The sequence below is a fragment of the Vigna unguiculata genome, chromosome 6 (genome assembly GCF_037176805.1).
Source record: "Vigna unguiculata cultivar grain cowpea cultivar isolate G323 ecotype 2 chromosome 6, ASM3717680v1, whole genome shotgun sequence".
Classification (NCBI taxonomy): domain Eukaryota; kingdom Viridiplantae; phylum Streptophyta; class Magnoliopsida; order Fabales; family Fabaceae; genus Vigna; species Vigna unguiculata.
The window spans coordinates 6,931,839-6,992,786 of record NC_140797.1 but is presented as its reverse complement, the minus strand read 5'-3'; the positions used below and the strand labels follow the sequence as shown (position 1 = coordinate 6,992,786).

Sequence of the window (60,948 nt, the reverse complement as noted above, 5' to 3'; positions counted from 1 at the left end):
TTATGTAATAGACACGATCACACACTCAGACACAAATACAAACAAACTGAAGGGTAATATGGTATTCATATTAGTGCAATAAGGACTTTTTGCCCCGGTTATTTTTCTCATTTTACCTCGGGTCTGGAACCGAGGCATAATGGGGCGAGGCCAAAAGGTACCCCTTTTGGCCTCGGTTGTTACTCGAAGCCATAAAGTCCCTTTTCTGCCCCGAGTCCATGAGAATCGAAGCCATAAGATAAAAATATTTTTTTTAATTAAATTTTTTGCGGCATAGTGCCACCCGAGGCCAAAGACATAACCTTTTGGCTTCAGGTATGTTCAACAGAAGCATATAAGCACCTTTTGGCACTGTTTTTTTTTAACCGAAGCCTATAACCCTTTTTGGCACCGGTTTTTTTTTGAACCGAAGCCTATAACCCCTTTTGGCCTCGGGTTTTTCTTGAACCGAGGCATAAAAGTTGCCTGAAATTGCAAAATTGTCACCGCGCCGTTATATGCTTCGGTTCCTTGCCAACCGAGACCTATAAGGCGAGATAAAATTGCAATTCTGCACTAGTGTCACATTACAATGCATTTGGATTAATAAAGATAACAATAAATATATTGAATCATGGATCAAAAAATTTTATGCATGCTCATACAAAGCCACTAGTTATCCTGTTTACATAGATTTATCACTAATGTCACTCACATAGAGCCATCAATCCGCTTACTAACACCACTCAGCAACATTCTTGCTCAACAAAACTACCAAGTCTCTCACTCCCTCAAAGCTACAATATTACCATCTGACTGTACAATCTTGTTTTATATCTAACATGGCACAAATGTGCTTGAGCAAGAAACACATAAAAGTAAGTTAACCTTGTACAACATGAAAACCCACAAATACTTATTTTATGTTGCAGGAAATGTCCATTACTTCTATTTCCCAAAAAAGACCTGTTAGTAAAGGACAAGTCACATAAGAAGATCTCTCGCATAAAGAGCCAAAACTAGTTTTCTTCAACAATTTCCCGAATCATGCATTATCAACTTTGGAAGAACTATATAATTTATACGACATTGCACTTTAGAAAAATTCGAGGAAAGACACACTACTCAGGAATAGATAAATAAAATGCAGTTATTGGGATGTCACGTAAAGGAAAAAAGACATTTATTGATGCATCGAGTGCATTTATCCTTCAATATCAAGCTCATCACATGAAAGACATTCAAAAGAGCTGAAATTGCTCAATGACCAAAAACGGTTTCACAAAGGTTACTTTCTAGAGAGCCAGAAAGACCTAGAAAATTTATAATAATTAGAAAATATATCTCTAAGGTGGTTTACTATTTAATTTAAAGGATTTATTTAAAACTTTGAAAAGAAATAAAATGGTTTATTATTTAATTTAATAATTTTTTTTTAATTTTCTAATAGATAATATTTGGTGAATAATTATTCAATTAAGGAGATATTAAATAGATTTCCTAAGAGATGGAGTGGTTATTAATGATTAAGATCCTATGAAAATATAACAATTAGGAAATATAAGCAAAGGAAATTATAGCTTAGTTGGTTACAACATTCATTTGTTATGTGGGAGATCTTGAGTTTGACTCTCAACGAGAGCAAACACCATTTAATTTTGCAAGTGAAGATAATTCTATTCGAGCAATTTTGTGGTTTACTCACTGAGTGAGTGAAACTTTCACCGAGCCAAAAGGATGTTGACTTCACCCTTATTATTTAAAGGTCATATCTAGTATTTAGAGTTTGTGGCCTTAATGTATTTCGCGGAGAATCAACTAGCTCTGGGTTCTAGTGGCGTTTCATCCCTTACATGAGAAATGTTTTGAGATTTTTTTCATCAATATTTGAGATTTAGTGAATATCTAACTAATTAAGAAGATTATAAATGAACCCCTGAGGATTTAGAGGATGAAAATGACGAGGTTAGTCTAATTTGGTCCATAAATCTCGGGGTCTATCTATAGGTAATTTTCTTCGCTTTGGCCTTTGAATATTGTGGAAAATCCCATGTTTATATAAAAGAGGCTCATCAAAATGAAAAGGCAAGGGACATGTTTGGCTTCTATTCTAAGCCATAAAAACAAGGCCTTACAAGAAGATGAAGCTAGACCTTTTTGTTTGGTTGTCCTAAGTTTCCAATCAAGACCCTTGTATGTTATCGATGAAACTATTTATCTTTTATTTATACTCTAAAGGCATATAGTATTTGATCTATATGTTCATTTATAAGGACATTACAAAAACTATTTATATTTCTAATGTCTTATTAAGCTTCTTATACATTCTTTTTGTCCTACATAATTTCAAAAGATTTTTGTAAGCTCTTGTTCCTTGATTATATTCTCCAGATTTCTTGTTGTAACTTTTCTTTGTGATGACTTAATTTCTTAGGGAAAACAAGTTATTTGTAATAGTCATTCTCTCCTAAGAAATACTTTGCCCGGGAGGAAGTAAAGCATACTTAGATTGTAAACATATTACATATTAAGTAAATGACAAATATTTTTTTTTTTTACTCAATGAGAAGCATGACTCTATAGGCCTCCCAAGAACAACATTCAAATTTATTTATTTGTGTTGACCTTTTTTAATTATGAGACATTATGATAATATGCAAAACTTATTCTTTTGTGCTTTTGTCTCTCATGTATTTCACCAAAATTTATTCCACGTTTAATGTAAGTATCTTTGTTAACATTTTAACACATGCAAATACATGGCTTGAATTTGTTGGAACAGGAAAGATAGAGTAAATCTGAAGGGAGTATAATGCTCTATGAAATGAGAGTAGAAGAATCAATGTTTTGAAATGAAGGTGAACCACATGTTACATACACAACACACATGTTATATACACAACACACGTGTTATATAAATAATAACAAAGCTATTTTAGAAGAATGAATTATTTTGAAGCACTACTTAACACCCTCCTAATGATTCAAAATCTTCTACAAGTTAAAACTAAAACCAATGAAGGATTTTCATAACTCAATGAATCTCTTAGATTTTAGAGCCTTAGTCATCATGTCAGCCAATTGAAACTTTGTCTCGCAATGTTGTAATTCTATAGCCCTCTTGCTCAATTGGTCACATAATAAGTGAAACTTGGTGTCGATGTGCTTACTTCTACCGTGTGACACCAAATTCTTTGCTAAATCTATAGCAGATTTGCTGTCAACCAATAATTTTATAGCATGATCTGTACCTATTGTCAACTCCTTAAGAAGTGTGCTTAGCCAAAGGGCTTGGCAAGCTGTAAAGCAAGTAGAGATGTACTCTGCTTCATAACTGGATAACGCCACCACAATTTGCTACTAGTTTCAATTCATCACCTACACTACTTCATGGTACACATGTTTCAAATTGCCACAACATGTTTGAATAAAAGTCCACAATCTAAGGTCCCTTTAAGGTACCTCAAAATTTGCTTGGCTGCAATAACGTGTGACTGCCTTAGATCACACATAAACCTACACACCAATCCCACACTAAAAGTGATCTCTGACCTACTGTGTCAGATAAACCAAAGGCAACCAACTATCTATCTGTGTAAGGTTGCATCAACTTGTTCCTCATTCAATTCCGTACAAGCTTTGAATTTAACTATGCTGGTGTGGCTGCATAATTACAATTCATCATATTAAATCTTCCTAACAATCAACAATATACTTTCTTTGATGCAAGACAATTCCTCTTCTGGTTTGAACAAACTCCATGCCTAAAAAGTATGATAAAATTCCAAGATCTATCATTTCAAATTCTTTGTTTAGATCATCTTTCAATGACTTTATATTGCTTGCATTGTGATAACATTGTCGTTGATGCGGTCAAATTAATACTACTTATCTATAACAACTTCAGTATTATTAAGAAAGTAGCCAACAAAATAGAAAGGATAAAGTAACCCAAAGTCGTCTCCCAACAAACACGAAATTGATTTCTAACAAATTAGTTCTTATAAAAACTACACAAAAGAGTTAATCAAATGAAACAAGGAATAAAGAAATAAATTTGAAAAAGATAAAAAAATAAAAAAAATAAAAAGGTAAAAAACAATGATAAAGAAAAATAGATTGATTCCACTGCTTTTTCAAAATATATCCATCATCGGTTATCTAAAGATTATTGCTCTTTATCTCTCAAATGAAGCTTTCTCTCTCCTCCCTCAGGGTTTCTGTCGCAGCAAGAATTGTGGTCGCTAATATTCACGTTTTCCACGTGAGTGGTGGAGTTGTGGTTGCTCCGACCTGCATCATAGTGGTGCTCGAATCTGACTCGCTGCTCCGATCTAGTCTGTATTTTTTGTGGTCGTGCCGCTATAATGGAGTTCTCGTGGTGGTTTAGGCATGATGCAGAGGGAATCCATTGTTTTGTTGGAGCGTGAACCGAGCTCCATCCATGGTGGTTCTGCGTAGTGGCTACCGGCCACGACGTTTGCTTGAATGGTTCAAACAGGCGTAGGTTTCACGGTGATAATGGCCTGCTGGTGCGTGACTCATGGTGCGCACGAATCTGGTTCACATTTTGCTCTTTCTACTCGTGCATTCCAGTGATGCAGTCTGGTCCGTGGCCTACGTTAACGATGTTGCTCGTGGTAAAGTGCAGGGACGGTGGTTTGCAGCGGTTTCCGTTTCTAGAAAGGTGCGAGGCTGACGACGGCTCCTTGGTGCAAGAGGAGAAATTAGGGTTTTCTCATAGGAGAGATGAAAATGATGACGTGGCACCATTTGTTGGCTGAACTTTGAGTTGTTGGATCATGACACGTGTCAACATATGGTTGGACAAATTTGAAAGTTAGGGATTGCCACATGGCATGGTTTGAGTGCCTCTTAGTTTATAAGTGGAAAGAGGGGTGAAAATAGACAAAGTCATGGGTGTAGAAGTAGGTTTTCTGTAGCCCATTTGGAAAGAGGGGAGTGTATAAGTAATGTATGGGGTGCAAAAGTGATTTTTCTAGAACTTGTTGATTTTAGCCTTATTTAAAGGTGGTTTGTAAATTCAAAAATATCCAAAAATGAGCTTATTTTTCTACCTTAAATGAGCTTAATCTTAACTCTAGCTGCATCAACAAACGTTAAAATATCCAAAAATAATTTATTCAACTAAAAATCACTTGTTAAGACATTTTTATCACACAAGCTCAAATAGCCTAATTATCAGAACTGTCAAATTAAATAACTCTTTAAGCATACAAATTCAATTAAATACCCAGAATTAAACATTAATTGATGGCAAAAATATACACTCAACATACCCATACACTTATCCTTTTGCACTCCTTGGTAAAATTTAGCGATTTCAAAACTTTATTTTGAGGTATTTTACTTCATATTTACACTGGATCAAAGGAATGAACATCACTACAGACAAATCAATAATCTAGAAATCAAGTTAAACGAAAAAGTTCTATTTTTCACACAAGAGTTAATCTTTTGAATTGACAAGAAAATCAAATATGAAAGATATCACTCAAGATAAAGTGTATATTTTCTCTCCAAAATTCACTCAAGTATTTTGGCTTGTGTTTTCACTCAAAATACTCATGCAAGTAAATTTTCATAATACTTAACAAGACTCTAATATTCACACACTTGCAAAAAAATATGCATTCAAAGATCATGAAGACTTTTCACAGGTTATAATGGCGCCAAGGTAAAGGTATGAAAAATTTTAGGATATTTGGGTTTTTGAAATAGTAATGTAGGAAGAATAATGGAGCATAATTTCATAAATAACTCTTTTTCGTTTATTGGTTGTTGCTCTCTCTTATTTTTAGAAAGCAATTATTTTTTTTTCATTTCAACACTTTTTCATCAACAATTTTTCCTTTTGCCATTTTTATTAATTTGTGGGTGAGGTACTCACCCATACACTTTATTCCTCAACCAATCCTAACATAATCCACTAGCTTCTTCTTTCATCCTAAGGTAAGTAAAAACATAATCTTTTTCTTTATAAGGATTTACAATGAGTTTAAAAACAAGAAAAAGAGGTTTAAAGCTCAAAGGGGCCACTAATGGATTAATATCAAGGTGGGCTTATTTGGCCAAGTAGCTAGAAATAAGAAATGCCTCAGTCATATCAAATCATGCATATTCACCTAAGATGCACAACAAAATAATCAAGCTAAAAATTTGAATATAAACAAAACATGAGCAAGTCACTCAAGAAAAATAGGAATGACACATAATGGTCCATCCTTTGCATTAAGGCTCAAGACTCACAAGGTTAAACTCTTTCACAAAAGATTTAATCAAGTAATTCTCAAATCAACACAATTAAAAATTCATAGAAACAATCCACTTATATCAACATGACTTTTATTTTTTCAGAATTATGATCATCCCAATTATTGAATCAAATCCTAAAAATCCAATGTCAATATGTTTTATTGAAAGTAGGGAAATATTTTTGGTGGATTTCTTAAGAGACATTATTTAAAAGTTTCACTTAGTAAAAAGTTAATACTTTCACAATTTTCTCAAAAAAAAAAATCACAATTGTTTTTATGAAAACAAAAACAAAAATTGAAAAATAGAAAAAAGAAAAATCCTATACCTACAGTTTGTCTCCCCCACACTTATTTCAAAACATATGTCCTTGATGGACTTATTTTGGGGAGGAAACGAAAAAATTTTATGACTTCTGGCTCAATCTGGTCATATGTCAAAATTTATTTTCTTTAATTTTACAAAGTACAAATCGACTTGTACAATTTTATTAAAGAAAACAAAAACACATATTTTTGAATTTTTTTAATATTTTTAAAATTATAGACATAAATAAAAAACAAATATGCATGCATTTTTTATTTTCTATCAACAATGTTTTCAAATTAATTTGAATCTAACATATTTACCTATTGCAGCAACCTTTCCTCTTTTTCTACAGCCATGTCAACAAAGATAACCACTAAAAACGTATTTGCATCATTCACATCAACAAACTTGATGTGTGGAGTGTGTGGCTTCAACTCAATTTGAGCATCATCAGGTGCATTCAGATGGTTAACCAGATCATCAGTAATCCTTGTAATCTCATCTTGTGAGCACAAATCTGCACTTGAAGTAGTTGAATATGCTGCTTCATCATTAACCAAGTCAGTTGAAATAGTAGATGCTTTAGTTGCATCTTTGAATATCGTTGGTTCTTCAACTTCACTTGGTTCCTCCATTGTATTATTCTCACAACTCTGCTCATGAAAAAAGATCATTTGTACTCATATCATCATTAACAAATAAAACTTTATATTCACATTGAGCATCATCATCATCATATCCATCAGTAGATATGTTAGCGTGAGAATCGTCAATTTCTTCATCAACAACATCTTTAGTAAAATTCTTATGTCCATCAGTAGACATACTACTATGAGTATCATTATATCTATCAGTAGATATATCAATGTGATGTGATTCTGGTGTTGGTTGATCTAACATTTGAATCATGTACTCGTTCACATCAGTGCTCAATTGTTCCATCCTTTGATTCATGCTCCTTAACATTATTATTTCATCCCTTTGCTTAATTATCGTCTTCATAAGTTTTGCTAAGGTGGCCTACATAGCTTTGTCTTTCATTAGCTGACTTAAATATTCCGACATTTGTTCCGTTTTAATGGCCAACTTTAGAAACATATCTTCTATTTCATGACGAAGTGCTCTAAATTCCATGGTTTCAGGAATTCTTGGATGGCATTAGAGGGTAGTATTAATAGTACCAAGTAATTCTAAAAAATTGTTGGTACTTGCATCCTCCATCATGTCATATAATACTTTATCATTTCCATACCATTCTTGCTCAATATCTTTGCATCGTTGATCAACTCCCAACCTTTCATCTATGATGTCTAATTTCTCTCTCAGTCCATCCATTAATAACACAACTTCCTTATAGGATGGTCCATTGATAGCTGCAACTTGTTGTGATGGTGCAAGTTGCTGTTGTTGAGAACCAAATGGAACATATGATGGCTAGGGTGGACACTCAGAATATGGTTGTTGTTCAGGGTATGATGGTTGCTCATATTCCACAAAAGATTATCTAGGATATAGATCATTCAGTTGACGTATAGCTAACCTACTCAAATTAGGTAGAGAAGTCGGTGTCACAATTTGTTGTTGATAATCATATGAATCACGTGGTTGTTGTGGATAATAATCATAGTTCACTTGAAAATCACACTGTTGATTATTTTCATATGAAAAACTATTTTCATTTTTGAAAGAGGTTTTCTGAAAAGAAATAAGTTGAAAGCTTATTGAGTAGACTTCAAGGAAAGAGAGATGCGTCTCAATGGACAACTTAAGTACCTTATCTTTCCTTAGCCAAAGTGTTCCCCAACTAGTTTCACGAATTTTCCTGCAAAATTCCTCAAACAAAAATTATGCTTAAAAAAAAGATAAAGAAAGAGGATAAATGTTAGAAACAAAAATAAAGGAAAAAAAATGTTAGTGATAAACAAAAATAAAAACAATAAAATAATAACTAAAATGATAAAAATTCTAATCGTGTTCCCCGACAACGACGCCAAATTTGATAACGTTGCCGTTGACACGATCAAATTAATACTACTTATCTATAACAACTTCAGTATTGTTAAGAAAGTAGCCAACAAAATAGAAAGGATAAAGTAACCCAAAGTCGTCTCCCAAGAAACACGAAATTGATTTCTAACAAATTAGTTCTTATAAAAACTATACAAAAGAGTTAATCAAATGAAACAAGGAATAAAGAAATAAAATTTGAAAAAGATAAAAAAAAATAAAAAGATAAAAAACAATGATAAAGAAAAATAGATTGATTCCACTGCTTTTTCAAAATAGATCAATCATTGGTTATCTAAAGATTATTGCTCAATTAATTATTGTTGTAGATTTACAAATTAATCAATGTAAATTCTCAATTAATTTGTTGGCGTTCTCACTATTAACCAAAGTAAATTCTCAATCAAAGCAAGAACTTTGTAGATTAATTATAGTAAATTTAACCAAAGTACATTCTCAATTAAATATTACTATCGTTAATCATGTTCATTCTTTTACCTCTAAAATCAAGCAAAAAGCTAATTAACCAGAGTACATTCTTGATTAATTCTAGTTAAAGTTTTTACCTCTAATCAAAGTACATTCTCAATCATTCGTAAAAACCCATTCAATCACATGAAAGTTTCTAAATTTAATCAAAGTAAATTCTCAATTAAAATTGAAAACCTTTGAACTCATATGATTGATATGCATATAGATTAAAACATCTCACTAATTAGCTATGATGTAAAAACCATTACTTTTCACGTGATTCAAAGATAAAAGACATAGATGAATTAAAACCTCAACAATAATAAAAAGAACAAAAAAATTATTTCATTCTAACCTCGGAATCCATAATGAAATTACAATGGAATCAACCCAAGAAGTTTAGCACTCCATGAAATGCAAAATAAAATAAAAATAGAAGAAGAAAGGAGAGAGAAAGAAATTAGGCCCCCCTAAGGGTTCCTAAATTTCGATGTACCGAGCTTGTTTTCTTCTACTCCCTTGGGTCTCTTGATGTAGGACTTGGATTGGGCTTTTCTGTTGCTAAAACCTCTCAAATATCTTTTAAAATAAAGATAAAGATAAATATTCAAAAATATTTGGAGAGATATAGACTATTTGACAAATATAGTTGGTTGATAATACCAAGATCTAATATAATTAAATTAATTAATTACTTAAAGATATATGATAAATTATCACCAACTAACATTTGTATTAATTTCCAAATAAGTTATTTTGAAATTTGATAGTCCAAATTTATAGAGACATCCAAAAATATCAATATTTCCAATTCAACCCCTTTTATTAGACCAACTTTGACTAGTCTTTGCCTAGAGTTGACTGTTTGACCAGATTTGACTCTTTGACTGTCCATTGAGAAGCTAACATGTGACATTCCTCTCTTTCTCTCAAATGAAGCTTTCTCTCTCCTCCCTTAGGGTTTATGTCGCAACAAGAATTGTGGCCACTGCTATTCACGTTTTCCAGGTGAGTGGTGGAGTTGTGGTTACTCCTACTTGCATCATGGTGGTGCTTGAATCTGACTCACTACTCCGATCTAGTATGTATTTTTTGTGGTCGAGTCGCTGCAATGGAGTTCTCGTGGTGGTTCAGGCGTGATGTAGAGGGAATCCATTGTTTTGTTGGAGTGTGAACGAAGCTCCATCCATGGTGGTTCTGCGTATTGGCTACCAGCGACTATGTCAGCTTGAATGGTTCGAACAGCGTAGGTTTCATGGTGGTAATGGGCTGTTGGTGCGTGACTCACGGTGTGCGCAAATCTGGTTCGCATTTTGCTCTCGCTACTCGTGCATTCGCGGTGGTGCAGTCTGGTTCGTGGCCTACGTTAACGATGTTGCTTGTGGTGAAGTGCAAGGACGATGGTTTGCAGCGGTTTCTGTTTCCAACAAGGTGCGAGTCTGATGGCGGCTACTTGGTGCAAGAGGAGAAATTTAGGGTTTCTAATAGGAGAGATGAAGATGATGACATGGCACCATTTGGTTGGCTGAACTTTGAGTTGTTGGATCATGACACGTGTCAACATATGGTTGGACAAAATTGAAAGTTAGGGATTGCCACATGGCATGATCTGAGTGCCTCTTAGTTTATGAGTGGAAAGAGGGGTGAAAATAGACAAAGTCAAGGGTGTAGAAGTAGGTCTTCAGTAGCCCATTTGAAAAGAGGGGAGTGTATAAGTAATGTATGGGGTGCAAAAGTGATTTATGCAGAACTTGCTGATTTTAGCCTTATTCAAAGGTGGTTTGTAACTTCAATCAATTTTTTTTCCACCTTAAATGAGCTTAATCTTAACTTCAGCTGCATCAAAATACGTTAAAATATCCAAAAATAATTTATGCAACTAAAAATCACTTTTTAAGAGATTTTTATCACAAGCTCAAGTAGCCTAATTATCATAACTGTTAATTAAATCACTCGTTAAACATACAAATTCAACTAAAAACCCAAAATTAAACATTAAATGAGGGCAAAAATACGCACTCATCACATTATTGCCAGTAATCAACAGATAATCCATATACAGACAAATTATCACCAGATCAACCATGTTTGATGCTTTAACATACACTCCATGATTAATACAACACTTCTTGAAACCCATTGTGTAAAAGAATATGTATATTCTTTTATTCTAGACCCTGGGTGCCTGTCTCAATCCATATAAGGCTTTATTAATCCTTAACACCTTCTGTTCGTTTCTACTATTTGTGAATCCAAGAGGTTAAGTGATAAAAACTTCCTCATCATGTATCCCTTTTAAAACGCGGATTTCACATCCAACTACCATAAATCCCACTTTTTCCAACTAGCTAAGGCTATCATGCGTATAGTTTATAAGCTTGCTACTAGAGCAAATGATGAGGTCGATTCCATGATGGTCATCAGAAACCGTGATTTGAACGGTGGAAAACCCTCGTACAACCTCTAATCTTCGATCCTTAAGTGTGAATTGAAGAAAATGTAGTGAAAGACTCGAAATGGTGATGGTCTCACCAAGCTCCTTTAATGGAGTTCTGAAACTCTCGAACGATGCAACCCTAGGTCGAATCTCTCAATGAGAAAGGTGAACAAAGAAGAGAAGACACAAAATTGCGATTTACACTCAATCTTCAAAGTTAGTATTACAAACGATGGCCTGCCTTTTATAAAGACAATTAGAATCGTGTGAAAACAGATAAAGTTCTAATGGAAAATGGAAGCTAACCCTAACAGAAGAACAAGGGGAAGAAATGGAAGCCATCTAACAAGGGTCCTAACGACAAGGGGACGATGTAGGGTAAAACCCTAACAACAAGAGATGGTTTCTCTTGTGATGAACCCTAACAGAGTGGAGGACAATTTACCCTTTGAGAAACTGAACCCGTAAGGTGTTGGCACAAGTTGAAATTGAGATGTGTTGCGGGTTCAATTTGATGGCCTAACAAACGCGTGCCTGCTTCACACTACACACCAATATGCGTAAGATAAGGTTGCACTTAGATGCTTTAGACATTGTGATGTGTTGAATGAATAGTTGGGCTAAGCCTCAAGTTGATGGTGTGGCAAATGGGTTGTATGAAGGCGTGGGGTTTCATAATAAAAAGAGCCCAATTAGGATGTAAGCAACATAAAGACATTAATGGCCTAACGATTCAAAGCCCAAACAATTATTTTAAAATAGAATAAAGAAAATTGGGCCTAGGCATGGCTCATGTTGAAAAACCTTAGGGTGATATTCATCAGCAAAGACCTCAGAAAAATCCATTCCTTTTCTCTGCATAAAATCCTTTGCAACCAACTTTGTTTTGTGTTTTTCAACTGTACCATCTGGTTTGAAGTTGACCTTAAACACCCATTTAACTTCTATAGGAACTTTATCTTTTGGCAGAGTTACCATCTCCCAGATATTATTCTTCTTTATACTTCTCAACTCCTCCTCCATTGCAGATTTCCATACACTGTTATTCAAAGCTTGTTCAAGGCTAACAGGTTCGCGATGAGACTTGGTGTTTTTTTTTTTGTTGAATCCTCGTCCAGGCGAGGAGCTTTGTGTGTTGAGCGACCTATGGTCTCGCTTAGGCGAGAAGACCTCGCCTAAGCGAGATGAAGTGGTACAACCACTATTTCACGCTCGCTCAGGCGAGGTGGGTTGGCTTAACCGAGGTTGATGGTTTAGCCTGGGCGAAGACCTTGGCTTAAGCGAGAATGATGCATGATCTATGGTTGTGTGAGCTGATTGAGCCGGTTTGTTTGTGGCTTCTAAATTCTAGGGATTTATGCTTGTGTTGGTGAGGGTTGGGCTTGAAGGACTAAGTCCATAGGATTCTGGGATGTGCTTGGAATGAGTCGCGAACGAGGAGTTCGTGATGGGTGGACCGCATGCGGAACGTGAACAGTTAGTTCAACAAAGGTACTCTTGTTGGGATGAATGAGCGAGGGAGTTCATTTCATGCTCAACTTGGGAATGCTATGAGCGAGGGAGTTCATAGTAGGAAAGACGGGTATGCGTGTCCGGGTCCGAGCGAGAAGTTCAGATGAACGGGCGTGAGAGTCCGTGAAGCAGGACTACAAGCGGGATAGGCTTGTAGGTTGGACCACGAGCGAGGAGGGTCGTGGAAGCACATGAAATCTCAGAGTTAGAATACATGCAAGAACTGACATTGGTTATGAGTGTGGGAAAGAGGGTATTTTGAAAATAAACAAATGGATACTTATGTTTGGGCTGGAAATTTAATTTCATATTTATTTATGTTTATGTGCATAGCTCACCCTATCTGTTTGTGTGTGGCAATGATTGGGTAATTTATTATCCGGGAGCAAACGATGTTACAGGTGAGCCAGGAAATGCTTAGTGGCGGAGAGTGGGCTCAGTGCACGAGGGGATTTTATAACTATTTTTGGTTTAATTTATATGTAATTTGATTACAGTTTTTACGGTTTTAGAATATTTGGATTATTAATGTTTTAGAATATTTCCCGTGGTTTTTGGGAAATAGTTTCATTAATAAATGAGGTTTTAGTTATATAAATTGTTGTTTATTATTTATTTTAAGTAATATCCTGTCGGAATGTTACAACACCCAAAATCCATATACTAGACCTCGTCACTCAATCTGTCTAGTTTCGTCACCATCATAGTATCACTGGCTCCTCTGATTCTTCCTTTTCGCCATGTAGGCCTAATAACTAGAGTTTGAATGGTTTTCTTCAGAATCTTGGTTGCTTGGAGTTGCCTTGCACTCTAAAGAAAAATGTCCAATGTGATTGCAATTGAAACATTTAACCCTTTTACTATTTGTCTTCTTGTTACCCCCTCGCCAAGCATTTGAGGTTCTTTGTTTGCTATTAGAGTAATACCCATTTTCTTTTTCTTGATCAGTACCTCTGCCATAACCTCCTACGGAGCCTCTCCCACATCATCTGCCACAAAAACTCCCTCTTTGGGTTATACCCATTCTTCTTGGACATGTGAGCCTGCACACTACACCATTTTTCACTTTAAACAACATGTAGAAAGTGTTGTCTGAAGTGAAAAAAGTGTGGCCTAAACTTTAGGCAACATTTTGGCTATAGTTTTGTAGGCGTGTGGAGGATATGGCTGTAGGCTTAGGTTATAGGCAACAATTTTTGTACTAAAGGCCACACAATTTACAAAATTATTGCCTTATAGTGTTAGAATAAGCCACACATTTTAAATGTTGCTTATTGTTTATAGACAACACATCTTAAATGTTGCTTGTTGTTTATAGGCAACATATTTTAAATGTTGCTTATTATTTATAGACAACACATTTTGAATGTTGCTTGTTGTTTATAAGCAACACATTTTAAATGTTGCTTATTATTTTTTAGACAATACACTTGAAATGTTGCTTCATGTTTAGACAACATATTTTTAAATGTTGTCATATGTAAAAACCATATCTCTTATCTATCCTTTAGAGAACACTTTTCTAATGTGGCTTGTTGTTTATAGGCAACCCATTTTAATGATGCTTATTGTTTTTAGACAATAAACTTTAAATGTTGTTTCATGTTTAGACAACATGTCTTTAAATTGATTTAACATATAAATATACATGTAAATCGATAATTTTAAAATTAGAATTATTCATCTAAGCAAGTTTTATATTAATTTTTAGTTATTGATTTATGTAACATTAATTATCATTTTAAAATGTGACTAAATCTTGTTATATTACAAATATAATTATAAAACATGTAATATACATAATAAGTAATAAGAGTTCATAAACATTAAAACTAAGAGGTAAAAGTAACATATGTAGTTTAATGTATGCTAAAACTAAAAGTATTGTAAGTATTAACACTAAAAGAGTTAAAAGATAACAAAAGAATTATAACATTTGTTATGTAAAATCTAAAAGTTCTTCGATGAATCATTTTTCAATTTGCTCTGTGGTATTTTCTTAAGGTTCAACCTGAAAAAAGTAAACAAAAATTGAACAAGCCTTTTAAAATATGATCTAATGTGTAATGCTATCTTGAACAAACAGATTCAGAGTTGAAGTAAACCTATATAAGTAAATATCACAGAGTTTTACAGAAATCATGTAACATCCCGACAAGATATTACGGATTTAAAATAATATAAAACATCCATATAGTTTACAACTTTATTTCAAAACCCTAAAATAAAGAAAACTCTCAAGCTATCCTCGCTCCGTAGCTAAACCTCACCAGAACCACCTGCAACAACATCATCTGCTCACGTGTACTGTGTACATCGCCAACCACAAGCAGATAGGGTGAGCTTAATAAAATAAACACACACACATATTATACAATCGCACCAGAGGAATTCCCTCATTTGATTCCCTATCACATGGCCATAACCATGTTATTCGTGTCCTACATCTTCTAGTGACTACTTCAAGGTGTCTTGCTGCCATACCTATCGGCCACAACCGATAGAGCACGTGCGAGAAACCATGTCACGGATCATACACCGTAACGCCAGGTGGAGTTCCCAAATACGAACATAGCCGTAGCGTCCATAAACTACCAAACTCATCAGCTAGTTACTGAAGAGGGCAATCTATCTGGACCCATTCGTACTGGCCACAACCAGCACACTCACACCAACAACACTCACCAACCCAACCTCAACTCAAGGGTTCCTCGTGTTCATCCGCCATCCGGAGCTCAACTCGAGGGATGCCATTTCGAGCTCAACTCGAAGAATGCCACGTGCTTAACCCCTATCCCGAGCTCAACTCAAAGGATACGTTCCGAGCTCAACTCAAGGAACACCAGCAAGCCGACCTTTAAAGTATCTTAAAAGCCTTGTAGATCACGCATGCAAAACCAACAACCCAAGGCTGCTGCAGCAAAATCGCCTAGCGGGGGACACGTACCGCCAGGCGTTGTCGCTTCCAAACCACCTGGCGAGGGATACATACCACTAGGCGCGTAGCGCCTCTGAAAACACCATCACTGTCGTTATCGCCTGGCGGGACTCCCTCTTACCGTTAGGCGCACGAGGTCCAAGAGTCCACCGATTCTACAGCTTCCACCTGGCAGTACTACCTTCACCGTCAGGCGCATCTCACACCATACCCCATTGTTTCGTGGCTATCGCCTGGCGGTTCAGACACTACCGCCAGGCGCCACACCAGTAACTTCAATCTTACTGCTTTTACACACTTTTTGTCAAGTTCCACCACTTTAGCCTTGTGCTATCCCGCATCCAAATTGCTGAATCCTTTTTGACATATATGTACCCACATATATTTCTTACCATCATTTGCACTTACAATAATAGAATATCATTCAATTCCCTTTTTTAATCATCCATCTGATTTGTCACTATAGGATTACATAGGTGCAAATTTTCCAAGAAATTTTCCAAGACTTAACATGTCAATGTAGTCTCATAACCCGCATGCTCTAAGGTTTACCCAATCAGTAACTCTATTCCATTAATTCGCATATAACTTAGCCATTGCACCTAACTAAATTTATACCATTCTTCCAATTTGTCAATATCTCATTTAATCATAAAATCTCAACTTTGCTCTAGTCATATTATTATGACTAATACCACAACGAGTTAAATCATTGATTCCCTACTCACTCTGCAAAATCCTACTCTACTGTAATGACACTTCCTTCCCATTCAAATAATAGATTTTATCCCTAGATTCCACATATCCTCATCCACATTCTCATCAAATTGCTAATGCCAAATCCACAACGTCCCAAACCTACTCCTTCAAATTCCAGAACCATCAGTAACCCTCGCATCCACGAGAAAACCCAACCCTCTGAGGTGGCGCCAAGAGATGCATACGGTTCTGGGCAATTTCCCAGAATTTTCTGCACCTGTACTGCTCTTCTCCATTTTCTTGATACGTTCCTATGCCTATATTCACTGTTTTGATCACCAACTTATTCACCACGACATAGCTGTCTAAACCTAGTTATATTCAACATCGTTCCATTGCCAATTTACAATATTCATACTCGAATTATCAAAATCCCCCAAATTTCAACCCTAAAGGGTGTTCATAACCATTTATCAAATTGAACCCCCAACCATGTGTAATTTAACTATTATCCTCATCCACATTCTCATCAAATTGCTAATGCCAAATCCACAACGTCCCGAACCTACTCCTTCAAATTCCAGAACCATCAGTAACCCTCGCATCCACGAGAAAACCCAACCCTCTGAGGTGGCGCCAAGAGATGCATACGGTTTTGGGCAATTTCCCAGAATTTTCTGCACCTGTACTGCTCTTCTCCATTTTCTTGATACGTTCCTCTACCTATATTCACTGTTTTGATCACCAACTTATTCACCACGACATAGCTGTCTAAACCTAGTTATATTCAACATCGTTCCATTGCCAATTTACAATATTCATACTCGAATTATCAAAATCCCCCAAATTTCAACCCTAAAGGGTGTTCATAACCATTTATCAAATTGAACCCCCAACCATGTGTAATTTAACTATGTAATCCATCACATCACTAATAATTAAGTAAGGCTTCCATTTCCCCCGATCAAAATTGCCCCAGAACGCATAGAACATCAAAATTGAGCCAAACAAGCCCACGTCGCCTGGGGAAAATTCATCACCGCCAACCAGTTCATTAGAGAAACCCAGAAATGGGTTACAGACTTGCGTCGCCTGGCGGTACAGGGCTTCATCGCCAGGCGGTTCCTTAAAGGAACCCAAAAAACCCACCAGCATCATGAGCCGCTTGGCGGTTATGAACAGCCCACCAGGCAATTTTTGGAAATTTTCCAGAAATGCAAAATTTAACAGACAACAGAGGTTCATGGAATTCAAACATATACATATATCATACAATTCATGCTTAGCATAAAATTTAACGTGAATAACTTCCCTAACCTGGTTTCCCTAGAGTATCTCTTGATTCTCCCCTTGCTTCCAATAGCCTTCCTTAGCTCCCCTCAATTCAGCCCAATGCCTCACCCAAACCTCACCACTCTCAAAGTTCGTGCTCTGTTTTCTAAGTACAATCACACCTTTGCAAAACCCTTCCTCTTACTACAAATTGGCCTTTTAATGGTGTCTTAATGCTAGGTTAATTACCAAAAACGAAAATAAGGCTTAATGGTAATGTTAATTTCCATTCAATGGTTCTTTATGGTCTATTTTTCAGCCACCTTTGGCTGCTCCTTAGCCATCTAGGGTTTCCATGCCCTTTCACCTTTATGCCAAAGGAAATTTTGGCAAAAAGAAAGTTTAATTTATGTTCACCAAGGTTTGAACCCATACCATGTCAATGCCACATCAATGCACAACCATTCAACCAATTCCTGTTTCATGATGATTACTATAATTCGATAGTTATCTCCTCATTCAACATGTTCAATCATATTATTAAAAATAATAATAATAATTAAACCATACACAATTGGCATACAAAGTACTCTCAACCACTTGAGCTATTACTTTTCCACGTCACATCAATAAATATTAAATGCCATAAAGGCTCCCACTACCCGCATTTATTAATTATTTATTTATTTAATTAATTAAATTTCACGGGTCTTACAAACCATACACAAATTAAAATAGTAAACTAGTTTTCAGTCTCTTTCTAGAATAGCCTAATCTAATGGGCCAAAAGTCTCTTAACACGTTTCACTACAAATAAATTTCAACAAACTTGACAACATAAATTAGAGATAGAATCACTGGTATCATAATATTTAATGACTAAGGCAAAAGTGGTACAACAAAGATCCAAGTGTGATCTATTTGATCAAAAAGAAAAAAATAGCTTAAATCACTCATTCTTAGACAAGATCGAATAAATAACATATCATCTCACAAAGCTATTGTGAAGAGTTTTAAAAAAATTGTACAAAATACTTTTGAAACAAGATCTTGAATGTAAACCACAAAGTTCTACTTTAAAATAGTAGCAGATAGAAGAAGGAAGAAAGAAAAAAATGCAAACCCCCTAATAAAATAAGAAATGAAGAGTGGAAAGAAAAGGTAATCTTATTCATGATAGTAACCCTGGTCTTGGAAAGTGGCTCACCCCAATGCCTTTTCCATCGTACAGTTTTCAAATAAACATCATTACTCATGCATTATTGTCAACCTTATATCATACATTTTTTAAATAAACCATTCTTCTATTATGCATCCAGTATTATAAAAATGGACTCTCACGCACATGGTGACCATAGTTGCACTCAACACAATATTTTTCTGCAATTTTTTTACCATAAGAACAATCAAGTGCAATTTAAGAGACCTTGTTGGGAACAATAGAGACAAATTTTGTATGGTGTTAAAACCTTTCAAAGTCCATTAGGAGAAAAAATAAAGTGTCCCAAGGGCATCAATAATGGAGCACTAAATACACCCTATAAATTATTTAAAAATACATAAAAGGCAAGTCCCTAATAAACTTTATACAATAAATTAATCTTATTTATATTTTCTTCATCAATAAATGAATATCAATAAGCAGTTATAAGAGTATTATTGGGAGTTATGACACTTTGTAGGATACATATCTATATATGTATCTTACACATATCATATTCCATATATTTGAATATTCATTCAGTCAATAAAATTGAACTATTGTACTAAAAAGAATTCACTCAAATAATGTAAATAACATTTTGGAACAAAAGTAAACGAACACTACGAGAATGAAAGCATATTGCCATAGGCATATCCATATATAGTGAATTAGAGATAAACGAGATGCACCTTTTGGCTTCTAAGTTAGATGGTACATGCATTGCTAATTCTGTTATTGTAAGAAGTAAGTAAAGTCGTTCAATTGGAAGCTTGATATCCCTTTCTATGTTGATTTTGGATGCAAATAACTGATATTGTTGCTCAAGAAGAAGCATTCCCTTGTGTCCAGATCCACCGTGAATTGAATCTACCAAGCTACTAAAAAAAATGATACAAAATAATATTTAGTGGGACAATGCCCTTTAAAAATGCTGAAGACATGGGATCCACTATCAGTACCTGAATATATGATCCTCCATCATTATATCTCTAGTCACTACCTCCAGCATATCCTAGAATAGAAGCTCAATTTGATCCTTGCCTTCATGCTTATTCTCTCACTTTAATCAGTAAAACGCTAGATAAGATTTAACAAGCTAAAGATTATAAACTAAAATTGCACTTTCCCAAACTTATTTAGATTTCTTGAGCTTCAGGGCTAACGTACTTCTAGAAACTAAAATGGTGATTGACTACAAATTGAGCGTCTCAATTCAACTGACTAAACAGTAAACACTTAGATATATGTCATTCACATTTTGGAAAATTAAAAACCAGAACTCAAAATTCCAATTAATGACAAAATCAACGAAATTGATAAAGTAGGATGAGAGTTCAAAAGAAACAGAGAAAGAAAGTAGGAAGAGAGGGGGTGAGACCTTGGTATCACGGTAATTGATGATAAATTTGCATGTTGCTTCTTGGAGAACGATTCGAGCGATGACTCTCTTACGGTGACCCGGTTCCTATGATTGTCTGTATGGCGAATCCACCAGGAACCCTCAAATTGACAAAATTCTTGAGGTCTTCGGTTTCTGGTTCGGCGAGCACGGTGGCGGAGTCGAGGAGGAAATGGATTTTGGGGAGGGTTGTGGCGAAGGAGAGAGTGTTGGGTCTGAGAAATGGAAAAAGAAAAAGAGAGTGAAGAGAGAGGTGGTGAATGCAGAACAATTGCTTAGTTTTTTATTTAGGAGTAAAGTTTTATTTCAGGTAAAATTTTGCGAATGAGAATTTAAGTTAATTTACGTTTTTATATTTTTTTATGATATTTATTTTCTACGTACATTTTTGCATATGATTTTTCATGTAAAAAATTCCTGGGAGATTTTCATATATAACTATTCATATAATTTAATAATTTATAATAATATTTATTTAAAATATAACTTAATATAATTTATAATAACATTTATTTAAAAAACGTTATTATAATTTATCAAATTGATCTACAATAACATTTTTAATAATTATAATAAAAAAATGTTACTAAAAAGTAGAAAAGAAGTGTAATGATCTAGGGTAATATTTAAAAAAAAAATATTACTATATTTCTGATATTTAAATTAATCTTTTTGAAAAAAAAAATAAAAATAAGATATTTTTTCCATAAAAATAAGTTTTTGATATATTTATCATATTAAACCTAACAAAATCCAATATTATAGCAAAAAGACTAAGGATTTTTTTGTAAAGTTATTTGTTAATTTAAGACCACACTTTTGTAGTTTCGATCACACATTTTGAAGAAAACATTTTAAAAAGTGTGGTATAAATTGTCAACTTTTTATGAAACATGGTCTTTCATAATTTTTATACCACATTTATAAAAGAGTGGGGTCTTTAATAAATTTTAAATCATATTTAAAAAAATGTGATCTTTAATAAATTTTAAATTGTATGAATAAAATTGTTGTCTTTTATATTTTTACGAAACACTTTTTGATGTGTTAGTAAGTTTAGTGTTGCCCAAGACAAAAATTGTGTAGTGGCAACACTTGATTATCGCTAGGTTGGTCTGATTCTCGTTCGTTCAAACGTTGTTCATGCACTTCCAAACATGCTTGGAGTTCTTGGACCCCTAGCTCTTCAATTTTCTTCGATTCTTCTATAGCCACCACAATGCGGTCAAACTTTCTGCTTTGGGTTCTCAAGATTTTCTCAACAATTATCTGATAAAAAATCTTCTCATCGCATCCTTTCATCACATTTGTGTGAGTACCAACCCTGTTGAAGAACTCCACAATCTTTTCATTGTTCTTCATTTACATCAATTCATATTGATGACATAACTTTTGTAGCCTCACTTTCTTCAATCTTTTAGCACCTTCGTTACATTTTTCAAGAATTTCCCAGGCTTTTTTTGAAGTTGTAGCTCCTGCAATCTTCTCAAAATGTGCCTCATCGACTCAGTGATGAACCAAGAAAGTTTCCTTGCAATCTTTCTTCTTATTCTCCTTGTAGGAAGCCTTCTATTCGTTCGTTGAAGTCTTGCCCAACGTCGGAAACCCCTATTTGACTAACTCTGCCACTTCTTGATAGCCTAAAATGACTTTCATCTCCACACACCACCTTCTCCAATTCTTTCCGTTCAGAACAGGTAGATTCGTGGAAAAAGCAACACCAGATCTCATTCTCCAACCTTCACTCTAGATACCAGTTGTTGGAACAAGGATGAGAGTAAAACAGAGGAGAGCAAAATGCTCTATGAAATGAGAGCAGAAGAATCATTGTTTTGAAATGAAGGTGAACCGCATGTTATATACCAACACACATATTATACAGATAACAAGAAAGGTATTTTAGAAGAACGAATTATTTTGAAGCACTACTTAACATAATTGATTGATACATAACTCATATTTTTGAACCTGAAAACTTCATTATCATCTAACAAAAAGAGTATGTAGAGAGGGCATCTCAATTATTGAATTTGAAAAGTTGAAGAAAAAAATGATGGTTAGAAAGGCTGCCATGGTGAAGTAGGAGGAAGGATTCCAGAGAGGAATGAGGAGATTAAGGTTAGAGCCCTTGCTGGCTGCCAACTTGGGACCAAATGTCCTGCTCCTCTTACTGTAACAAATGTCGCTCCTTTGTATTGCACCACATACCCTCCAACCTGTGATTATCAAAAGTTGATCATGTTTAAAAAGAAAAAAAAAGAATATAAAATCTATTTTCTGGGTTAGAAGAAAACTCAATAATTCAGTATCATATCACAAATTTGGTGAGGTACTAAATTTTTTATGGAGGTTTTAAACAATGATCAAATGGTACTTCTAGTATTTTCTTTTTATTACAATGATTGATAATATATTTAGACAATTTTGCTTGGATAAATAGTTTATTTAATACGATAAATATATATCGACATATTTTGTAATAAAAAAATAGATTTTTATTACAATAATTTTAATTATATTAATTTTGCTTAAATTCCGTTAATAGTTATCTAATTGAAGATGTATAAGGTATTTACAAAAGAACAATTAATATTTAACAATAATTTTTAACCATAAATTCAAATAAAAATACAATGCATAACATTTATAAATTTTAAACAAAATGTAAATAATCTATTTAAATAGTGTTGAATGACAATTTACAAATAAAAAGAGAGATTTTTTAAAATCAATTGATAAAAAATAATACATTCAAAATCAATGTGTTAACGTTTATTTTTTTAATTTAAATTACAGTATAGGGTATGAGTATCCACGAGTACAGATACGACCGGTCCCCGCTCCACTAACATGCAGGTATAAAAAATACCCGTACCTGTTACCTACATATATCCATTTCCTACCTTGCAGGTTTTATTCGCAGACAAATTTTTTTGACATCCCTGCCTTCTAGTAATCACACTCAACAATAATCAAAGACTGAACACATGTTTAATTATGTTAACCATTAACAAGATTTAAACAGAATTAAAAAAATATTTTTTTTATAAATTTTTTTTTTCTTATACTAAAAATGACATATACAAATACGAATATATTATTAACTTTTTTTTCTGACACAAATGAATTTTTCAACAAATTAAAATTGATTCAGTTAAGAAGTAAAAAACAAATTGAGAAATCGTATTAGAAGAATTTTACAAAATTGACCCATGGGTAAGTTAGTTTTGATAAAAATGAATAATTTTCTTTTTTATGTTTATTTTGTTCTTAAAATTCTCATATAGAAGTATGTTTAAAGAGATCCTTAGTATTGCCTACTAATGAAGGCTGTGGAGTAGGATATGAGTAGTAACTCCTTAGTATCTTGTCTATTGGATAAATATTCGCCATACCTGTATCCATATTTGTCAGGTATCTGTTATGCGAGTACCCGCATAATTTTTTAATATCCACGGGTATCCGCGGATATTTACAAAAAAATAAAAAAATATTTAACAACATATTTTAATCATAAATTCATATAAAATATAATACATAATATTCATAAATCTTAAACAAAGCTCAAATAACTCATTTAAATAGTGTTGAATAACAGTTTACAAAGAATTTTTTTTTTTTAAAACTAATTGATAAAAAAATAACTCATTCAAAATCAATATGTTAATACTTCAATCATTTTTTGTTAAAATTAAATTAGAGTATAGCGGGTACGGGTATCCACGAGTATGGATATATACCCGTACCCGTCCCGTTAACATGCGGGTATTAAAAATACTCGCACCTTGTACCTGTAAGTATCCATTTAGAATATTCATTTCCTACCCATTACTGGTTTTATCTATGGATGCTCACAGTTATGAATTTTTTTGGCATCCCTACTTCAGACCTTCTCAAAACAACGTATTTATAAATCATAGATGAAAACAATTCTCTCCATAGATTAATCGAAAGAAAAGATAGAATAATATTTTTCCTATATGTAAATTATTGAAAGTAACTTATCATAACAATGAATTATACATTTTTTTTATTTTGACAATGTATAAGTTATTTTCATAATAGTTATGCGCATCACAGATACAGTCATAAAAAATCTTTTAACTACTCTTGGTGAATTAAAGACAATGCTGAAAGGAAATGAACAAAATAATTTGAATACCTCATTTCCAGAATACCATGGATACCAAGGAACTTGGATAGGTAGCTTGAGGGTGTTGATTGAATATCTGGAAGATGTGACTGGCACCACTGAATCAATATCACCACTGTAGAAGAACACACCATCTAAACTCAATACTTGGGATACATAAAACAAAGTTTAAGCCTCAATTAGTTGAAATAAAAAAAATGGTTATATGTTTTGATTGAGAATCTAAATATAAGGATAAGTCTTATATTGAGTAAGCATAAGAAAGTGTAAAATTATATAAAAAAAAAATCCATAACTCGTTATCTTAAAATTTTTGGTAAAAAATGATGTTAATATCTTACGTCAATTCAGCTTAAATTATATTTGTATAATCTCCCCTAATAAAATTCACCGGTTCTTCGTTGAAAAAGTATTTCCAAGGAAAGCATAATAGGTAATTCACGAAAGAAAAGTAGAAAACTATGCAATGGCACATTTTATTTTGTATAGTGCATGCTAGTGGTTAGTCATCATGGTTCTAATTTGTCACTGTGTCACAAAATGATAGCATCATTTATTAATTAAAGATAAACCTTTTGTAACATATAAGCTACTACACTTACAAGATTAATGTAGACTCTTTGTCCTTCTTTTTCTTTTCATAGTGTATCTTCACAAGAAAAACTCTCTTATCTATTTTTTCTTTGGTTTTATTACAAACTTTATGTTATGGTATCAAGAACTCGTTGATTTTTAAGGGCTTGTGAGGGAGTGAAAACCAACTGGAAACACATACAAAGAAGATAAAAAATACCCACACGAAAGATGACATTAAGCAAAAAACCTTATTTTTAAAGGATGAGAGTGGAAATCAGATATTGATTCGATAGGAAGTTTAGATGATGTCAAAAATGGCTCAGGTTATGTTTCTCATTTTGTAATGGTGTTTTCTGTTGGAACACTAAGAAATAAGATGTGGTGGCTCAATCCACAACTCAAGGTGAGTATATATATATATATATATATATATATATATATATATATATATATATATATATATATATATATATATATATATATATATCAGTTACAAATCAAACCATTTTGGTTTTGAATAGACAGCTACATGATGAACCTATTATCATATGGATTAATAATAAATAAGTCATTGCAAGTGTAAAGAATCTTGTCCAACATATAGAACAAAACACATTAAAGTGAAATATCACGCCATTAGAGGAGCATAGAAATAAAAAGAAATCAGTCTATAGCATTTCAATTCAGAAAATCAGATTGCAGTCATTATGCCAAAACACTTTCCAAGTTCAAGTTTAAATTGTTGAGATCAAAGCTTGGAGTAGCAAGACAAATCTCAGAGAGGAGTGTCAGAAAATGCGACTTTTCTAGATAATCTAAGATCTTATTTTTCTTGTTTATTAAGTCATGAGTTTGATATTAATTATAAACCTTGTTTTGCATGAAAGTTTGTTATATGATAAGTCGTTAGATCAGAATGAGGGGTAGCATTTAATTTATGCAGATTTACATATCTCTTATTAATTACAGAGAAACCTTTTGTAACATATAAGCTACTGCACTCAGAATATTAACGTAGACTCTGTCTCCCTTCTTCCATAGTGTATTCCAACAAGAAAACTATCTTATCTGGCTTTTATCTAGTTTTATAACCTTTATGGTTTTTTTTATAACAAAATGTTTAATCATGATAAGTAAGTGAAAATTGTACTTGCCTGTATACCCACAATCCAATGTCACTGTCGATGAGATACCTGATGACCGGTAAGATGGTAGTAGACCTGTCCTTGTAGTTTAATACTTCACTGTAAATTTTGTAAAGCACTTTATTATAACAATTATTACTAGGAATTTAAGGTGAACATTGGATGAAAATGATTGAAATGATCAATACAAAAAAAAAAAAAAACATCCAAAAACTCGTTATATTAAAACTTTGGGTTGGAAGTGTCGTTATAATCTTGTATGAGTTGGTTCATATATAGTTTATTAGTGCCGAATTGTTTTAGTATTTTCTTTCGAAAAACCCAATAATTAGTGTTATTTGTAGGAAGTATTAGACGAAGAAGATACTTGTGGGATTTACTCTAAAATTTGAAAGAGAACTTACAATATAATATAGAAATTTATTCTTAAAGAAGAGATTTTTTAGAATAAGTGTTAATTGTGAGTCTCAACTTAAATAAAGATGAGTAACGCAAACAATAAAAAAAACATATATAAACCTATTGTCTTGATATTTTAGGTTAATAATGATATTATAATTATATCGTAACTCATCATTTGATTCAAATCCCCATACTATTTCCTTCTTGGAAAAACCTAATAACCAGTGTTTTATTGGATAAGATATTTTTTATGTAATTATATGCAAACATGAAAAATAGTAAAAACATGGTGATATTTCTTAATCAACGATAAAATGAAATAAGAAGCATTCTTTGGACTCAATTATTAGATTTTTGATTTACCAAGCTATTGTTAATTACCTGCAATGGGTCCAGTTTGTGGGTTTTGCATGAAGAGCTAGTTGGACTTCTGGCCTATTTAGATAGGCCTCGCCGTAGTTATCAGAACATGGGTCAAAATCAGTTACCTGAAATTCAGTGTTAGAGTGCACATAAAATTTATAGGAAAATGCATAACTGAAGTTGAAAATCATGGATCCTAAAACTTTTTGTCATACTAGCTATAATCGAAGTTAATGAACTGTTTTGGTAAGGAAATCTTGGTATAAATAAACTTTTATTATACAAATTGGAGTTGTTTTTCCCTTTATGCAGCAATGATGCACACCAAGACATAATAAGAACATTATACTTACAAAACCAGTTGATGCATTTTTGAGAGAAGAATCGTGACACCGTGGAGCATAAATGTTAGAAAAATCTATCTTTCCTCTCTCATCAAAAAAGGCCGTTCTTGATGCATTGGCACATATTCTTGAAACTTTTTCACTGAAATCACAGTACTTCTCAATTAACTCATGTGTTTGATCTGAGCTCAAAGCATGAGCCCATAAGTAATCAAATATCCCCTTCAGACTTGTAACATCATCAATCCAAGCATTCCCTATCTGAAAATTTCTGTACAAATCAGAAAGTTGAAAAAAGATGGCAAGTGATTATGTTATTTGCAGTAATAGTGTTTTGAACATACAGCAATGGCTTTGAGGTTAATAGTTTGGGGAGCGTATTTATTGTTGAGCAAAATAGTGTATGCAAGCTGAGGCACATAATGGCCAGCATAGCTCTCCCCAGTTATGTACAAATCATGAGTTTTGTACTGTGGAAACCTTTCTAGCCAATTGATGAGGAAAACATAGGCATCTTTAGCAGTAGATTTATCTCCTGCATCATCATAGTCTGAAGTGGTGTTTGAGTAGGAAAACCCCACTCCAGCTGGGGATTCCAAGAACAACACATTTGCCACTGCATAATGCACCATTATTGTGTGTTAAGTTATTCATGTCTCTCAAGTTCATCACAAAGTTTGAGTATACTAAAAACAAGTTATTTTGATGACTGCCTCACCTTCATTCCAAGCATATTTGTTACGATAGAGTGTTTTTCCATCAGAGTTTATTCTGAAAGGTCCCAATTCCTCAAATGCTCCATACCCCAATGAGGAACAACCAGGTCCTGTGAGCTTCAAACAGTTTTGTCAGAATCTTAGTCAAATGATAATCCTATGTGATCTGATTCATAATATGCTTCAGGTGAGAGAGAGTCTGTAAAGTTCAGTTGATGATACTCATAAAATCTTAATTCAAATTTCACCATGTTCAATTATATGCATTGGGAAAGCACATCATCAACTGCTATTTTTTATTATATTATCTTGTGTTGTGTTTACTGCTTAAAAACACAAAAAGGAAAGAACATAATATGATCTTATAGGAAGCCGTTTTTAGAAATTGCTTACCTCCATTGAGCCACAATACTAAAGGTTTAGTTGAAGGGTTATAAGGAGACTCAACAAAATAATAGAAAAGTGCTCTTCCAGCTACTGGATCAACAGTAACATAGCCTGAATATTGATCAAAATTGACCCCATAGGGTTGGCCAGGCAATTGTAGAATCTTGTCAGCTTGGCTGAGACCCTCTTGGGGTGCAACATAAGCAGAAGAATGTGTTTTCAATGCATCTTCCTCAGCCTCAGAAAGGGTAACAGGAGGTTTCTGTGAGGTCCTAGACAGGATCAACTCAAGAAGTTTCTCGGCCTGACTGGCTTTGCTGCAGGGAAGAAGAGCCAAGAGACTCAAACTCAGTAAACAAGTATAAAGAGAAAGCTTCTTCATCTTGTTTACAACTTGGTTACTTGGTTTCTGTATCCTATGTTTCTTAGTATTTATAGTGATAAAAAAGGTTGAGTTTTCAAAATACCATTGTCCTTATAGTGGAAAACAATGCAGAACTGTGTTGTTGTGCTTGGGGATCTATGAAGTAAATGAAGACAAAGGTATCACTTTTGACCACCATAGATCAGCCGGCTGATATGCTTTGTTTCTCATTCAGAAAGAGTTGCCTACCCTTGTTTCCTTTGTTCTAGAATCATACCAAGTTGTTTATTAATTTAGTACTTCGTTATTAACCTAGAAAACTTCTGACGTGTTTCTTGTAACTAATGAAATTGTACTTGTTTTCAACCTTTTCCCAGTCCTGTTGATTCAGGACATTTTCCTTTGTTGTGCAGAAGCATATGACCGATATGCTTTGATATTTTTAATGTCCAAAATATAGTTGATTAGGACACTAGATACATAAAATATGACCTTTAAAAAAAACTTTGATGGTTTTCTTTATTGTTAAAGAATATTTAGTTGGTTAGTGTTGAGATCTTCTAAGGAAATACACACAAGATTTGACACTAATGAATTATAATCAAACTGATGTAAGAGACTATATTCAATCCATAAACTTCAAGACAATAAACTTTAGGTCTTTTTCCTTATATGTTATTCTGTTTGCCCCTTCCTACCTTGTTTACTTCGTTCGAATTCTTAACAATTAGTATATTACTGTTATGGTTGCCACTGATGAACCAAATATAGTTTTGTAGATGGTTTAATTCCCAGACTTGGCCTTGGATCCATCACACATTCACAATAACTCATGACTCTTGAACTTCTCTATAAAAGGACATGCAAGTGAGTGTTCAACATTGTTCTTCAGCCAAGCATATTTGGAGTGATCTTCAACAACAATTTAAACAACACAATGTATCCTTGATTTTTCAGTGAATCCCAATATTGTTTCGCTTCAACAAGAATTCATGCTAGTTTCATCTTATTACACAAAGTTAAGATCGATTTGAGAATCTTTGATTCAAGTAAAGTTTGCTTATATGTGGACTTGCAACAACATCCAACCATGGTGTGACTATTATCAAATGATGTATGACATGCATTTTCTCATGTGTCTTACTGAATCCTATTCTTTCGGTGATCATTTTCCTTATAAGACCAAGGTGTTTTTTCTGGTCATCAAAGAAGAGAGGTAGAAGGATATTGGAAGTTAAATTAATATTGAATCATCAATCATACCAAGAGTTAGTACTACATCTACCCAACTACAATAAAACTAAATCCTCTTCGGCTTATATTAATCTAGCTTCTTCTGGTTCTAGGTATCAAGTTATCACTGTATGTCTATTGTCACAACCGAAATCGTGACGGGATGACGAACAAAAAATAAAAATATAAAAAAAACTATGAAAAACCATAAAAAGGAGCAAGGTCTATGAAAACAGAGATTGGGGGTGTTAGCACCCTACAAAGCCCATCCTAAGATGGTACCTTTAATTAAAATACAAATTGATGTGGTCTCCTTTAAATGTTTATTTTTCAAAAAAATAAAAATAAATAAAATAAATAAAGATGACAAAGGAAACAAAAAAAGATTTTTGTTTTTTGGGCCTGAGAAGGATTATTCCTTGCTCCTACCTATCTTCATTCATAATGGAGAATCAGGGTCACGTAGTTCTTTATGAAAAACTTTTTGAAAAAAAAACAATTTGTTCGAAGATGTTGATATCACTTTTTTTAATATTTGAAAATTTTGTATTTTTTTTAGTAATCTTATATAAGAGCGATGATATTACGTACTAAGACGACGTAGCGGTCACACGAGTACTTATACATTTTAAAAGTTAAAAGGGTATTTAAATTATTTATTTGTTATTACTTCCTTTAAAGAAAAGCTTTCGAAATAAGACATGATACCCAAAAATACGTGACTATTATATATCCATAATTTATGAAAACATTAGGAAAATAAATAAATAAAAGATTAGGAAATAACGTTTAGGATTAAACATATTATTTTATTATAAAAAAGTTTTAAAACACTTAATATGAAAAATATTGCACAACATATTCATACAATGTTAAAACATGATATCTCTCACTTATTCATGCAACAACGTTCACAACCCAATACAATAAACAAACATTAATTATAAAACTAATGAACCCAAAAATGCATGATAGTAATGTTTTTTCCATATAAAAAAGAAATAGTGAAAACATCAAATTCAACCAAGATCATAACCAAATCTCAAAAAAGACTGCATAACACAAGAAAAAATAATTTTTGTGAACCTGAACGGGAGATTAGATTTATAGTAGTTGCGTTGGAACACCAAGAAGCACGTTGGGGTGGCGATCGAAGGTGAGTGGGTCTTTTATATGCGAGTGTTAAAAGAAATTGTGTGCTTATGGTGAAAGAGGTCTCTAGAATTCCGATAAAAAAATTTCCTTATTCTTTTGCTTGACGGGTTTATATACACAACATTATAAATCTAATGTAATCTCGTAATAAAGTCAATCTTGATTACAAAGAAATTTAAAAGGCAAGAACTGGTCTTAATATTATCACATTATGGGAATCAAAATCAAATCACAGGAAAATCAGAGCACAAAATCAAACGTGATCAGCAAAATTGATTCTAATTAGTAAAAGAGACATTTCTTTGAATCATATTACTACTTTCTTTATTTGAAATAAGAGGTGTCATAAAATCAGAGCACAAAATCAATTATCATTGGTAAAAAAACGATTCTAAAAAAAAATAGATTCTACTTCTAAATATTAACTTCTTGATTTGGAGCATAAATGACAAAGCATAAAGTGGGGGTGAAAAAAAAAGGGCTGTTGTTAGTTGCAAGAAAAACGGTGTGGGTGTATAGAATATTTTGGACTAAAATAGAAACAAAGCCATAAAAGATTAAAACAGTCTTTTTTTTTTCTTTTTTTTTTATTATTAGTATTATCCTATTATTATTATTAGACAAAGAAAAAAGTTATTTACTTTTTTTTAATTTTTAATTTTTTTTATTTTCTTAAAAAAACATATTATTTTATTTATTCTATTATTTATTTAGCAGGACGAAATTAGATATTGACACCCATTATTGAATTGACAAAAGAAAGGAAACTGTAAATGGGACTTGTCCATAGGTAAGGACTAGCGCCAATGAGAATAAAAGATAAGATTTTTGTTCCATTATGTTTTGATTCCTAACCAAATCCTAACTAAAAAAGTAATTGGATGTTAGTTCAATGTTGAAGTGTTGCATCAACTCTAGTTCCACGTTCAAAGTTCTAAAATTGTGTAAAAATAACATGATGCAAGTGATTATATTACAAACTTATTTTTGAGTTTCTTGAAGTTTAACTACCTATTTTGAAATATAAGGCTATGTAGAAGTTATGATCTCCTTATAACATAAACCCTTAGTGGTTCTTAGACCAAGTTGTTCGACATCTACCACTATTCTCCTTATCTACCTATGATTGAAGTCATGTCTTTCAATAAGAATTCTTCACGAGGTTGGTTTTTGAGATAGAAGGACATTTGTACCAATAGTTAGTCATGTACCTAAACTCTACCTAGTCCTCGATATCCATGGCACTAATACAATAAAGTGATATCACATCGGTTTTTTTTGACATATTACATCGATTTTATAACCGATGTTGTATTAAGTGATGTAATAAGTGGAATACATATTACATCGGTTTAGACAATCAATGTAATATGATATGCAAATATTACATCAGTTGTTCGTGGGAACCGATGTAATATCTTATACTATTTTTTTAAAAACAAATTACAGATTTTTCTAGCTTCTAAACCAAAACCCGTATCAATAAAGAGTTAAAATTATAATGAATTAACTTGTATCTATTATTTTTTTTTGAGAAAGAAATATAAGAGTCTCTTTTATGCTTTGATGCTTTGGTGCTCATATAAAAAGGTAAAGACAATATGTTCATTTCATGAATATTTTTGAATGGTTCCAAATTAGCATACCTTTTTTTAGGTGTTGGATCGTTGTGACTAGGGATGACAACGGGACGGGACGGGCACGGGTTTCGCAATCCCATACCCATTCCCGTAAAAAAAATTCATCCTCATCCCCATACCTAAACCCAACGGGTATCGAACTTTTGTCTCATCCCCATCCCCACCGGGTAACGGGTATAATCTCGTACCCATACCCATACCCATTTTCTTACTATTTCAATATTAATTTTAATTAATTTTTATAAAATAATAAAAAATTATGGTAAAGGAAACATAATATTATCAAATATTCAATATTAGAAAGATGATTGTTTCTTCGATATCAAATACTTTAAAATAAATTATAATTGTTTACATTTTAGATCATAATACCAAATAAAATTTCATAAGAACCAAAACTATTATTAAATTTGCAAATATGAATGAAACATAATTGATAAAATTAAAAATATTTTTTAAAAAATATAAAAGAAAAACAAATATTCAAATTAAAATATATTTTAAATGTTTGTTTACTTCAATCTTTTAAATTCTAATGAATCTCTTTTTTATACACTAATAAAAGTTATAATACATCATTTGATCAAAATGATACAAAGAACAAATAATAATCATAATAAAAGTTTAAAATAAATTATAATTATTTACATTTTAGATTATAATACCAAATAAAATTTCACGAGAACCAACACATTTATTACATTTACAAACATTAATGAAACCTAATTGATAAAATTTAAAAATATTTTTAAAAAAATATAAAAGGAAAATAAATATTCAAATTAAAATATATTTTAAATGTTTATTTACTTCAATCTTTTAAATTCTAATGAATCTTTTTTTATACACTAATGAAAGTTATAATACATCATTTGATCAAAATGATACAAAGAACAAATAATAATCATAATCAAAGTTTAAAATAAATTATAATTGTTTACATTTTAGATTATATACCAAATAAAATTTCATAAGAACCAACACATTTATTAAATTTGCAAACATTAATGAAACTTAGTTGATAAAATTTAAAAATATTTTTTTAAAAATATAAAAGGAAAAAAAATTCAAATTAGAATATATTTTAAATGTTTGTTTACTTCAATCTTTTAAATTCTAATGAAAATAAACGACAAATAAAAATATTAAAAAATTAACAAATACTTGCAAACAATTTGAGAGACTATTGAAAATAATCGCACAATAGAAAACAAATGTATAATTAAGGGTATGATAAGTTGAAAAATATCTTAGAGATCTAAGAGAACTTTTCAAATATTAACATATATACTCAACGGTTGAGAAATAACAAAAATTGTTTTAGCAAAACAAAAGAGTTCTTCAAATGAAACAAAAACTAATAATAATAAGGAAAAGTTTGTTTTTTTATATTACCTAGTAAACGAAAGGTTTGTGCTATTAAATACTTAAATTAAGAGTATTAAACATTCTCATGTGAAAGGAAAATATATAATAAATAAAAATATTAAAAAATAATAGAAATATTTAAATGTGAGACATAAAAAAATTTAATTGACATACATCTTTTTAACATAATTATATAAAGGATATGATAAGATACAAAATATAATTAAGATGCGAATCAATTTCATGATAAACCAAATAATTAAAAGAAATAAAAAATAATATATATATATGGTTACTTAATTAATTATGAATATTTAATAATTTAAACAGGGGCGGGTATTATGGCGGGGATATGTACATCCCCATACTCATCCCCATACCCAATTAAAAAAGTCGGGGATTCCCCATACCCATACCCATACCCAGTCAATGCGGGGATTCCCCGTCAAAACGGGGACGGGTTCGAGCAATACTTACGGGAGCGGGTTTATTTGCCATCTCTAGTTGTGACCAATTGTAAGTTTAAGTCCTAGATATTAAGTAGAAATGAGAAAGTTGAGTAACATAAAAGGTAAAAGACGCAAAAATCAATTGTTTTAAAGTTTTGGATTAGAAATGGTATCAGTTCTTAACGTGGATTAGGCTTGGATCTCATTATTATTGTGTCTCTCCAATGAACCCCTTTTTAAATACCCATTAGATTGTATACCTACCTGGTCCAATAATGCGGTCCAACATGGCCCATTAAGCCTGAAGATATTCTAAGATACACCGATAAGAGCAAATATTCTAATGTTAATGGTACCTATGAAAAATCTCAGTAGTTTAATTACGTCATGATATTCTGTAAATATTTATCAAATATTTAGTATATGAGGTATATTGGCACATTATTATTATTATTATTTAATTGAGATAAGTCATTCTTTTACTAATATTATTTGATATCACATTACCAGTTTTATCACCTGAACCTTCGGGTCCAAGCACGCCCTATAAATACAACTGGTGTTCCTCAGGAAAACACACTCTCATACTCATTCTCTCATACTCAAAAGATTATATCTCTCTTACTAACTTGAGTGTCAGAGAGTCTTTTACAAGTGAATGTATTGATAACTGGATGAATCTTACATTTGGTCTTACCCAGATGTTACTAATCTTCCCATGTGTTTCAACCTTCAAGAGCATGAAATTAAGGTCTATCAAAACCATCAAGATCTTGCCACCTGTCCAGAATATTTACCTAAAGTCTCAATAAGAACAGATTGAATTACAAGCATGACGTAATGCAATTGTTTAGAAACATTTAACTCCCAAGTTGAAGGGTCTAGGAGTTTAAGGATTCTCATCGCTAAAGAAAATTTGTCACTAGAGAATTTATGACCCTCCAACTAAAAGACAAGTCAATTAAATTTTGTTAAGAGGTATTGAAAGACATATCGATAAAGGTCAACAAATTTATTTTTTTCACATATTTTGATATAATGGACATGAAAGAAAATTCACAAGTACGAGTACCCATTATTTATGGAGCACCGAAGATGATAAATTTAAATTAAGAATACATGATTAAGAGGTTACTTTTATGTCTTGGAAGCCATGGATCATAAGTGGTGGGTCTTGCATGATTGGCAAAGTACATAAGAAGCTTGACCTAGTGGGACACACAAAATTACAATGTCTAGTCGATTTTGCAAGAGAGCTTAGGCTTGTTGAAACCGAAACAGAGGCACAGTGGTGGGTCTTGCATATGTACACATTTATGGCGTCTTTATTGCCTCATTTAGAACTATCGCTATCTTGTATTGAAGAGAGGAGTATCTTGGAAAAAGATATCCAAAGGAAGAGAAGAATTGGATTTTGTGGGGTCTATTTGATCTCCACAATAACACATTGTATTTCTAGTTTCGAATCATAACCAAAAGAGGTAGCTCTTTGATAAACTGATACATAAAAAAAAGGGAACTCTAACATTACTACCTTAGCATTGTTAATCGACTGATACACAGCAACACTTTTATTTGAAACTTGAAATTTCATTGTAATCTAACTAATAAAGTGCAGCTGGAGTGACTGAAATGTAAAAGATGAAGACATAGATGATGCTTAGAAAGGCTTCCATGGTGAAGCAGGAGGCAGGCTTCCATAGAGAAACGAAGTGATGAAGGTCAGAGCCCGTTCTGGTTGCCAGCTCGGAACCAAATGTCCTGCTCCTCTAACTGTAACAAATGTAACTCCTTCGTATTTCACCACATACCCTCCAACCTATGATTATCAGAAGTTGCTCATGTTTAAGAATCATAAACAACTACTAATTGACCTTCAAGAGACACAATTGGAATTTTGATCAGGGTTTTAAATGCAGCTCAATTTAGTACCTCTTGTTCAGAATACCATGGACGCCAAGGAACCTGGATAGGTAGCTTCAGGGTGTTGATTGAATATCTGGAAGATGTGACTGGCACCCTTGCATCAGTATCACCACTGTAGCAGAACAAATCATCAAAATTCAGTACTTGGGACACTTCAACAAAAGGGCAAACTTCATTATTCTACATGAGTGAAGGAATTAGCTGAATTCAAAAAGAATTTGGATTCTCTACTACTTTTATGTGATGTTCTTCTAGTGTGTTTTCAAAATACACTGGACTTTGATTTTGAAGTTTTAAAATATATTTAAAACATTTTTAAAGTACCAAAACATCGGTGTATTTTTAATATTCAGCAGAGAGGCCATTAACAAAAACCTCCAACAAAGAATCTGGACTCATTCGAAAACATGGTTATGGGTAGGTAGTGAAGCTTTGTCATCGCAAATAGATTCTCAAAGAACTCAGAATAGTTGAGCTTCCTAAATCATTCAAAAGTGGAGAACTATTTAATGGTATATATATATATTTTTGTCTGCGTAGTTCATAGGCTGTAACCAAATCATAATGTTGCTTCCTGTGGCTTAAACTTGTAGTGCATATGCTGAAAGTGAAACTGAACTTGCCTGTATATCCACAATCCAATGCCACTATCGATGAGATACTTTATTACTGGCAGGATGGTAGTTGGACTGTCGTTCCAGCTTAATTGATCACTGCAAATTTTGCAAAATATGATATATTTTTGGTTATCGATTAGCACGTAGTAATAGTAGTAGTGTTGATCTGAGAAGATGTTTCATTTCTTGTTTGATACAAAAATGTTCCATTTTGACATTATTTAGCTGCTTTCATTATTTGAAAACAGGAAACAGTTAGAAAAAATGGAAACAAGAATCATTCTTTCAAACCAGATAGGAGTGTAAGTAATATTTTTGTGATCTTCCAAGCAATTGTAGATTACCTGCAGTGGGCCCAGTTTGTGGGTTTTGCATGAAGAGCTAGTTGGACTTCTGGCCTATTTAGGTAGGCTTCCCCGTAATAATCAGAACAAGGGTCGAAATCATATACCTGAAATGAAGTGTGAGAGGGTGTTAAAAGTTACATGGAAAATCCTGCATCCTTAAACTTTTTTTGTCATACTAGTTGAAATTATTGAACTAAATAAGATCTTTCTGGTAATGTCCATGCTCATAGCATGTTTCAGTAGTGTTATACGACATAAAAATAGAATAAAAGAGATGTGAAGAGTGTCGTATGACAGAGAACATCACATGTGATTTCTATAATGTGCTTGTTTTGGTTCAAAATTGGTTACTACTGACATAAATGAACTTCATATCTTTGTACAATTCTGAATTACTTTGCACTGTCCAAGCAACAATACACAGGAGTATATTACTTACAGAACCGGTTGATCCATTTTTGAGAGAAGAGTCAAAACACAGTGGAGCATAGATGTTATAGAAATCTATCTTTCCTTTTTCAATAAGGGCCGTTCTTGTTGCATTGGCACATATTGCTGAGTCATTTTCAGCAGTGAAATCGCAATACTTCTCAATCAACTCATGTGTTTGATCTGAGCTCAAAGCATGAGTCCATAAGTAATCAAATATCCCCTTCACACTTGTAACATCATCAATCCAAGCATTCCCTACCTGAAATTTTCAGTACAAATCAGAAAGTTGAAAAAAGATGGCAAGTGATTGTGTTATTTGTAGTAGTAGTGTTTTTGAACATACAGCAATGGCTTTGAGGTTAATAGTTTGGGGAGCGAATTTATTGTTGAGCAAAATAGTGTATGCAAGCTGAGGCACATAATGGCCAGCATAGCTCTCCCCAGTTATGTACAAATCATGAGTTTTGTACTGTGGAAACCTTTCTAGCCAATTGATGAGGAAAACATAGGCATCTTTAGCAGTAGATTTATCTCCTGCATCATCATAGTCTGAAGTGGTGTTTGAGTAGGAAAACCCCACTCCAGCTGGGGATTCCAAGAACAACACATTTGCCACTGCATAATGCACCATTATTGTGTGTTAAGTTATTCATCTCAAATCCATCACAAAGGTTTGAGTATACCAAAAACCAATTATTTTGATGACTGTCTCACCTTCATTCCAAGCATATTTGTTGCGATAGAGCGTTTTTCCATCAGAGTTTATTCTGAAAGGTCCCAATTCCTCAAATGCTCCATACCCCAATGAGGAACAACCGGGTCCTGTGAGATTCTCACGTTATCTAACTCATAATGTTCTAGCCTATGTAAAAATGATGTCCGCAAAGTTTAGAGGATGGTGATAATAAACTCAGAAACTAATTATCTTACATATAAGGTTGTGAAGATAAGGCCATTTTTCTATTAACTTATATAGTTGACATCCTAAAACTAAACAAATTATCACTATTTCTTTTTTGCTTTAAAAAATTACCAAACACAAGTAAAAGAGTGAAAAGAGAAAATACAGAGAAAAAGGAGCATAAGCTATATCAACATGCATGAAGGAATTTGAGTTATTTATTATTCTTACCTCCATTTAACCACAATACTAAAGGTTTAGTTGAAGGGTTATATGGGGACTCCACAAAATAATAGAAAAGTGCTCTTCCAGCCTCTGGATCAACAGTGACATAGCCTGAATATTGATAAAAATTGACCCCATAGGGTTGGCCAGGCAATACAACAATCTTATCAGCTTGTTGAAGACCCTCTTGGGGTGCAACATAAGCAGAAGAATGAGTTTTCAATGCATCTTCCTCTGCCCAAGAAAGAGTCACAGGAGGCTTCTGTGAGCTCCTAGACAGAATCAACTCATCAAGTTTATCAGCCTGATTGGCTTTGCTATAAGGAAGAAGAACCAAGAAACTCAAATTGAGTAAACAAGCATAAAGAGAAAGCTTCTTCATCTTGTTCACAACAACCAAGTTACTTGGTTTCTGTATCCTAAGTTCCTATGTATTTATAGACCATAATGAGTGTCAAAAAATGCAGAACTGTTATCTTATTCTTGGAAGCATGTGAAAGAAAGAATAGAAAGATAACAACTATACTATTCTTGATCATGCATATAGATCAGCCGGCTGGTTTATTTAGTTACTAACTTTGTTACTAACTTTGACCATTTCTGTGTTACTTGTTCCTCTAACTTTTTCTTACATTCATCATGCATGTACTTGTACTTAAGTTTCATACTAATTCACATTCCTTTGAGTTAAGCTTCTGTGGTTGTTTCATGACTGCTTTTATGTGCATATCTTTAAAGCTTGACACGGCAATTGTCCAAAACATAGGACAGCGTGGTCGAAACTATATAATGTATAAAATAATCTCAAAATAAGAAGATGAATTATGAATTTAAGAAAGATATGTATTCATCTTCTCAAAATATTTATGTTTTCTTTCTTATGTGTACTAAAAAAAGGTTTCAGCAAAAATGAAGCGAGTAAAAAACTTACTTTAACATATTTCTTAATATTTTGTCTTGTATTTAAGTTTAAATGTATTTTTCTTTCTCTTTATGGTGGAAATTAGTTATGAATTTAATTTAACTAAAAGGATATGATTTGTGATGTAACGTCCCATTTAATTATTAAGCGGAATTAAAAGAAACGTCACACAAAATAGTAATGTAGAGTAGTCCTGGGATCCTTAACACAACCCCTACAAACTGGGCACACCACGATGCCAACGGAATCTAGATAAAAGTCTAACAAAATGAGAGTAATAGTAAGGCATAGAGCAATACATGGGCAGTAGCCCTAAAGAAAACCCATGAGGAAAAGAAACATAAGGTCCAGCCCATATGGCTAAGCAGCGGAATCGCCATTTCCTTGCTGACCGCGCGAACCTCGCCCATCTACTCCCATCAATTAAATTGATGATCATTGCAAGAAAGAAAAGCCACATACAAAACAACCACACAACAAACAGGGTAAGCTAGAGCCAACAACATTTACATCATACAGTCAAATATACTTTCACCATCCAATATCCATACAACAACCAAGCATGTTATGACTTTTCAATCAATACACTACGACTCGACTCGACTCATCCGGATACGTATAACCTGGTCGAATTCAGCGGATGCTTGCACTTGTGGTGGATACCTCTGCTCAACCCCGAACTGCTCACCCCCAAGCTATGTGTTACAAGTGTTACGATAAATCAATTTCCCTCACCACAAGGTTAGTCCTTAATGAATTTCAGGCCTCCTACTACTCTCACCATAGGAGTCAGTCCGCTCTAGGTGAGACTAACTGACTCCTTAGAGTGTCAGGATGCAACCTTACCTTGAATCCTTACCTAGTTATACAGATGGGGCACCACCATGGACACCCACTAACAGGGGCCATGGAATTACGTCTCGACCACTAAAGCACGACCCTGGGAATCCCACCTAGAGAATCCCAAGGAATTATGCACTGACACGGACCAAACTTCCTTAATCAACGAAACAGGTTCAACATGCATACAAACAAATATAAACATACATCTCATACAGTTTCTCATGATTCATCGCTTTCGTATTCTCAACCAAGCCATACCAACTCCTTATTCTCGAACCCAGAATATGGAACTCCGTCTCATATCGTTACCATGCCACGTTGATACCAACCCTTTCATGTCTCATGTCGAATTCATACCAAACTCATCATTTCAATTTCATGAATCATCTCATACAATTTTCATGATAAGTTCATACCAACCAATTATTCACAAATTATGATTTACTTCACACATGCATACTCATTCCTCTCATGCTCTCATCACAATACTTAAATTCAAGCCATACATTCACCAACCAAGTCAAGAGAACAAACACACTGCGCCCTACCTCGCCCTACCTCGCCCAGCACCTCGCTCAGGCCGAAGGATCTCGCTCAGGCGAGACATGCTCGCTCAAGAGAGCCCTCTTTGCCTAGGCGAGGGCTCAAAAAAATCGAGAAACCAACGCAGGATCTCGCTTAGGCGAGACCCCTCTCGCCTAGGCGAGATGTTCGCCCGCTCAAAAGTTGAGCGGGTCGCGTGGGCGACCTTTCGCGCAATAGGGTTTGGGTGAGTCCCTAATCGTTTCGCCTAGGCGAGACTGGCTCGTTTGGGCGAGATTATCAAGTCTCACCACTGTTTCACTTGCAGCAGCTATATTTTTCACACCAGCTAATCATGCAAAGTATCCCACGCATCAAAACGAATGATTAACCCATACAATCAACAACAAACTCAAGAACAGGCCAAAAAATAACTTAAACTTGAAACCCTAACTTCCCGTACCTGGAAAAAGGGTTAACAGAAACCTTGACGGCATGACCTCGAGCAAGACAACTCTAGGAACGGACTAGCGAGCTGAAAACAGAAGGTAAACAGGACAAAGGACGGAGTATTACGAAACTGTAACTATGAACTACGAAGGAATAGCAATGGAACCCATACAATCTAGAAAGCGGCACTTACGTGGAGTGGGAGCTGGTTCTGAGCTAGTTCGAGAAGGCTTAGGGCAAAACCCTAGCAGAGCGTCTTGTGAGAGCAAGAAGGGGATGACGGGTGGCTTTGTGAAGAGTGAGGGGTGAGTGTGTTAGGGCAGATTAGGGTTTAATTTTATCACTTGGGCCAGCCCTAGGCCCAATTACAAGGGCAACCCTTTACTTTAGGGCAGAAAATAATAAAGCAGATTTTTAATGGGCCTTACATTCTCCCCAACAAGAAAAATTTTCGACCTCGAAAATAAAGACTCACAAGGTAAACATATGTGGATGTGATTTTCTCATGTCCTTCTCTAACTCCCAAGTCGAGTCACCTGTCGTCCGGTCCCAGATGACTTTAACAAGCCTGACCGCTTTTCCTCGGCGTTCCTCAACTTTGCTATCCTCTAAAGCGACAAGTGGTACTTCCACTGTGAGGTCTTCCCTGATCTGTATATCCTCGGCTTCCAACACATGAAGCGGGTCAAACACATACTTCCTCAACTGTGAGATGTGAAACATTGTTTGAAGATTCACCAACTGCGGGGGTAAGGCTATCTCGTAAGCCATCGGCCCTATCCTCCTCGTGATCTGATAGGGGCCAAGGAACTTGGGTGAAAGCTTCCTTGAGCGGATGGCCCTTCCCACGCCCGTGGTTCGGGTCACCCTCAGGAATACATGATCACCAGCTGCGAACTCCAGAGGTCTCCTCCTACGGTCTACATAGGCCTTCTGCCTACTCTGAGAAGCTTGCATCCTGTTCCTCACCATTCTCACTTTCTCAGTAGTCTACTCTAACAATTCTTGTCCAACCAACACCGCTTCCCCATCCTAATACCAACAGAGAGGAGTCCTACACTTCCTACCATAAAGAGCCTCGTGTGGCGCCATGCCGATGCTCGCATGGAAATTGTTGTTGTAGGTGAACTCTATCAAAGGTAATACCTCATCCTAAGCACCTAGATGATGCAATATGCAAGTCCTCAACAAATCCTCTAATGACTGAATCGTCCTCTCAGATTGGCCATCAGTCTTAGGGTGATAAGTTGAGCTCATAGTCAACTTGGTCCCCAAAGCCTCCTGTAAGGTTTGCCAGAACCGGGATGTAAATCATGAGTCTCTATCGGAAACTATGCTCGAAGGGACTCCATGCAACCTCACGATCTCCTTAACGTACAGCTGAGCCAACTTGGCCATGGACATCCTCAAGTTCATCGCCAAGAAGTGGGCACTCTTGGTCAACTGATCCACTATTACCCAGATGGTGTCATGTCCTCTAAAAGTCCGTGGCAAATGGGTTACAAAATCCATGGAGATGTTGTCCCATTTCCACACTGGTATTTCCAAAGGCTGTAGATTCCCATTGGGCCTCTGGTGCTCCACCTTCGCCTTCTGATAAGTTAAACATGCTGATACGAACTGAGCAACATCTCTCTTCATTCCCTACCACCAGAAGGTTTCCTTAAGATCCTGGTACATCTTAGTCATGCTAGGATGCAGACTAAGACGACTTTTATGTCCTTCCTCCAGAATTAACTTCTTCACCGTAACATCATCAGGTACGCATACCCTACCCTGAAACCGCAGTATACCATCATCACCCAAAGCAAAATCTCTAGCCTCATCTGACCCAAGCTGTTCTCTAACTCTATTAAGACTGGCATCCAATAACTGCCTCTCTCTCACTGAGCCCAAGAAGTCATTAGATATAGTTAGGGTACTACATCTAATGAACTCAGATCCTACCTCCACCTGTAGCTTGATATCTCGGAATTTCTCTAGTAGTTCCACCTCCTTAATCATAAGGTGTGCAGTATGCACTATCTTCCTACTCAGGGCATCTGCCACTACATTCGCCTTCCCAGGGTGATATAAGAGCTCGAAATCATAATCTTTCAAGAATTCCATCCATCTCCTCTCCCTCATGTTCAACTCCTTCTGGTCAAACAAATACGTAAGGATATTTGTTCTTGATAGTCATCTTGTTCAGTCGCCTGTAGTCCACACACAAGCGCGAACTCCCATCCTTCTTCTGCACCAGTAACACTAGTGCTCCCCAAGGCGAAGTACTAGGTCGGCTAAACTGCTTCTCCATCAGTTCCTCTATTTGCTTCTTGAGTTCCACTAACTCTGCCGGAGCCATGCGATATGGAGCCATTGACACCGGGCCCGTTCCTGGTACCAGGTCAATAGAGAACTCCACCTCTTTACTGGGAGGCAACCCTGGTACTTCGTCCAAAAACACGTCTTCAAACTCATACACAGGTATAACTGATGGTCTCTCTCTCCCACCTCCATACGGGCGAAGATTATGAAGCACTGCGCGCCACCCTGGATCTCTCTCACCACCCCTTAAGGAGACACCAACTCAAGCTCCTTTGAGTCGGGAAACAACAACCTCTTCTCCCGGCAGTCTATAAGGATGCGATTGGTAGAGAGCCAATCCATCCCTAAGATCACTTCCAAGTCTTACAGTGGCAGGCAGATTAAGTTCACCTTGTACCTGTGTCCTTCCACCTCCACTGGACACCTAGCACACAAAGACGACGTCGTGACCAATCTCGACGCCGGAATAGACACCGCGAGCTCGCATTGTAGCTCGCATACTGGCAGACCTAGACGTTTCACACAACCATCTAACACAAAGGAGTGTGTCGCTCCAGAATCATACAATACACAGCAAGACAGACCAGCTATCATGCAACAACCCATAACCAAGTTACCTGAGCCATTCGCCTCTGCTCCCGTCATAGCATACACCCTGCCTGTCGCCTGAGGCCTGTTGCCTCTGTCCTTCCTTTGATGCTGATGGGGAGTCTGAACTGGAGGGCGTGTCACTGCCCTAGCAAGGTTGGGGCAACACTTCCCAAAGTGGCCTTCCTTGCCACAATTGTTGCACCGGCGATAACCCTCCATACGTGGGCAGGCACTCCTCAGATGAGGGCCCCCACATATGTAGCACTGCACTCAACCCTGCTGGGGAGGAAGACCCCTAGACCCTTGAGGTTGATGGTGAGGTCTGTCGTATGGTCTCCTCCGCTCGTCATGTCTGGGCTTGGACCCAGATGGTCCACCAATCCTCTGAGGTTGTTGAGGCCGCTGACCTTCTACCTCATTCTTCATCTTCTCCATTACTCTGGCCTTCTCTACCAGAGCAGCAAAATCCTTGATGGACAAGGGTGCCACCATCAAGCGAATATCTCCACTCCTCATCGAGCGGCAAGGTATAGAAGCGGCTGAGGTGCTTGAACTTCTCAGCGTAGTCTCTCACCGTCTTCCCTCCCTGGTTCAGTTGGAGGAATTCCACCTCCTTGGCATATTGAACATTGTCCGGGAAATATTCCGAGAGGAATTTCCCTCTAAAGGCTTCCTACGTCACCGGCTCGCCTCTCTCCTCCATGATGAATTTTGTGCTGATCCACTAGTGCTCAGCCTCTCCGGTGAGCATGTACACTATGAAAGCTAACCTGTTCTCCGTTGGACATGTTTTTGCATCAAAGATCCTCTTCAGATCCTTCAACCACTGGTTTGCTGCGTCAGGGCTTATCTTCCCGTTGAACTTCACAAGATGGTGTTTCAGGAAGTCTTCCAGACTCCACTCCCTGACTAGTGGTCGTGGCTCTGGGCGAAACATAGGGGCAGCCACCCTGTTCTCCTCCAGCTGGTGGAGGGCCTCCATATGCTGCCTATGTGCATCCTCGGCAGCCATGCGTGCAACCTTCATCTGTTGCATCACAACCTGTTGTTGCTCAAGCAACGCCGCTTGTCGCTGCATTGATGCCTCATGCTGCTGCATCATTGTTGTGCTTTGCTGCATCATGGCAGCCACCATCGCCTCTATTGCCCTGGAGATATCGGGCACGTCACCCTGGGACGATTGCGAAGTCCTACGAGCAGGTGCCATAGCTCACTAACACATAGAAAATCACTTGGTTAGGCTCGAATAAGGCAATAATTTAACTAAGAACACTCAGAAAACACAGAGAAAGCTAAGCGGACATCCAAGTCCACAGACCTAAGGAATGACCGCTCTAATACCATAAATGTAACGTCCCATTTAATTCTTAAGCAGAATTAAAAGAAACGTCACACAAAATAGTAATGTAGAGTAGTCTTGGGGTCTTTAACACAACCCCTACAAATTGAGCACACCACGATGCCAACGGAATCTAGATAAAAGTCTAACAAAATGAGAGTAATAGTAAGGCATAGAGCAATACATGGGCCGTAGCCCTAAAGAAAACCCACGAGGAAAAGAAACATCAGGTCCAGCCCAGATGGCTAAGCAGCGGAATCGCCATTTCCTTGCTGACCGCGGGAACCTCGCCCATCTGCTCCCATCAATTAAATTGATGATCATTGCAAGAAAGAAGAGCCACATACAAGACAACCATACAACAAACAGGGTAAGCTAGAGCCAACAACATTTACATCATACAATCAAATATACTTTCACCATCCAATATCCATACAACAACCAAGCATGTTATGACTTTTCAATCAATACACTGACTCGACTCGACTCATCCAGATACGTATAACTTGGTCGGATTCAACGGATGCTTACATTTGTGGTGGATACCTCTGCTCACCCCCGAGCTTTGTGTTACAAGTGTTATGATAAATCAATTTCCCTCACCACAAGGTTAGCCCTTAATGAATTTCAGGCCTCCTGCTACTTCACCATATGAGTCAGTCCGCTCTAGGTGAGAGTAACTGACTCCTTAGAGTGTCAGGATGCAACCTTACCTTGAATCCTTACCTAGTTATACAGATAGGGCACCACCATGGACACCAACTAACAAGGGTCATGGAATTATGTCCCGACCACTGAAGCACGACCCTGGGAATCCCACATAGAGAATTCCAAGGAATTACGCACTGACACGGACCAAACTTCCTTAATCAAACAAACAGGTTCAACATGCATACACACAAATATAAACATACATCTCATACAGTTTCTCATGATTCATCGCTTTCGTATTCTCAACCAAGCCATACCAACTCCTTATTCTCGAACCCAGAATATGGAACTCCGTCTCATATCGTTACCATGCCACGTTGATACTAACCCTTTCATGTCTCATGTCGAATTCATACCAAACTCATCATTTCAATTTCATGAATCATCTCATACAATTTTCATGCTAAGTTCGTACCAACCCATTATTCACAAATCATGATTTACCTCACACATGCATACTCATTTCTCTCATGCTCTCATCACAATACTTAAATTCAAGACATACATTCACCAACCAAGTCAAAAGAACAAACACACTGTGCCCTGCCTCGCCCAACACCTCGCTCAGGCCGAAGGATCTCGCTCAGGCGAGATGTGCTCACTTAGGCGAGCCCCCTTCGCCTAGGCGAGGGCTAAAAAAAACGTCGAGAAACCAACGCGGGATCTCGCTTAGGCGAGACCCCTCTCGCCTGGGCGAGATGTTCGCTCGCTCAAAAATTGAGTGGGTCACCTGGGCAACCTTTCGCGCAATAGGGTTTGGGCGAGTCCCTAATCGTCTCGCCTAGGCGAGACTGGCTCACTTAGGCGAGATTATCAGGTCTCGCCACTGTTTCACTTGCAACAGCTATATTTTTCACACCAGCCAATCATGCAAAGTGTCCCACGCATCAAAACGAATGATTAACCCATATAATCAACAACAAACTTAAGAACAAGCCAAAAAATGACTTAAACTTGAAACCCTAACTTCCCGTACCTGGAAAAAGGGTTAACAGAAACCTTGACGGCACGACCTCGAGCACGACAATTCTAGGAACAGACTAGCGAGCTAAAAACAGAAGGTAAACGGGACAAAGGACGGAGTATTACGAAACTGTAACTGTGAACTACGAAGGAATAGCAATGGAACCCATGCAATCTAGAAAGCGGCACTTACGTGGAGTAGGAGCTGGTTCCGAGCTAGTTCGAGAAGGCTTAGGGCAAAACCCTATCAGAGCGTCTTGTGAGAGCAAGAAGGGGATGACGCCTGGCTTTATGAAGAGTGAAGGGTGAGTGTGTTAGGGCAGATTAGGGTTTAGTTTTATCACTTGGGCCAGCCCTAGGTCCAATTACAAGGGCAACCCTTTACTTTAGGGCAGAAAATAATAAAGCAGATTTTTAATGGGCCTTACATGTGAGGTTTTTCTTTATTTAGATTAAGGTTGATGAGAATAAAAATAAAACTATACGGAATAATTTATTTCTCTAAGTAATTTATTACTGAAAAGATTAAATTTATCCTTTATAAATATTCAACGTTTCTTTTGTAAGAAAATTAAATTATATCATGTTTAAATTCTTTTAATCATATGTTTCGACAAAATGCCGCTGGAAAAGGGCATCACATAAACTTGAAAATGCAATAAACCAAAATGAGAATAGAGAAATTAATACGAAGTAAAAATTTGAAAACAGTGAATTGAAAGCAGTCAAAATAACTCAAAAGTAAATGTAAAAAGGTTAAATCATTTCAGATGTGTCCATTTTTTTTAGCAAAATTTCAAGTAGGTCCCTCCATTTTTATTTGACTCAATTGAGTTTTTATTTTGAAAAATTCGTTGCAATCTATTCCTTTCCGTGAGTTGTACAATAACGGTGTTAATTATGTACCACGTGTCAGCACGTGATTTTTTTTTTTAATTTTTAATTTTTTAATAATTTAATATATATATATATATATATATATATATATATATATATATATATATATATATAATTGCCACGTGTCAATCTGACATTGTGTCACGTGGTAGAGACAGTGTGATGTGGCAGTGATAGTGTCACGTGTCATTATTAGATGTGAAAAATCTCAATGTAGTCCCTGTATTTGTTATTTTATCTGTCCCAATTTTTTTTAAAAACTGAATCAATTTCATCCTTGTATCAAATTTAATTTTTATATAAATTTTACAATGTATTTTTTATTATAGTTGATTCTTTTAACAAAATTAAGTTTATTTAAATATATATTTTGCACGGATATTTATTTAAATTTTATTTTAAATATTTATATATCTATAATTTATAGATAAATGTTAGAGTTGCTTTAAAAATAAAAACTTTAAAAATTCAAATATAGAATTTTATAAAAATTTTACAACAATTCTAACATTTGTCTATAAATTTTTTATATATAAATATTTGAAACAATATTTAAATAAAGTTGAATGCAAAATATACATTTAAATAAACTTAATTTTGTTAAAAATATCAATTATAATAAAAATATCATTGTAAAATTTATATAAAAATTAAATTTGATATAGAGATGAAATTGATTCGATTTTAAAAAAATGGGACCAAATTGAGACAAAATAACAAAGGGACTACATTGAGACTTTTCACATTCAATAGTGACACGTGGCACTACCACTGCCACATCACACTATCTCTGCTACGTGGCACAATGTCAGATTGACACGTGGCAATTTTTTTAATATTTTTTTCAAAAAATTATAAAAAAAATTAAAATTTTAAAAAACTTTAAAAAATCACATGCTGACACGTGACACATAATTAACACCGTTACTGTACAACTAACGGAAAGAAATTGATTACAACGAATTTTTCAAAATAGGGACTCAATTGAGTCAAATAAAAATGGGGGACCTACTTGAGATTTCGCTACAAAATGGAAACATAAATTCAAGCAAAATGCAATATAGACAATTTAAAAGAAAGATGCAAACAATTGTAAAAAAAAGAAAATAGAATGGTTACTTATTTTTAAATGGTCAATATGTAATGCCGCTGGAAAAGGGAATTACATAAACTTGAAAAAATGAGAATAGCGAAATTAATACGATTTTAAAACAGTCAATTGAAAGCAGTAAAAATAACTCAAAAGTAAATGTACAAAAACATAAATTCAAGCAAAATGCAATATAGACAATTTAAAAGCAAGATGCAAACAATTGTAAATAAAAAAAATAGAATGATTAATTATTTTTAAATGGTCAATATGTGGAATGGTTAATGAAAGTAAACTTGTTGTGCCTCACCTTGATTTTATGCTTTGTAGTGATGGTTTAGAAATATCTCAAATGATTAAGGATCTACATGCATAGGTTAAGGAAGAAAATTGAAAAGAAAAAGGAAGACTATGTTAGGCGTGTTGATGGATAACCATTACTAAAAGAGTATATTTTGTCCTATAACTAAGAGATAGAAAAAAGATGAAATTTTGAAAAGATTCTATTAATTTGAAGAGTGATATACTAGAAATCTCTTCTTTTTTTTTTTAGTTTTGTAAAAATTGTATAGATGTATAAATTTGTTTACAGTTCTTTAGAATTTTTAAGAGACTTGTATCGTTTTTAATTTGAGCTTATTTGAGTCACTTTTTAGGCCAAGAAGGGATGTCTTAAGTGATGTACAAAGGATATTGGTGGAGAAAGCTTCAAGAAGAAGTCTCACATCACTTGAAAAGAAGCTTTTCCAAAGACAAAATTTTCATTCAACGGGAGTCTCCAAAAGTTCTACCTAAAGGGAAACTTGTATCATACCATTTAGGCAAGAGTGCAAGAGAAATTATCCCATCCTATAAATATTTTTCCCTTCTTCTCCTAAAATTACTTTTGAGTTAAGTGATAGTTGATATTGTTTTAGCAAATCTCTTATTCTCTCAAAAGGTCACAAGAGAAGAAAATTCTCCTCTAAATTTGTTCTATAGGGAACCAAGATAAAAGGCATATTTAAGAAACTTGGTTAGTCTTAGATAACCGGAACAAAAAGTATTTTATTGAATGTGAAAACTGAATTGAGTCATGTACACTTAGAGTATTTATAGGAGATTGGTTTTGTTAGTGACCATAGAACTTTATAGATGTGATAAAGAGAACTAGACAAAAATAAAAGAGAAAACGTATAGTTGGACAAAATACATCTTATTACTCTAATTGTCTAATACCCCCTCAAACTTAAGTAGTGCCTTTTAGATATCGTAGAATACACTTGACTACAACCCAATGAGAATCTAAAGGGTTAGCCATGAATTGACAAACTTTATTTACAACAAAGGCAATTTCAGGTCTAGTAAGAGTGGCATATTGGAGAGCTCCGACAACAGACCTATACAAAGTCAGGTTTGAGAAAATATATGCACCTTGTTTAGACAGTTTACACTTGGATACCATAGGAGAAGAGATAGAATGAGCTTCTGCCATGTTGATTTGTTAAGTAAATCACAAATATATTTGATTTGAGTCATCCATCAAATGTTTGACCTCAAGACCAAGAAAGCAGTCCAACTGACCAAGTTGTTTTAAAGAAAAGATTGCATGGAGTTTAGTAGTGATCATGTGAAATCAGGCTGAAGTAGCTGCTAGTGACAAGAATGTCATCAACATACACCAGAAGATAGATAACATCAGATTCATGATGATAAATGAATAGAGAAGTGTCATAGGAGACAAAACCTAGTTGTTGAAGAGTAGTTGTTAGTCGTGTAAACCATTATCTTAGGGCTTGCTTTAAGCCATAATGAGCCTTATTCAACTTGCAAACTAACAATTTATCAGAAGCGTCAAACCCTAATGGTTGTTGCATGTAAATAGTTTCTTCTAAGATCCAATTGAGAAAGACATTATTAACATCAAGATGAAACAATTTCTGTTGGCACAACTAGCCTGGATGATTTGGTGCTTGAAGATTTGATGAAGGTACATGAAGCCATTGCCTTGTAACATGTTGGAACCATGCTTACATTGATGAAGATGTGGAGATTTGATGATTCACGTGTTGATCAAGCCTTGTGTGCGTTCTCTCTATCTAGATTATTCATGGGGGAAAATAAGCTAGATTGTAATTCATGTTGTAGACCATTTTGCATTAATTAGATGTTGTAGACCATTTTGCATTAATAAAATCCTAGATTTATAGGAATTATCATGAAACATGAATTGGTTGAATGGTTGTGCATTAACTTGACAATTGCATGGTTGTGGGTTTGAACCTTGGTAGACATGAATTAAGCTTCCTTTTTGCTAAAATTAGTTTTGGCATAGATGGGAAGGGTAAGAAACCCTAGCAGATAGAATGAGCAGCTAAGGGGGCTGGAAAATCACCATGGAAAAGTCATTGAATGATAATTAAATATAAACTTAATGCTAATTTCGTTTTTGGTCTCGAAGCACCATTAAGGCTTGGTTAAGTTTCCAATTAAGAGTGAGAGAGAGAGTTGTGGTGTCTGCCATTGTAGAGCATTGTGAGGAGTGAATTTCAGAGAGAAACTGTGATTATTGAGTGAAACGGAAGAGTTGAACGGGGAGAGAGCTAAGGGAAGCTATGTTGATCAAGGAGGACCAATAACATATTCTATTCTAAGCAAGGAATCCAACTTAGGGGAACTGAAACTCGTAATTTTATATTATGGATTTAATTGTATGATGTATAACATGTTTATGTTTGAATTCTTTGTTGTTGAATTTCCTAGGTTTCTGGAAAATTCTAGAAACTGCCTGGTGGGTCTTCAAAGCTGTCAGGCAACATATGTCATTTGTTGTGCAATTATGCATTCCTAATAGGAACCGCTTGGCGGCCTGTTCATGCCGCCAGGCAACACAATCTCGTTACCCAGTTTCTGGGTTTTATTTATGAATGGCCTGATGGTGATGAACACCCGCCAAGCGACGCGAGCCAAATTGGGCTCGATTTAGGGTTTTTGATGGTTCTAGGTTGAATTTGATCGGAGAAAAAAGGAGTTTTAATCATTAGCTGGTCATGGATGCTTATGGCCATAGAATTACACTGTGAATGGAAGTTAATTGAAAGAAATTGTAGGAATGTATCTTTAGGGTTTGAGAATTTGAGGGATTTCGAGTTAATGACTATTGGATGTATAAATCACGTGACTAATGATATATTAGCATGCAAAATTGATCATTGGTATGTTTGGAAGTATAATTGCATGAATGAGTTACAGAATTAGATTTGGGGAGGAATATTGGATGTTTGGGAGGTTTTGGCAAGTGTAGCAGAACTTGGGATTTTTCCCAAAACTGATGAACCACCTAGCGGTGGGAAACTTGTCGCCAAGCGACAACGGAGAATGCAGAGGTTGTTTTTGCATTTTGGTGATGTGGGCACGGGTTGGATCCTGTGGGAAGTTTTGAGATACAATAATTATGAAAATTTAATAAAAATACAATTCACGTATAATTAGGTGTTGGAGAGCAAGTATGGATAATGGAATGAGATGGGATTTGAAGTATAGAAGGGAATATTGGTATTGTAATTAGTGTCGTGGTCTAAATGATAATATGTCGTAGTTGCTAGTATTTGTTCCTCATGAGCAAAGTGCTTTTGTTTTAATATTAACTTATAAGTATGGTTGACCATAACGTTGAATAGATGATCTTGGGGTACGTTAAACGTTAAGGCAGTGTAAAATTATAACTATTGTAAAATGGATGGAATGTTTAAGTTCAGGACCGAAAAACATACTCTTGGGGCACTATGGTATGAGTTTTATAGGGTAGTAACACTTGACTAAATCTAAGTGTTGGATAAGATTTGATGAAGTGAGTGATTGGGAATTAGTGAATCTCAAAAGAGGAATATAAACATTGGTGAGAAGCCAAACCGGTGATAAGTGATGCAATGATCTTAGTAGATATCGCTGCATGTTTTGATGCTTAGATTGCGGGTTGCAATCTGTTTTGGGTGCTTAAAAACCAGTAGGGCGCAAGTATTGGTGTAGCGCCTGGCGGTAGTGGTTGACTCGCCAAGCGGTAGATAGCCAATCATACTAGCCCTGAAGAGCGTGATGCCTGGTGGTGAGGGTCGTCCTGCCAAGCGATACCTGCACATAGTGGCATCGGAGGCGCTTGGCGCCTGGCGGCACGTGCCCCCACCAGGTTGTCTGAAAGCAAGTTTCGCCTGGCGGCTCGGGAGCAACGTCAGGCGATAACACAATGGCAGAAGCTTTGTTTGCTTCGGATATGCGTGATCTACAAAGCTTTAGTGATACGTCAAAGCTCGGCTTGTTGGAATGTTCCTTTAGTTGTGGCTTGGAACGTATCCCTTGAGTTGTGGCTTGGGATAGGAGTTAAACACGTGGCATGCCTTGAGTTATGGCTTGGAATGACATCTCTTAAGTTGTGGCTCGGGATGGAGGATGAACACGAGGAACTCTTGAGTCGTGGCTCGGGTTGGTGAGTGTTGCCGGTGTGAGTGTGCGACTTATGTCTTGATAGATCTTAGCAACCAAAGGTCACAACTATTTCAGAAGCAAGAGACCTATGTACATTGACTATGGCTACATTGTTTGGAAAGCTAAGAAGGAAGTGAGGAAGCCAACTTGTGCCTCATGGTTGGATATGAGTCATCCTCATCAAGTCAAGTAAGCTCTATAGACAAGAATGACTATAATCAATTGTTGCATGACTTTGAAGAGTTGCATTGTGAAGGAAACAAAATTTGTCATAAACAATCGATTGAAAGGATTAAATAACTGGCGGGAAAACATAGTTAATCAATTGGAAACAGAAATAGCCGATTTAAAAGTTGATTTTGAACATCTTGACATGATTTATAATAATTCAACCTGTTGTAGTGAAAATCATTTGATTGCAAAACCTTGTGAAACTTGCACCCTTTTGGAAAACAAAGTCAAATACCTTATAAAAACATGTGCAAGGTTCTCAAAAGGAAAAGCAAACTTGGAGGCTATTCTTGGCTCTCAAAATTGTGTTTTTGGAAGGGCTGGAATGGGTTCATCTCCTTTAATGAAAAGAAAGTCAAGGAGTTTGCTAATTTCTTTTCCAAGAATGCATCAAGTGATATTTCTTTGACAACTTGTAATTATTGCATGAGAAAAGGGCATATTTCTAAAAGTTGCAAAGCTAGAAAATATGATGTACCTAAGGGCTTTATGAAATGGATCCCAAAAGGATTAGAAAGGCTTAACCATTTTGGACCCAACCTATCAAAGGGTACCATGTAATGTATATTTGTTTTGTAGGTTATCAAAAGTGAAAAAAAAGACTTGTGGTACCTTGGCCAACTTTGTGATAAAGGTTTTAAAGTTGTGTTTAAACCTAATCAATGTCTTTTATATGATGCATGATGTAGCAATGTGTCTAAGGAAAAAGAGTAAATAATATATATACTTGTTTGATCTTCATCATGCATCATTCAGCATACATTGCTTGCTTACAAAAGAGGTGTTTTTCTTGGTTATGCTATACATGGTCATGCATATAGAGTTTATAACAAAATACTAATGATTGTTGAAGAGTCCATAAATGTTGTATTTGATGAAACTAACCCAAAGCTGCAAGATCAAGTGTCAAAGAATGCATATGAATATGATTTACTGTAAGAAAAGAATTATGCTGCAAAAAAGTACTCTACTACAGAAAATCAATCGACTAAAAAAGGAAAAATAGCCGACTGAAAAAGCTGCAAACAACAACTTACCTAAGGATTGGATCGAGCCTAGAGGACTATTAAAGGACAACATTATTGGTGATATTAAATAGGGAGTATCCACTAGACACAAACTTGTATTTTGTGAAGCTGAATATATAACAACTGGACATGGTTATGCACAAGTCATATGGTTGAAGCATAAACTCTTGGACTATGGTGTAAAGTTAAGTAAGGTACCCTTGTATTGTGATAATACTAGTGTAATCAACTTAAACAAGAATACAATACAACATTCTAAAACTAAGCATATATAGATTAGGCATCATTTTATTCAAGATCATGTTCAAGAGGGAGATTGTGAAATTCAATTTGTTAAAACTAAAAATCAATTGACTGATTTGTTTACAAAACCATTAGTTAGAGATAGGTTTAACAAGCTAAAAATTGAACTAGGCATATTAGACATGAAGAATGTGATTTGATGTGTTTTTGGCATGTTAATCTTATGTATTCATGCATTGATTTCATTAAAATAAGCTCATTCTAAATAACTGAAAACTGTCATATTTAGTCTATTGATTTTTCATTTTAGTCTGTTGATTTCTCTTAAATCTGCCTCTGTTTGCAAAAATTCAGGTCTGTCAAATTTTTCAATCTACTGACTCTATAAATCAATGTGTTAATTTCACTTAAGTTGCCATTGTATGTAGAAAATCTGATTTGTCATGAATTTTAATCTGTTGTTTTCATAATTCTATGTGTTGATTTCAGTTTGTTGCTTTCACTTAACCATATTTTGTTTGTAGTCTTTTATGAATTGTTGATTTTTTAGTCGACTGAATTATAAAATCAATCTATTGATTTTACTTAAACTGCAAATTCTCTAACAAATTTAATTCCAAAGCTGACCCAATCAAAGAGAGCATCTTGTGTCAGGTATTATCTGCCCTCAACAGTTATTTCATCAGCCATGTGTTGCTTTTTCTTATTTGTTTTACAAAAAAACATGTGCGCTACTGTCATGCATAAAAGGATTCTGCATGCAGATCAACGAGAAGGCTTGGAAAGATGTAGCTGGACTCAAAGTAATAGGTGTTCAAGTGAGGAAAGGTGAAGCTGGGGTTGTGCAAGAGTTCAACAAAGTCCAATACTATGGGCAATGCTTGAGGAACCCCGCTATTGAGATCAAACATTTTCATGTTGGTGGTCTCAAGGTGGATCAAAGGCTTCTTGCTATGATCATCACAAAAATCATAGTTCCATGTGGGAGCAACCACTCTACATTGAATGAAGGAGATTTGATCCTCATGTATTATTCCAAACACAATGTGCAAGTGGATTGGATCTTTGTGCTTCGTGATCACATGCTCAAGGCCAAGAGGCTCACAGACTCCAGGCTGCCCCATGTGGTTCTGGTGTCCAAGTTCATAAAATACTTTGATATTGATGTAGAAGATGAGCTGGAAGAGTCAACAAGACTGTTGAACCAAACCTTCAACCAAAATCTGCATAAAATGGGCTTTCTCAAGGTGGGAAATCAGTGGGCAGTTGTTGGTGTTGTAGTTTGTGATGCACATGACCATGAAACTGACCTAAGTGGAGCAAACAAGGAAGAAGAACTCACTATTGGGGCAATGGAAATTATCCCCTACAACCCTTGAGAGGACAAAGGCCTTGTGTGCTCACAATTTGAGAGATGGTGCTGAATCAACTGCATGAACTCAATGTGTCTTAAAATGCGCATCACAACTTTTGTAATGAGAGGTTCAACGATTTGGATGACCAAATTCATGACATTCATGATCTGCTGACTTCATTCTAGATTATAAACAATCATCAAGATGACAGAGTGTATTGGCCTTTAGGATCAGACATTGCAATCGTGTGTTTGTGGTGTTTTAGTATGAGTTATGTTAGTTTTAGTCAGTTGATTTTAGTTTTAGTCGGTTGAATGTATTAACTTTATGTTTTTATTCTCTGTTTCATATAATCAATGTTGATTTTAGTTTTAGTCAGTTGATTTTAGTTTTAGTCGGTTGTATCGTGTTCTATAATCAATGAAAGGTTATCCACTGTTTGTGTTCTTAATGCATTACAACTATTTGATGAATCCATAAGGGAGAAAAATTTAAGAAACAACTAAAATTGGACAAAATTGGAAGCATTAAAACTGGAATTGATAAAATCTAGAATTGAACCGATATTATTGATAGGGGGAGCATTTGAATCAGTGTGTGCTTGTTATCTTGTGTGTACTACTATCTTTTGTGTACTACTCTTGGAAATAATTTTCATTTTCACAAGCTCAAGCTTAGGTGACACTTTATCAATTCAATGGCATCCAACCAAATGAAAGAAATTTGCAATGGAGGTGGTTAGAGGTTAGCTTCATCAAATCAGGGAGAGAATGTTGACATAAATAGCCTGAATGCTTTTATACTTGAAGATTTGATAAAGCTTTGATGAAGGTACATGAAGCCATTGCCTTGGAACCATGCTTACATTGATGAAGATATGGAGATTGGATGTTACTCGTGTTGATAAAGCCTTGTATGCATGCCCTTTATCTAGCTCAATCATGGGGAAAACAAGCTTGAATATTGTAATTCATTTTGTAGACTAGTTAGCATTAATTAGATGTATATGGTCAATGCTGTGTCTTTTAATCTGTTGAATGGATTTTTAACAAATTAAAAGGTTAGTTGCGGTAGTCTTAATTAGGACTTATTCAATCAGTTGTTTTATTTTGTAATCGACTAATTTCACTTAAGTTAAGTGAAATCAACTGATTGATTTGAAAATGAACTTGTTAAATTTTGTAACAGTTTGACTATAAGAGTTGTACTTTCCGAAAGAGAGGTAACAAAACTCTTTTTATCGGGAAATCATTCTGAAAACTGTGGAATTCTCTCTTTCGTGATCATACAGTGTAACTGGTGAAGATTGATCTTGGATCATTCTTGGAGCATTTTGCTTGATGTTTAAATCTTAGAGAAGGTGGTTATGGTTGGCAAGGTTGTGCTATCACTGAGGTTTGATCTTTCTCAAGCTTGTTGGTTGTGTCTGGTGGTTTTCCAGGTCTGCAAGATGTTTGTTGCAGTGCTGGTTTGATTCTTGTGTCACTCAAGAGTCTTTTGTGTGTATTTTTGCATATTTTGAAAGTGTAAGGGTGTAAAGTTTGTTAATCTTTTGAAATAGTGCAAATTCAGGCTCGGGTTTCCTTGACTAACTGGATGTAGCTCAGGTTTGAGCGAACCAGTATAAAAATCTTGTGCATTGCTCTTTTATCTAACCCTTCTCTCTTACATTACAATTTAAAGTTTCAAGAATTGTGATCTAAACCATCTTTTTGACATTCTTGTGAGATATGGTGTTATCTGCAGCATTGATCATGTTTATATAACTCATTGGAACATATCTTGACTGATCTTTCACATTGATCTTGCTTTAAATCATGAATTTGCTTTTCTGCATTTTTTCCAGTTTTTCAGTTGATTGTTTTTGTGTTTTAATTGATTGCTTCTATCAATACTGGTTTTGTCTGTATCTATTTAATGAAATCAATCGGCTAACTCTGGTTTTGATCGATTGAAAGTGTCTAGTCTAGGAGTGTTTGCATCCATACTTGGTGGTTGATTTGATTCAATTAAAAATTGTTTTAGGCTTTCAAAAGTCACATTATTTTTTAACTAGCCAATTCAACCCCTCCTCCCTCTTGGCATTTCAACCATTTCAAAACTTACAGACCTTTCTTGAACTTTTAGGGAAAATTTATCTAGACTTGATGAAAGTGTTTTTCACCAATTTGCAATTAAAAAATGATGTGTTTTTGTCTAGTGTCAAAGGAGTTCACATGGAGATATCTAAGAAGGCTTGGAAAGATGTTGCTAGACTTAGGGCAAAAGGTGTTCAAGTGAGGAACGGTGAAACTGGTGTTGTGCAAGAGTTCAACAAAGTCCAATATTATGGGCAATGCTTAAGGAACCCTGGTGTTGAGATCAACCATTTTCATGTTGATGGTCTCAAGGTGGATGAAAGGCTTCTTACTATAATCATCACAAAAATCATAGTTCCACGTGGAAGCAACCATTCTACGTTGAATAAGGGAGTTTTGATCTCATGTATTGCATCCAACACAATGTGCAAGTGGATTGGATCTTTGTGCTTCGTGAACACATCCTCAAGGCAAAGAGGCTCACGGATTTTAGGCTGCCCTATGTGGCTTTGGTGTCCAAGTTCATAGAGTACTTTGGGGTTGATGTAGAAGATGAGTTGGAAGAGTCAACTGGAATTTTGAACCAAACCTCCTATCAAAATCTGCACAAGATGGGTTTTACCAAGTTGGGAAATGTGTGGACAGTTGGTGGTATCAATTTTTTAGTCGATTGATTTCTGTTTTAGCTTGTTGAATGTATCAATTTTATGTTTTTCTTCACTGTTTTATTTTCAATTTACTGTGTCGCGTGCTATGATCAATGAAAAAGTATGCTTTGTTTGTGATCTTAATTGCATCTATTTGATGAATCTAAAGGGGGAGAAATATTTGGAATCATTAAAAGCAGAATTTAAATGAATTGAACTAAGAAACTGCTACACCAAATCTAGATGATACCCATACTATTGATAGGGGGAGCATTTGCATTTGTGTGGGCTTGTTATCTTGTATGTAATGCTTTTGGAAGCTTAGATGGTACTTCATCAATTCATAGAGTTCAAGCAAATAAAGGTTGATCCAATGGAAGCAATATGCAATGAAGGTTGGCTTCATCATGATGAAACAAAAAAAAGGCTTTTAACGTCTGATATTTTTGACCCTTGATGTATGTCCAAACTCTAACGTCGTATTGGGTGACGTCAAAATTAACGTCATAAATATACACCACATCAATTAATGTCAGAAGATTGAACAGCAGATGTCAGTTAACGTTAGTGGATTGGACAATAGACGTCCATTCCCATGCTGAAAGAAGGGAAAAATCTACTTTATTTGATCAAATCATAGACAGAATGTTGGTACAAATAGTCAGGAGGATTTGGTATTTGAAGATTTGATGAAGGTACATGAAGTCATTACCTTCGAACATGTTGGAACCATGCTTACTGTAACATCCCATCAGGATATTACTGATATAAATAAATAAAATAAATAAAATCAAAAAGACATCGCATTTATGAATAAACCTCATTTCCCAAAAACGCGGGAAATTAAAACTTTTATTATCGTATAATAAAAACAATGATCCATAGTTTATAAGACGGGAATAATATTCAACTGTCTCACAAAAATTTACATATTATTTCAAAACCAAAAATAATAAAAACATAGATATGAAAATCCCATGCTCCGTATCTCAGCTTCACCGGCACCACCTGCATCAACATCCTC

At 35.0% G+C, this 60,948-nt stretch overlaps 4 protein-coding genes and 1 pseudogene across 9 annotated transcripts; all 5 read right to left on the bottom strand.

Annotated features, from left to right (window-relative positions):
• Nucleotides 1-951: 951 nt before the first annotated feature.
• On the bottom strand, nucleotides 952-20,772 carry LOC146885450 (uncharacterized). Of its 6 annotated transcripts, none has more exons than XM_085675262.1 (5): nucleotides 20,483-20,772; nucleotides 20,064-20,181; nucleotides 19,794-19,982; nucleotides 8,338-8,386; nucleotides 952-7,217 (listed from the first exon to the last, which is right to left on the bottom strand). In XM_085675262.1, the coding sequence occupies exons 2-5, from the start codon at nucleotides 20,111-20,113 to the stop codon at nucleotides 6,885-6,887; spliced, it is 621 nt and encodes a 206-aa protein (XP_085531388.1). In that variant the 5' UTR covers nucleotides 20,114-20,181; nucleotides 20,483-20,772; the 3' UTR covers nucleotides 952-6,884. The 6 variants fall into 6 exon arrangements, 4 of the variants coding, with proteins under 4 accessions (XP_085531388.1, XP_085531390.1, XP_085531387.1 ...); XM_085675264.1 differs by having other exon boundaries at nucleotides 19,794-19,979; XM_085675261.1 differs by having other exon boundaries at nucleotides 20,064-20,164.
• A 787-nt stretch (nucleotides 20,773-21,559) lies between these two features.
• On the bottom strand, nucleotides 21,560-22,234 carry LOC146885449 (uncharacterized; annotated as a pseudogene).
• A 326-nt stretch (nucleotides 22,235-22,560) lies between these two features.
• LOC114188324 (serine carboxypeptidase 1-like) lies at nucleotides 22,561-28,971 on the bottom strand. The gene is made up of 8 exons (XM_028076921.2): nucleotides 28,596-28,971; nucleotides 28,205-28,312; nucleotides 27,831-28,102; nucleotides 27,496-27,747; nucleotides 27,161-27,267; nucleotides 26,387-26,476; nucleotides 24,666-24,771; nucleotides 22,561-22,719 (listed from the first exon to the last, which is right to left on the bottom strand). The coding sequence occupies exons 1-8, from the start codon at nucleotides 28,969-28,971 to the stop codon at nucleotides 22,561-22,563; spliced, it is 1,470 nt and encodes a 489-aa protein (XP_027932722.2).
• Nucleotides 28,972-36,458: 7,487 nt separating this feature from the next.
• LOC114188323 (serine carboxypeptidase 1-like) lies at nucleotides 36,459-39,628 on the bottom strand. The gene is made up of 8 exons (XM_085675249.1): nucleotides 39,253-39,628; nucleotides 38,835-38,942; nucleotides 38,464-38,735; nucleotides 38,128-38,379; nucleotides 37,686-37,792; nucleotides 37,348-37,437; nucleotides 36,731-36,836; nucleotides 36,459-36,617 (listed from the first exon to the last, which is right to left on the bottom strand). Exons 1-8 carry the CDS (start codon nucleotides 39,626-39,628, stop codon nucleotides 36,459-36,461), a joined length of 1,470 nt encoding a protein of 489 aa, XP_085531375.1.
• A 4,498-nt stretch (nucleotides 39,629-44,126) lies between these two features.
• Nucleotides 44,127-45,100, bottom strand: LOC146885448 (uncharacterized). Its single transcript, XM_085674936.1, has 2 exons — nucleotides 44,688-45,100; nucleotides 44,127-44,535 (listed from the first exon to the last, which is right to left on the bottom strand). The coding sequence occupies exons 1-2, from the start codon at nucleotides 45,098-45,100 to the stop codon at nucleotides 44,127-44,129; spliced, it is 822 nt and encodes a 273-aa protein (XP_085531062.1).
• Nucleotides 45,101-60,948: the final 15,848 nt, after the last annotated feature.

Bases quoted from the DNA above. Each gene is read 5' to 3' on its own strand.
- LOC146885448 (XM_085674936.1), bottom strand. From the start codon at position 45,100: ATGGAGGGTTATCGCCGGTGCAACAATTGTGGCAAGGAAGGCCACTTT. The intron at 44,536-44,687 runs GTACAAGGTGAA...TGTCTCCTTAAG, and splicing joins GTGGAGGTGGAAGGACACAG to GGGTGGTGAGAGAGATCCAG.
- LOC146885450 (XM_085675262.1), bottom strand. From the start codon at position 20,113: ATGCTGGAGGTAGTGACTAGAGATATAATGATGGAGGATCATATATTC. The intron at 19,983-20,063 runs GTACTGATAGTG...CATTTTTTTTAG, and splicing joins ATGGAGGATCATATATTCAG to TAGCTTGGTAGATTCAATTC. The intron at 8,387-19,793 runs GTGCATCTCGTT...GGAATTTTGCAG, and splicing joins TCTAACTTAGAAGCCAAAAG to GAAAATTCGTGAAACTAGTT.
- LOC114188324 (XM_028076921.2), bottom strand. From the start codon at position 28,971: ATGAAGAAGCTTTCTCTTTATACTTGTTTACTGAGTTTGAGTCTCTTG. The intron at 27,268-27,495 runs GTAAGTATAATG...ACTGAATTTCAG, and splicing joins AAAATGCATCAACTGGTTTT to GTAACTGATTTTGACCCATG. The intron at 22,720-24,665 runs GTATTCAAATTA...TGATAATCACAG, and splicing joins CATGGTATTCTGGAAATGAG to GTTGGAGGGTATGTGGTGCA.
- LOC114188323 (XM_085675249.1), bottom strand. From the start codon at position 39,628: ATGAAGAAGCTTTCTCTTTATGCTTGTTTACTCAATTTGAGTTTCTTG. The intron at 37,793-38,127 runs GTAAGTAATATA...ACTTCATTTCAG, and splicing joins AAAATGGATCAACCGGTTCT to GTATATGATTTCGACCCTTG. The intron at 36,618-36,730 runs GTACTAAATTGA...TGATAATCATAG, and splicing joins CATGGTATTCTGAACAAGAG to GTTGGAGGGTATGTGGTGAA.